Below are 60,948 nucleotides of genomic sequence, written 5' to 3'. Positions count from 1 at the left end.
CATTACCTATCTTTTATTCTGGTGCTTACAATAACTACTTAGACGCATTCTTCTCAGTTCTCTCTCACAAGTCATCTTAACACGTTGGCTGCCAAAGCCTTTTTAGCATTTTGATCGTTCAGTAGCAGTGTCATTTAACAATTTTGGTCACCTGAGGCCAACAACTTATTTATGTTCTTTTTTGTTTCTTAGTGCCTAAAAATAAGTTTTGACTACTCGCGACTTTATTTTGGTCGCTAATTTTGCAGTTATAATGGTTTTTTTGTGTCGCACATTTTCGTGCGACATTGCATAAAACATGTTGTGGGGCCACGTCGCACGAAAATGTGCGACAGTAATTTTTTGTAGTTTTTGAGTTGTATTTGATATTTTTGGTTTATTTTACTTAGTTTTCTACCAGGAAGCGAAGGCAACGATCTTTTGAAAAACCTCTTGCTGTTATTGATTACAACAAAGCCAAATGAGGTGTTGATATATCCGATCAAATGACCGCCTACGCCACCACTCTCAGAAGAGGTGTTAAGTGGTCCCGCAAAGTGGCTTTTGAACTGTTACTAGGAATATCTGTCGTAAATGCTTTTATAATATATAAAAAGGCTACAAACAAACATATTTCAATAACCAAGTTCCGGCAGGAGACTTCAAACGCTTTGTTGGACTTCATGCCTCCAGTACCCATAACAAAAGGAAAACATTTTATAGAAAAAAGAAAGGACGATAACGGAAAAACAATAAGGCGTGCTTGTGTATTGTGTTATGCCATGTCAAAAAAATCTGCTGATAGAGTAACAGCCAGAAAGAGCTTGAAAAGGACCACCACCTACTGCCCAATAAACTGCAACTATGTGTAGAATTTTTTCCTAAATATTCCCACCAGAAAAATTAATTTTTGCTCTGATCTCCATTAAAAAATTGAATTTTTAATTTTAAGTTTATTTTTTTTCTACTGATTTCCATTTGAATTTACATACATATATATTTTTATATTTGTTTTGTTCATAAATGAATTAATTTTTAAAAGAATTAATAAAAGACAAATTTTAAATTGTGACGTGGCCTCAGAGTAACATTTAGGTGTCGCACGAAAATATGCGACGTGACCTCAGGGTAACATTTAGGTGTCGCATGAAAACGTGCGACGTGGCAGCCAACGTGTTAAATTACGTCACGAATTACTTTCAAAATTTCCATTCCATTTGAATATATAAACCATTCTTATATATGAACCAATTACAACCACATAAAGTACAAAATTTATACGCTGTTGTATTTTAAAAACATTTATTTGTTTGTTTTTGTCTCAGTGTAGCAAGAAATACAAAAAAACTAGCAGGCGAACTGTCGGAACGAAGCGAAAAGATACTCGTACCCAGATTGCGTTGAGGTATTTGTATCTGTGAGTGGGTCGGTGTCTGTAAGCGTCATATATGTATGTAAGTATGCATATACATAGATGTTCCTTGTCTGCGTGCTAACTGCTAGCAGCTAGATGCCAACACCGAAGCAATCGCCTCAACGAATCAGTCTTGTGAATATTCGCGAACTATGCGGTCGCCATACGATGATTTCTCCGTCGTGTCGGACAGTGGTGAAGAGGCTAGAGCCACCAGGTACAACTACAGCAACACCAACAATAGTGCCATACCATATCACGCGCGTGAAAATTCGTTGCCATTTAGTTACGGCCAAATAAATAAGTCATCGACGCCATTGCGCAGTACAAGTGTTGGCACTGGAACTGGTGGACTCTATCGTAGTCAACATGGCGTTGGTGAGGGTTCTAGCGGTGCTCTTGATTTCGGTTTCGGTTCAAGTTCATCGCCGTCGAAAGCGGATGTGAATTTCAATTTAGGCACTGATCATTATTACGGTACTAATTACAAAAGTGCAAACAACAACGGATTAACAGCTACATTAAAATCAACAACAGCAAATACAAAAGCATCGGCATCGGGAAGTAGCGCGGACACGGCAAATCCTATTAAAGCGCAACCACGTCTCACCAGTCCAATATTGGTGCGCAAAACGCTCAATAGCCGATCACCTACGCGCAACGGAGCCACCAATACGAACACAATTTCCAACACATACCACTACAAATATGGAAGCGACAATGGCAGCGCTTTCAACGCTACCGCCGGCAGCAGCAGCGGCCACGACAACACTTTGAATGGCAACATCGGCGGCTACAACAACGGCTACGGTAGCACCAGGAGATATAACAACAACGACTACATGTATGGCAGCAACAGTAGCAACAATTTTGATGTTGGCGATGCTATCGACGGCAGCATCCACGTTCGCAAAACTCAGCCACGCGATGATTTTGAGGAGCTATTGCGCGAGCGTCGTGAAAAGGTGTTACGGGAGCATTACCGATCGGCCGGATCAACACCAATGTCTAATGGTGGCGGCGGTAGCTTGGGCACCTCACCAAATTCGCGTAAATTCAACTATGATTTCGAGATAAATTTAAATTTGGATGATGCGCCAGCGCCCCCACGTCGCGCTCACACCATAGATCGAACGTCATTGCAACAGCTGCAGCAATATCGCACTCGGGATATTCCAGTTATGCGCGAGGCCGCCACACCAACGGCCAATGCAACATATGTGGAACGTAATTATCACACAATTAGCTCCTCGAATGCCAGTCGAGAGGCAGGCGGCCCGTTCGCAGCTGCTCAGCAACAATCGCGAACACAGCAGCAGCGGCAACAACCGCAAGAACCGCAGCAACAGCAATTCGAATCGCTTTACAGTACGGTGGAGCGGCGTGTAGTGAAACCGTCGCAGAGGCAATATTCGCCATCATTGTCTCCAACGCAACTGCAGCAACAGCGGCGGCCAGAGTATGCCGCATATGGCAATGGAAATGCGCCTGGTTATGGCTTTGACAGCGGCAACGAGTATGCAACAAATAATCGTAGCTCATTGGGGGCCGCCGTTGTTGCACGCAGCCGTAACGACTTGTCATCGCCCATTTATGCCACGACGAGTAAGCAAGTCACCACAGCTACGAGCACATATCAAAGCCGCAATACAATCGAACCAGAATTGTCAATTACGGATCACCAGATGGCGTCGTCACTGTCGTTGCCAGTTAGCCCAGCGTTAACTGCGACTGCGGCCACGAATGCGGTTGGGGCTGGCAAGATTTCACCTTCGCCATTACATGTCGCACGCCCCGAAACGCCCGCGTTTCCCGTTACGCCACGCACGCCACATGGTGCATACAATGGCCAAAACAGCCCCATGGGCTATTCGCACAGCCCAGTACCGCAGCGTCCCGACTTGCCAAATGGAAAATCAATGCTCGACTTGCACAACTACTCCTCGGAGACCATTTACCGGACGAGTTGTCGTCCACGCCTTGACTCCAACATGTCATTGGTGAATAGTGAACCGCAGGAGGTTGCTGCACATCTGGTCAAATTTGCCAAAGACTCGTCCAAATACTGGTATAAACCGAATTTGTCACGCGAAGAAGCCGTACAATTGTTGCTGCACGCTGAACCAGGCACATTTATTGTACGCAACTCAACCACATATAAGGACAACTATGGTTTGGTAGTGCGTGTACATCAACCACCCCCAAACAGCGAACTTACCGGTCAACCCGACGATTTGGTACGCCACTTCCTCATAGAGCCCACGAAACACGGCGTCCGCTTGAAGAGCTGCGCCAATGAGCCAGTTTTCACATCTCTTTCGGCACTCATCTACGAGCATTCAATCAACAAATTGGCCTTGCCGTGTTTGCTACGTATACCTGATCACGATTTGGTACCATCGTTAATTGAGCCGACAAGTGCGCAAAAACAACTACTGATGCAAGGTGCCGCCTGCAATGTACTGTGGCTCTACTCATGTGACACCGAATCTCTGACTGGCGAGGAGGCCATCCGTAAAGCCATACGTCAGCTGTACGCCCAACAACCGTTACCCATACCAACAGAGGTGCACTTCAAGGTGACTCAGCAAGGAATTACGCTCACCGACAATACGCGAAAGAAGTTTTTCCGGAAACACTATCCCGGCGAAAGCATCTCGTTTTGTGCCATAGATCCAGATCATCGTCTCTGGGCCATTCAGTTGACGGAGGAGGACGGCAGTGTCAAGAATACCACCGCTGTTGGAGCGCTCAAGAAAACCATATTTGCTTTTGTGGCGCGCAATTCACCAAAATCGAAAGATAATCAATGCCATGTTTTTTGTGATTTGGATATTCATCAACCAGCTTCGGCTATCGTGTCGTTCGTCAATAAAACTCTACCAACGGAGAAGGAACGTAATTTTGTGCTCTGAGGGTGGGCGAATGCGAAAAAGGGGACACTCTTGGATAATGGACAACGTAAGAAAAGAGTTTCCTTTATGATTTAGGCTAGAGTGATTAGGCACGCTCGTGTGTGTTTGTAGGTATAGCGTGTTTATTTGTTGGTATAATTCATACATGCATACACAGGCACTGGTCAAGGATTGAGTTATTTGCATGTTTTTTACAATGGCTAATTTCATTTGTAAGAGCTCCACGTTTGAATGCATGTCAGAATGCAAAACTAATTTCATAGGAGTGCTGAGGCCAATCCCAATAAAAGCTTTATACATATGTATGTATAGAGTGCATATCTGTATTCCGCAATGAATGTAATTTCTCGTAATGGTTGACTAATGGCCATCTGGTCACCTGCTGCTGCTATTGCTGCTTATCAGTCGGGCTGTACGATGTAATATAATATTTCTAGAATGCCAAGAATTTTCTGTTAGCCATACTAAAATAACGGCAAATCAACTCGTTATCTTTTATTCATTAGCATACTTAGTTCCTAAATCTATTGTAACTACATATATAAATATATTATATATATATATGTATGTATTTATATATATGTATGTATGTATGTATGTATGCGCCCTTATTGAGTTTTGAATCGACAGGCCTCCAATCCTACGGCTAAAAAACAAAAACCATCGGCTATGCAAGAGTTTTAAAAACATATTATTGAAAATAGTAATACAAGCAATACAGTGCGCCAGGAGGAGGAGAAGCTCGGCCAAACACCTAACAGATGTGTACGCGCCAATTATTTATTTTTTGTTTTTTTAATAAAGCTAATATCTTCTTATCAAAAATTTACGCACAAAATTCTTGACCGAATATGCATATGAAGAAGATGCGTTACCGTCATCTGTCAGCTTGGGTGGCACAAATCTGGCATTGAGCTTACATAGGATCTCTCTGAGCCATTCCAAATGAACCAAAACGAGATTTTACAACCAGCGAGTCACTTTCGAGAGAGTTATGCAATTTAATGAGAACTGAGAAATCTTATATGAGGCCGTATCTAAAGATATCGTTTTTCATAGATGCAGAGTGCATGCCAGTTTTTAATTTTAAAACCATTTGATATGCAGTACAATGTGCTTAATTACGTCGACATTTTATTCCACATTGGAGAAAATTTATTTTTGCTTACAAAAAAAAAAATATTGGCATTCGACACATTTTTAACGCGCCACCTACAGACGTCATCTAATATGAGCTTTTTAATTATAAAAAAATATACATATGTATGTGTGTAAGAATTAATTACGTTTATAAAATGGAGACTTTTTACTTTTTTTATAATAACTTAAGTGCACAATACTTGCTTATTTATTCCCTCTATTTATTTCATTTATTTTATTTATTTCGATTATTTGTTTTATTTCTTTGATTCATTTTACCTACTTTATATTTTTATTTAAGAAATCAGGCTGTACATGTAAGACTTTAAAGTATTTTGTTTAATTTTTTTTTATTCATTTTATTTTTTTATCTATTTTATTTCTTTTATTTTATTTTTATTTTTATTTATTTAATAAATCAGGCTGTATTGGTAAGACTCTTAAGTCTTTTATTTTATTTCTTTTATTAATTTTATTTTTATTTTTTTTATTTATTTAAGAAATCAGGCTGTATTGGTAAGACTTTTAAGTATTTTGTTTTATTTTTTTTATGCTATTTTTTATTTTATTTATTTAAGAAATCAGGCTGTATTGGTAAGACTTTTAAGTCTTTTATTTTATTTCTTTTATTAATTTACTTTTTTATTTATTTATTTTTTATCTTATTTTTTATTTTATTCATTTAAGAAATCATACTGCATTTGTAAGTCTTTTAAGTATTTTGTTTCATTTTTTTTTATTAATTTTATTTTTTATCTATTTTATTGCTTTTATTTTATTTTTTATTTTATTTATTTAAGAAATTAGGCGGTATTTGTAGGTATTTTAAGTATTTTTTTTATTTTTTATTTATTTTACTTTTTACCTATTTTATCTATTTCATTTCATTTATTTTATTTTTTTAATTAATTTATTTAAGAAATCAGGCTGTATTGGTAAGACTTTTAAGTATTATTTTTTTTTTTTTATGCTATTTTTTATTTTATTTATTTAAGAAATCAGGCTGTATTGGTAAGACTTTTAAGTCTTTTATTTTATTTCTTTTATTAATTTATTTTTGTTTTATTTATTTATTTTTTATCTTATTTTTTATTTTATTTATTTAAGAAATCATACTGCATTTGTAAGTCTTTTAAGTATTTTGTTTCATTTTTTTTTTATTAATTTTATTTTTTATCTATTTTATTGCTTTTATTTTATTTTTTATTTTATTTATTTAAGAAATTAGGCGGTATTTGTAGGTATTTGTAGGTATTTGTAGGTATTTTAAGTATTTTTTTTATTTTTTATTTATTTTACTTTTTATCTAATATATTTTATCTATTTCATTTTATTTATTTTATTTTTTTAATTAATTTATTTAAGAAATCATTATTGTAAGCTTTTTAAGTCTTATAAAGGGTGGTTAAGTTTCAAGGGCCGGTGTTGATTTTGAATAAAATACAAAATTATTGTCATTTCTCTTTATTATGATAATACTGGTATAATTCAATTACGTATAAAACGAAATATCGGCCAAATGGCACACCTCCATCCGATGGTCCAAATTTTCGATGACGCTGAGGCATAATTGAGTTTCTATGCCGTTAATGTGCCTGATTATCTCATCCTTTAGCTCTTGAATTGATGCTGGCTTATCGACGTACAACTTTTCTTTCAAATAACTCCAAAGAAAGAAGTCCTACGGTGTCAAATCACATGATCTTGGCCTCCAATTGACATCGCCGCGACGTGAGATTATTCGGCCATCAAATTTTTCGCGCAAAAGAGCCATTGTTTCGTTAGCTGTGTGACAAGTGGCACCGTGCTGTTGAAACCACATATCGTCCACATCCACATCTTCCAATTCGGGCCATAAAAAGTTCGTTATCATCTCACGATAGCGAACACTATTCACAGTAACTGCCTGACCGGCCTCATTTTGGAAAAAATACGGCCCAATGATGCCGCCGGCCCATAAACCGCACCAAACAGTCACTCTTTCTGGGTACATTGGTTTTTCGGCAACCACTCTTGGATTATCATTCGCCCAAATGCGGCAATTCTGCTTATTGACGAATCCACTGAGGTGAAAATGTGCCTCATCACTGAAGATGATTTTCTTCGAAAATTGGTCATTCACTGTTGTCATTTCCTGCCATTATTCTGACCCTTGACGACGCTTGCAATGGTCAAGAGGCTTTAGTTCTTGAGTCAATTGTACCTTGTAAGCGTGTAAATGCAAGTCTTTATGCATAAGGTTCATCAACGACGAGCGTGAGAGGGGCAATTGTTGGGCACGACGACGAGCTGAGGTGGATGGCTCTTCAACCACACTACCGCGAACAGCAGCAATATTTTCTGCAATACGAGCTGTACGATCATGCACTGGTGTTTTCACAGCTCCTACAGACCCGGTTTGCTCACACTTTTGCACAATTTTTCCGATTGTACGCATATTTGGACAATTAAATTGACCGAAAAAATCACGAAGTGCGCGATATGCATTTTGATTTGAACGCCCGTTTGCATAATAAGCCTGAATAACTTTAACGCGTTGCTCAATTGTGTATCTTTCCACGTGAAATTGAAAAATGTCAAATAAAATGCAGAAAAAAACTTGACGTTTAGATGTGGTTCACAGTCAACATCGGCCGTTGAAATTTAACCACCCTTTATAATACAACGCTGGTGGAAGTAACCAAAGTCGAAATCAATTATTTTTATGTATTGCAAACTTAAAACTAACAATTTAGAAAATGTTTAAATTTAATATTTAAATTTAACCGTATAAGTAGCCGTACACAATAGAAATTAAAACTAAAATAAACTTGTAGATAAGCGCACAAAATGAGGGTTAATAGTACTCGTAGGAATTCGACAGAGAGATGGTAACAGTTTACTCACAACCACATTCATTTTACCGACTTAATGTTATCGTGTATTACCCCTTTGTAGTTACCCCTACCGAACACAGACTTGACAGATTGAGGTATTCAATTGCAGAGTCTCACAGCATTAATGAAGAAAAACCGTGATGAAGAAAATTTAAGTGCAATAAAGCACATTATGCTGTCTAAATTTGGACTACGACTGCTTAGCCTTAACAATAACAATAACAATTTTAAGCCCTTTTAAAATATCTGTTATCAAAATATTTTTGGGAAGCTGAATATAGTGTGAAATTTTGTTAGATTTTGGGTTGCATGTGCATACATACATACATATCTATGTACAAAGGTATGTTAAAGGACTGTTAAAGTGCTCAACATTTACAATTCTCTGATAAATTTGGTAGATTATGTACAACAGATTATGTGTATCATTTTGCGACAAAACTGCAGTGAAATGCAACCACTTAGATGGAATACATATACACATGTAACAGGTGGCGCAAAATTAATCAATTATGGAAAAATTTATAATATTTGCAAATATCGTCCTACGGCAATCATATTTGACACTTGTGAGCTAGACAGCTGCAGCATACAAACAGACAAGCAATGGAGCACGTAAGGGTCAAAATAAAGATTTCCGTCATTCAAAATAATTTTTTTTTTTAGTAAAAAGTTGGATGGTTAATTTTGCGCCACCCGATTAATTTTGCGCCACCATTTATGTACATATGTATGCGCGTATGTAATTGTATGTATGTGAATATTTTTCATAAGTAAATATGAGCATTGCAACGCCAAGTAAAATGGCCAATATTCAAGTGTTCTGTTTTATATTACATGAAAAAAAATGTCTGTATCTCACATATCCACATACTCGTATATGCATATGGATGTACGTACATACCTAGCTATGGCTTCGTTGTGCTTACAGCTGCTCCTACAAATTATTATAATTCAACCGCACGTATATTTACATACATACATATGTATGTACGTAGTTGTGCATAAGTACGTATATATGTATGCATGTATGAGCATTTATTAAATTATAAACATCTATAGATGTTTACTCGAGATTCGCATTTAAATGAAGTCAGACAAACGAATACATATCCATTTACGTTTTGTTGAAATTTTAATTTTAACACAGCGCCTCGATTGTGGATAGCGAGGGTAGAACATTTTGCGCAGTTTTGAATTTTTAGTTAAAATCTGGTGAATCTGCACACTTTTCGACGCCACCGCAGCCTTTTGCCCTGTGTGGTATTGAGCTCAAGTGGCGAGCAAACGATAACAAAATATTTTAATAGAATCCATTTCATAACGCTTTTGAATTTATACATTTTGCCTTATTTGCTTTCTTCAGATTTTTCAGAATGTTGCTTTCATGGCTAGTCTTCTAAACAATGATAGGCACTGAATATGTGGGCATGTACATATGTATGTGTATGATTTGTAGTTTTCTCTAATTTTTCCTATTTTTTACTTTCTGTAAGTTTCAGCAAAAGTCTTTCAAATGAATCTCAGTTTGTTTATGTTTTTGGTTGTGCTTAATTTATATGCCAAATAAGAATCCGTCTTAAAATAGTCTAACGACCAAGCAGAAGAAAAACACAACACTCATTGATGCTTTTGATGCTTCGGCGTACCGAGCTGGACGAATGTGTGCTTGTACATTTACATGAACATATACATACATACTTACTTATGTGCATATCTATATGAATACACCTATGTACATATGTATGTAATGGTGCTATTTCTCTTGTCCATACAAGCAACCAGCGAATTTCGCGCGGTGACAGCCTAGGGAGTTCGCTGCTGCCAAGTCGAAAATGTTTGATATGAAACGCGAATGATTGCCTAAATTCATTAAGCTCGTTCAATTTAGGCCATCCCACGCCTGCCATAGTGAAATGCAACGCAATAGTTCGCCATCTTAAGCCCTTCTCACTTGTTAGGAGGCTGCAACCGTTGTTGGGTTATTTGCTTAGGTAAACAATGACATTTATTGGGAGATGTGCATTAAATTAATTAGTGATTGGTAGCATTAAAAATATTTTTTGATGAATTTTATACAATATATATTTTTTTTTAATTTTATACACAAGTCGAGTCGAACTCATTCACTCGAATAAACGAGATCGAGATGTCCCATATGATGCTGATTTAATTCCATTATTATTTAATTAACTTATCGAAAGCCCAAAAAACGCAAATGTTGCGCGCGAATAATAGTAAAAAGGGGTTAAACATGTAAACATTTACAGTTGCGCTAAAATAATAGCAACTCACAGGTGTATGTATAAGTATAGGGTGGGCCATGTAAAATTTGCTTTTTGAATCGGCTATATAAAAAAAACGAATCAATATTTTTTCGAACTTTTTTTTTTATTTTGAAGATTAAACATTGTCATTTATGAATAAAAAAGAATATCGTTCAAATGACTGCCACGACTGGCTTCGATCAACCCAATTTTTAAGCACATTTTCGATTGTTTGGATTCCACTTTCGTGAATGGCAACTTCGATTTCGTATTTTAAAGCATCAATCGTCTCTGGATGGTTCGCATAGCATTTGTCCTTAACGGCTCCCCACAAAAAATAATCCAACGGGTTTAAATCGCAGCTCCGAGACGGCCAATTGATATCGGAAGCAAAAACGGTAGCCAAAAGTTCGAGTGTAACTTTGGCAGTGTGAGAAGTTGTACCGTCCTGTTGAAACCAAATGTCGTCCGTGGCATCCTCTTCAATTTTTGGAAACAACTCGTTGAGCATGTCACGGTAACGCTCGCCATTTACTGTAACCGCGGTTCCTCGCTCATTTTCGAAAAAAAATGCCCGATGATGCCGCCAGACCAAAAACCGCACCAAACAGTGACTCGTTGTTGATGCATTTGCTTCTCTACAGTAACGTATGGATTTTCTGAGCCCCAAATCCGACAAATTTGCTTATTGACGTAGCCACCGATGTGAAAATCAGAAAAGATATAGAATACTCACCACTTTGGAAATAGGTTTTCAATATTTCCCAATATTGTTGAAGCGTATAGCGTACCATTTCGTAAATGTCAAGCCTTTAAGTAAATTATGAACACATTTGACATGTCATTTGTGGTACCATTCCACCAAAATAGGTGGTTCAAAAAGCAAACGCTATATAGCCCACCCTGTATAATGACTTTAAAGCGCTCAAGCAACTGTAAATAATTTATCATACGCCCATTTAAGAGTAGATTTCTAACCTCACAGTGATTATACTAAAAATATGGGATTGTGAACTGTTAAAAACTTTGTATTAGTTTGGGGAAGAAGAAATCTATTTTTTTCCTTGTTCACTTTCGGAAGCATGACTCAGTGTTGCGTTGGTTTCGTTAATCTATTTTGATTTCTGACAGGGTAGGGGATTAGCCTGCCGCTACGAGTCCTAAATAGTGGGAAGGAGCAGTGCTTAGGAACAACGCCTTCTTTACTGCTTGGAGCGCCATCTGTGTTTCACATCTTTCTGCCAGAAGGATCGCACTGATGGTTGAGGACTTCGTTAAATTTGGTGTGTCTGCACTATTACCCGCTTCCTCTTGCTGGCGCCACTGATGCAATGTGTAACTGTCTATTTTTCTTTGTTTTTTGTTTCTTTTAGCAACCACAACGCAAATAATGCGCTGACTATTGACGGGAATGAAGATGGAAAGGATAAGGATTTGTTTTGTTTTAGAAACAGGGAAAGTAGCTAAATTTGGAAAAGTGCGAGGGCCGTGCTTTACGTGGGATTCGAATCCACAACCTCTGAGTTGGCAGGCTAGTGCACTTACGCTAGACTACCGAGGCCGCCAGATCTATTATTGTTGCGTGAATTTTTTACGCAAATGCTTTTAAACTGTTTTATGGTCGATATTCAGCACCTGGGCGATGCTTCAACTACTAATATCACAGAAATAATTTTATACACATTTTCTTTAACATCGAAATCGTCGCAGCCAATATTGCACGTAATCAGCTGTTACTGCATCGGCATCATAAACACCATTCATAATTTCAGCGACCTGACTTGCATTTTCATTTCTCGCCCTTATAAAAGAAAAACTGTAAAATGTAACGAATTTTCTCATTGTTGACACCCTGTAACTGACAACTGAATGGATAAGACAAAAAAACAGCAAAAGAATTTGTTTAGTGTGAAATGTCACCTTGACAACGAGCATAAACTTCAAATTGTTTGATCGTTACTTCTCGTAAAGTACCGATCACTACAGCCATCTAATAAATAAATATTCTTAATTTCCTTTTTTTAAATTTATGTTAAACTTGGAAAGCCTCCACTGGAGACTTCTGCTTGTTTTCTTATTTCCCAAAAGTATAAGCAAAAATTTTTATTTCCACTTTCATTGATTTATGTAGTTGTAGTCGTAGTAATTTTATTGTTCTAGCATTGAAATTGTTATTGTTTTCGTCGACGCACTTATGAGGGCCACCAAATATATGTAGGCGATTTTTATTTAATTTTTTCGTTTGGCCTGCGGTGTAGGTGCTAAGTTTATAAGTATTATCTAATAATATAGTTATGTATGCATGTACGTATGTGTGTGTGCAACGCGTGTGTGAATGTACAAAGATCACTAATTTCAATTGCAAAGCTGAACGAAATACGCCAGATGTTCGAAAAATGACAAAATGTATTTTATGTTCATTGATGATTGAATTTATATTATATAATTTATTTTTAGTAATATCAATGAAGATAATTAAGTATGCATGTACATATGCATGCCGATGAAAGGAATTTGAATTTGTTGCAGTTTTCAAGATACATATGTACATATATCATTTTAGTTCCAACTCAATCAAATTCGTTTAACAAATTCATGCACAACAAAGCACCGACACAAAAAACAAGCAAACAGTTTTTAGCTCTTATGAAGTAGCTACATACATACATATATATATCTACAAGTGTCCATACATACATACATGCATTAAAAGAATAAAAGTTATTTATTTGTAAACTGCGCAAATAAATCTAATTATTTTTAATATATTTTTTTTCTTTTTTGTTTTTCTGCAGCTGTCCAAGCACCTACACACCAATCAATCAATCAATCAATCCATCAATAAATAAGGAAAAATATATATTGCAATTGTCCGCACACGCACACACACACATTTTATGAAATAGTACCTAATTGTACCTGTAGAAGACTACTTAAGCACCAGATATATGCGACGATATTTGTATACAGACCGATACGAGAGCACTTGCCACCAATCAGTCACAGAAAGGCGCTGCACGCGGTCATCTACGCACAAGTCATCCCCAATCATCCTCGAATTTATCGGAGTTCATGCAAAACTATGTAATCGTAATCGTAACCTTTATTCCCACAGAGCCGCAGCTAAATATTTTGTTTACACTGATATTGCATAGCGTAATGCATATGTATGTATGTTTAATTGCCGTATTTGTTATTTGATTTTGTTGTATGTATATTAATTGTATATAGGCATTAAGTTTTCATTCTAATTTTTATAATCATTGTAGTGGCTTAACTAATTTAATAATAAACGAACTAAAGAAAAACGAAAACAAATTTTGACAATATTAACAACAACAACATGCATATGTGTACCAGGCATGTATGTACATACATATACAATAACAACATCCATTCACATCTGTAATATAGGAATGCAAGTACCTACAGTTATGTGAAAAATAATAGGGACAGTGCCTACCCAAACTTACATTATATTTAGAACCGAATAAAAAATCAAAAATTCTTTCTTGTTTAAACGATTTATTTTTTCTTAAACGGTAGAAAAAAGATTAATAACAAAATTGTTGCTATTCCTATAATATATTTATTTTGTTTTTTTTTTGTGATTTTATATGAATTTATATAGTTTAACGTGTGAAAAAAAATAAGGACACTTCATGAAATCTTAAAGCTATAAATAACTTAAGTAAAACTAAATAGATATTTTAACTGAATATTGATGCATAAAGTCTTAGTGCCATATTAGTACTTTGTTGCGGATCCTTTGTTATCCAGAACAGCAGCACATCTTCTAGGCATTGACTCGATCAAATTTTTACAAACATGTACCGGTATTGCGTTCCACGCATCCTGAATAAGATTCCAAAGCTGGTCGCAACTTGATGGACACTCTCTCCTGATTGCCCTCTTAACTTCGTTCCACAAATTTTCTATGGGGTTCAAATCAGGGGATTGTGCTGGCCATTCTAAAACATTGATTTTGTTGTCCTGGAACCACTTCTTTGTGGACTTTGCCGTATGTTTTGGGTCATTATCCTGCTGGAAGACCCATATGAGTGGCATATTTTCTTTGGCATACGGCAGCATTGTATTTTTCAAAATTTCAATGTAATCAGCCGATTTCATTATGTTCTGGATGCGATATAGAGGATCCACACCATAATAAGAGAATGACCCCCATACCATGATGCTACCACCACCGTGTTTGACCGTCTTTAAAGTATATTCTGGATTGAATTCTTGATGGATAGGCCTTCTTACATGGTGGACACCTCTATCAGAAGAAAACAAGTTTACTTTTGTTTCATCGGACCACAGAATGTTACGCCATTTTTCTTTAGGCCAATTGATATGATTTTTAGCAAATTGCAATCTTTGTTTTATGTTCTTTTTGGATAACAATGGCACTTTTCTCGCACTACGGGCTCTCAATTCCTCACCGATGAGTGTTTTTCGAATCGTTGATGTGTCAACGTCAATGTTTAAATCATTTTTTATTCGTTTAGATGTGATAAATGGACCTTTTTTTACGCATCGAATAATACTTCTCTTTATAGTAGGTGTAATTTTTGGTTTTCTACCACGGGTTTCATCCTTGGGAATCCATTTAATAGCATTTTCGACCATCTTTTTTGAAATACCGAGCATTTGTGCAATTTTTCTGTACGAATTTCCGCTTTTACTTAAATTTTTAATATTATTTCTAGTAGCGTGGTCGCAGGGCGTATTTCTACCCATATTTGCCTAAAAAGTTACAAAATTGCAATTTATTTAGCAATTAATGTGAAGCTGGGAATTTGTTTTACGCACTTACTTAAAAAAAAACAAGTCTCTCTAATTTTTAGTATTGTATTTTTACGAAAACGAAAAACTGTCCTTATTATTTTTCACAGCAGAAATCGCGCACTTCTTAAAGAAAATAATTTGTTATCTAAACGAAAGAAAAAGACACACAAATTGTAACGGGATTTCTCAATGTCGTTTACAAGCTTTGCTATACAACTTTCTTTTAGCACAAATTATTTCATTTTACATGAATTCGTAAACACAAAAAACGGTGAATACAACTGTCCTTATTATTTTTCACATAACTGTATGTAGTCGTGGTTTTCAGCCATACGCCATACGCCACACGCCACACGCCACACATTCATCCATAGAACGCTCAGTAAACTTGGCTACGATTTCGCACATTTAATTTTAAATCAGAGGCGTCATAACCTTAAGCGTGGTTTTAGCCATAACGCTATTTATAATACGTTCACATATGCATTAATCACCTATAAATCCACCAAATTAATCTACCCGTTCACTTATGGCAGATTACCTGAAAAATCTACAATCAGCTGTCAATACTACTGTGAGAGGTTTTTCTTCATAGAAATTATTTTGGTGGAATATTCGGTGTTTTTGGTTTCTTTAATTATTATTAACGATATGAAGAAAATACAAGGAGAAGGAATAGATAATTTAACTGCACAATTGGCTGCTAATAATAAACAATTGGAGGAAATCCGTATGCGACGTTTACTGAGGTTGCAAAAAATTATGGCTGTAACGGGCATTCGAAGTTCGAATTTACATTTTATAGTAAGTAATAAGAGGGACGTTTATGGACACACGCTTTTTTCTGTAAAATGAATCCCCAATTAATAATATTAAACAAATATTTTATTAGAATTGTGTTTAAAGACCTGTTTCTTTGCCGGCATCCATTTCATTTAGTTTTTATTTTGATGTTTCTCCTTACATTCGTAATAATAATTGTCGAGAACACAGAAAACACAGGGTGGTACTATGTCAATAAGTATCGTTATTATCTGGGATTATTTTATAATCTCAGATTTTGGGAGAGAAATGTTGTATGGGAAATCACGCTTTTTAATTAAGGATTTTGAGTTAAGCGCGAAAAAGTAGATCATCTACTTATAGACATGTGAACGTATTATTACTTTCATCCATTGTTGTTGCCATAGCAATAAGCAGCTGATATTTACGTACATGTATGTATGTATTGTCATTTATTTGTTCATTTCGAAAGCGCAGAAAGTAAAGAAAAGATAACAACACAAGAATGACGAGGAAATTAGTAATTTATTCATTCGTATTATACCTATAACGGCATTATATACCGCAATGCAACAAATCAACAATCAGCTGTTTATGATTACCGCGAAAAACCAAAATTCAATTGATCCGCACGATTACGGTTATGAGTACGACATTAAGCTAAATACACACTAGGCAACCGTTGAAGCAACGGTTGAAGCAACGGTTGCAGCAACGTGTTGCCTTTGTTTAAGAAACACGTTGCGACCGTTGCTTCAATCTCAGTATTGTGTATAACTGTGGTGCAGGAAAGGTACGAGCGAAAGATACGTAAAATTAAATTTTTTAAATGATCGACGAAATACGTAAAATTACTTCTCTTATTATAATTGACGAACTTTTGTACGAAAATGAGGAAGAAGAGATGCAACAAAAGAAGAGAAAAAAAATCTGTCGAAAAATTGGCTTTTAAAAAAAATCGAGTTTTCGAACGAGAGGCTGCTGAAAGAACTGAAGGAAAATGAGCCAGCGGACTATAAAAATTACATGAGGATGGACGAACCCCTGTTTAGAAAATTGTTGGACTTCGTAAAGGCCAAAATAACGAAACAAGATACCATAATGAGAGAGGCAATATCAGCAGAAATTAGACTGGCAATAACTTTGCGGTATCTTGCAACAGGAAACTCTTTTGCGGACTTGAAATTTTTATCAATTTTATTGTATTCATTTTTTAATTGTTCGTATGCTGTTTTTGTAAAATTTTTATTTTTATATTTTTCACTACTTAATATATATCCCACAGCTCTCTCAAATTTTTATATTCGTTAATAAAATTAACATAATTTTCATTATTTTCAATTGCCATTTTTTCCTTTTTCACTTTATTTTACTCCGCACGAACCTTCTTCTTCGCTTGTTTTCAACGAACTGAACGAGTAAAAGCAGTAAACAATGATACACACGAAGCAACGGTTGCAGCAACCTATCCCAAAAATCAAATTTATTTGATATTTCAGGCAACGGTTGCAGCAACACGAAAATCATTTGGCAACACAGCTACACACGAGGCAACGGTTGCTTCAACATGGCCGTGTTGCTGCAACGGTTGCCTGGTGTGTATTTAGCTTTAAATACAATGGGCTTTTCAGCCTGAGTGTTTTAGGAGCCACCAAATCTCCTGGTGCTCCTTGGCTCGACCTTTTCAAATTTCATTCACGACATTACGGCATGTCATCTCTAATCAATTACAATTATTTTTTTTACACGAATTTGATTTAACACGAGTTAAAAAGAAAAAAATTCTTTTTTACACGAATTGTTTTGCTTCAAAACGATTCTGAATATTTTATGAATTTTTCTAGAATCACATAGCGCAAATAGAGTGAAGTTTTTTTTCAAAGTATAATATACATATGTAATTTATTTCTTATAATAATTTATTGAATTAAAATGTATAAGCCCGCAATAAATTCTTAAGTGAACTCTAAAAAGAATTATTTAAAGGGCTAGGGGTGCGCAGAGGCCAGAAAAAATTATGATTTTCAATAATTTTTTTTTTTTTGCTAGCCAATTGCTTTATTTTATAAAAATAAAAACATGGCATTAATACATCATGTTTCCACTTGACTTTTGCAAATTTTCAAAAAAAAAAATAATAATTGTAAAAGTTATCGCTGTTTGAGTGAAGCCCGTTTCTCTAGAAGTCCCTTGCGGTGATCAGCACAAGATTCATCTAAAATCAATCGGACAATAGATATTAGCTTGATTAATAAATAGGTAATTTTGTGCCTCATCGAAGCATTTTTTTTTTCAACATGAACAATATGGCAGCCTCAGGAAATATTTTTCAGATTTTTTTTATGTTTTTTTATGTTTTCCAAAAGCAGTATAAATTTTATTGAAATCAACCAAGCGGTTTTTAAGTTACAGTGATCACCAGTTCAAAAAACACAGTTTTGAGAAAAACGCATTTAAAGTTTTGCTTACGATTACCGGAGCGCCCGAGCGCCCTTTGTTATTTGTTGAATAACTGGAAAAGTATTTTTCGGATTCACTGCAAATTTTCACACAATATTTTTAAGATAAGGCGGCCGCCGTAGCCAAATGGGTTGGTGCGCGATTACCATTCGGAATTCACAGAGAGAACGTTAGTTCGAATCTCGGTGAAACACCAAAATTAAGAAAAAACATTTTTCTAATAGCGGTCGCCCCTCGGCAGACAATGGCAAACCTCCGAGTGCATTTCTGCTATGAAAAAGCTCCTCATAAAAATATCTGCCGTTCGGAGTCGGCTTAAAACTGTAGGTCCCTCCATTTGTGGAACAACATCAAGACGCACACCACAAATAGGAGGAGGAGCTCGGCCAAACACCCAGAAAGGGTGTACGCGCCAATTATATATATATATATATTTTTTTTTTACTGTAAAAAACAAAATCCAATTTTTTGAAAAATCTGACACACCCCTTTTCACTTAATTCTCTTTTTACACAATAATTTTTGGAAACGTATCTATCGTGTAAAAAGAGTTAGATGTAGTTATGGATAGGGCACCTCTAACTGAACTTTTATTACGGTTAACAAAATAAAAAACAAGGACTAATTGTAAACTCACAACGCTATCTTAAATTGTTCTCAAGCTGGCTCAAAATGACTAGACTTAAGGCACACGGCAGCCGCGTTCATTTTTATTATCAATTTATATATTGTTTTGATAAAGCTCTCAAGTATTAAAAATACTGTTATATTTAAAATTCGTAAGAGTGGAAAGTGGAATCACAAGTTTATATTTTTTTAAGAAACCCGTAAAAGTTTATTTTTTTTTTTAAGAAAACCGCTATTTCCAAAATTCCATACAAAATAATTATTTTTAGTAATATTTTCGTTGCTGAATTTCCATACCGATATACATCTACATATATGAAACTACATATGTATGTTTAAGCATTTCCATGCTGCTAGAATTGAACGAATCCAGAAAGTATTTTTACAATTCGCCTTGCGTAATTTACGCTTTTCGGATCCCATCCCTACATATGAAGCGCGATGCTTATTGACCAACTTAAAATCATTACAAAGCAGGAGAATAATCCTATCTTTATCTTTCATTTTCGACTTAATCCGTGGGGCTGTTGACGGTCCGATGCTTCTTGGGAGGATTTTCTTTAATATTCCGGTCAGAGCTCTGCGTAGGTCGGAGTTCTTCTATGTTGGTCTTTCAAAATCCCTTTATGCTCAGAATGCTCCTATTTCTAGAACCTTAATTGAGTTTAATAAAATCTCTAAATTTGTTGAGATAGATTTTTCATTTTCACAATATCACCTATTAAAATCTTTGAATATTTATTACAAATAGTTTAATTGTACCTCCTTCTTTTTTTATTGCCAATTAACCTGAAAATATTATATAAGTGGACATAAAAATCTATTATATTGATCGGTTTAATAAATGAATAAATAAATAAATAAATATGCCTGTGGACTTTTAAGAAGTTGTATATTTCAATTTGGCACTTCTGACTGTAAAGCAGTGCAAAATATTAAGTTTATGTTCAAATCGCATTTATCCATTTAAGAATCCATCTCAACGCAAGTTAAATAATAATACTAATTTTTTCTGTTTTTTGCTTTGAAATAAAAAAGGCGCTAAAGTTCATTTGATTTTTCAAAGTCCACAGACGTATTTACGGGAATATCTTAAATTCACATGCTTGCGCAGTTAAATGTAATGCCACCAACCTGAACTTTAATATAGTCTCATAGACGTCATTCAACTACACACAAATTTACGCTTTCAAAGAGTATTTTTTCTAATTTTCTCTAATTGCTCAATAAACGTATGTATGTACTCGTATGTATATGAATGTGCACGCTCTATATTAAATATAGTAGAGTACATGTTTGTGCATGTTGACATGCATGCATGTGTATGTATTTCTGTGTATGGAAGTTACGAAAAACAGGGCAATTTTTTTAAATTATAATGACATTTTATAGCTGTATGTTTGTAAGCCCATTTCTACTGTTAATGTATAGAGTGTATATGTGTGTGCATGAATGCATTTGAGAGCGTAACATTATCTTTGCTCAGGGGTTTGACAAATGAAATTTAATCTTATCTAAAATAGAATACGCAAATAGTAAAAAAATAAAATGCCAAAGCAAAAAATAAAGAAGTGATGTAGCAAAAGCCACAATAGATTGACTGGCACACACGAGAGCGCTCGTACAGTATAGTGGAGAACCTAAGCACTTTTTGTCCTATGGAATATTAACTAGGCATTTTCTTTTTCAATTCCAGTATTAGGAATTTACTACAAGTTCATCACTCAAATTTTTGTTGTGGGAAAAATACAGTAACTAATTTAAAATCAAATATTGCCATAAAAGGGGCGAAGCAAAAAAACTGAAACGCAAGCAACTTTTGCCAATTTCGTAGAATACCTAACAGTTAATTTTGTCTTTGAAATTAGTTCTACTTGTTGTGCCTCAAATTTGTGTTATTAAATAAGTCTTCGACGCTTGTTTGTAGCTATTTAAGTAGGCTGGCTTAGTTCTGAGTATATTTTTTGCCATTCATATATTCATATAATATATGGAAAGGATTTGTATTGGGATTTCGCCTACAACAACTCGTTTTTCAAGTACTTACATATTCATACACGTATATGTATATGAATTTGTAAACAAATTACTTTTTGCTCTGTTTAACATTATTACAATATGTAGAAACATTTGTCAACATATTTTCTTTTCAAGATTTTTATTTGAAATTTAGTGTAAATTATTATTCAATTATTAAACGTTTGCTCATGTCTGACATTAGACTTTTGACCTTTTTGGTAAAAAGGGAGGGACACATTTTTTTTATTTATTTTGAAAGGCTTAAAGAATAAATTTAAATTAATATTTAAATGTAAATAAAAAAAGAGGTTGTCTGTGAAGTCGGTTTACTGACGATAGTTTAACGTGACAACGTCATAAGAAAATATTGATGGAATGGTTGCAATTTTCAAAACAAAATTTTAATTTTATTTGTTTGATATATATTTTGTATGGATATAGAGGACGAGGTAAATTTAATTGCAATGGAATAGGTCAAGTTACATTTACACAAACGCGAAAAATGACGAAACATTTATCAAATTCATGAAAGATATCTTCAATTTCGATTGTGCATCAGACGTTAATAAGTCAACAACACTAAGAGGCACCATTATCGATTTGCCTTTTTCAAGACACTTTACACTCGAAACACTCCCTTTCATTTCCTACTTTTTCTATCATCGTCCTATTCTCAACAGAGAAATGGTTCATTACTATGCACACAGGAAGAAGGCATATGCAAATACAAGTATGTGAATTTATATACAAATGCGCATATACATACATATACATACATATATATGCTCACTTAAGTAGGAGCGAGCAAGATGTCGAACGTTGCCGTTCGTTTGCTTTGTTCGTTCCGCGCTTTCGCTTGCAGTTCATTCAAGGTAACGGCAAGGTAACGACAAGGTAACGACAAATGAGCAAGGTAACGCTAATGAGCAAGGTAACGACACATTTTTTCGTGCGTGCAGCCGGCTAAATCGAATTATAAGACGTTATCACGTCAATATTTTATGGACATATTTATGTTTATAAATAAATATTAGTTTGAGGCAAAAAAATCCATTATCTTCTCGGTAAGATTTTTGCGCAAATGGTTTAAAACTGTCGATCTTTAGCTCCTGGGCGATGCGTCGACTACTAACATATTGATTATTTCTGTCATTTTATCGACATTTTCGACATTATCCACATTTTCTTTAACATCGGAATCGACGCAACGAAAATTACACGTAATCAGCTTTTACAATAACGGCACCTAAACACCATTCACAATTTCAGTGGCCTGACTTGCATTTTCATCTCTCACCTTTATCAAAGAAAAACTGTAAAATGTAACAAATTTTCTCATTGTTAACACCCTGTAACTTACAACTGAATGGATAAGACAAAAAACAGCAAAAGAATTAGTTTAGTGTGAAATGTCACCTTGAATAATATCTGCCGTTCGGAGTCGTCCCTCCATTCGTGGAACAACATCAAGACGCACACCACAAATAGGAGGAGGAGCTCGTCCAAACACTCAAAAAAAGGTGTACGCGCCAATTATATATATATAATATATATATACTTTTCCTCCACTTTCCACTTTTACTCAAAATTTTTAGTGTTAGCAATCCAGTGTCTTGCTAAGGGAGCCGATTTTTCAAGGGGGAACAAGAAAGCTGCTTAGCATTTATTATTGAATCATGGTGTAAACCGAGGCAAATTCATTAAAGTGAGAGTAAAGAGTAAAGGTGATGGCACTAGACCAACAACAACGTTTTGTACATTGCAATGCTACGAAAGCAAAAATAGCAAAGAAAAAGAAATGAACGAACTGCGATGAACAGCCGACATTCATTTGAAGCTAGAAGCATACGACGATAGTGCGAATTGAACGGCTTTTCGTTGTTTTAGTGTGTGCTGAAAAAAAAAACAAATCGGCCGGTCTAGTGCTATCACCTTTAATAGTTTTTTTTTTTGTGTTTGTCGGGACAGACTAGCAAGTACAGCACTCCGGATCGTTGGATCCAATTCCATGCCGACTCTGTTGTCCAATGCCGGACAGGGGCCGTACCAATTCCCATTGCGTTTCAGCTTCAGAAAGCCTTCAAGGCCTCTCCTTGGATGAAAACATCAAGTGGTGGTAGATTAATCAGAGCTCTAATGCCGAGCCTAAAGTAGTCGGAAAAGCTCCGACGCAACAGATGGCCACAGGGTCACCTTTAATAGATTCTCCTTGGTGTAAACTAAATATCCCAATTGAGTTTCGTAAATATCATTTGGTTATATTGTTCAAGGATGAAAAACATTTTGACACTAATTATAAAAAAATAAAGTTCGGTTTATCTAAAGAAAATGTATCAATCACAGAGTTGAAATTATTCCAATTAAACTGTACAATCTCTTATTTATCTAATGCAATATCGGTAGAACTTTATGGCATTCTGACCAATCGACTATAAATTCATTTCTTAAACATTTTCAAAATGCTTACTTAAGACAAATAAAAAAACCGTTACAGCATGGAAATTCTTATTTCCCGAAAAAACTGCTTAGGTTTACACAATACTGTACAAGTGCGGCGCATTTGCAACAATAATTTTCACGATGAAGCGAATATGGTGAGCATTTTAGGTTAATGCATTTGATCTTACGTTTATATTTGCATCAATGTACGAACGACTGTGTGATCATATTATATAAATAGTGACATAAATATAATACGAGTACATATAGCCAAACATACATACATATAGTGCAAATGAAGCTTCGTCGTAATATAAAATTTCAAGAAAAAAACGTAGGTATTTACGAATTTACTTAAACACTGATATTTTGTGACATTTGGAAGCCAAAAAAAAATGTCTTAACCATCAGGGAGCATGCTGGAGTAAGCTCTGGAACCAGAACAGGAATATACAACTAATCAAAGTAAACAAAAAGCAAACTAATTACATTTAATCAATTTGTGACGCGATTTTTCCTATTATCTCACAAATGAAAGGACCTACAGTTTCATACTAACAGATGGTTCTTATTAGTACCTTTTCAATAGCAGAAAAGCGCTGAGAGATTAGTCATTGGCTGCCAGAGATGGCCGCTATCAGAAAACAACTTTTTCGTACATTTGTGTTTCATATCCACATTGGACGTCGAACCATGCAATAAAATTTTTTACTCACACAAACGCCTTAAATGGCTCTCAGGCTCTATGTTGTATTCGTTTGAATGCAGTTGTATCAATACGAATTCGGAAATCATATGGCAATGCACAGTAAACGAAACAAAGTGCAGATAAAATAAAAATAAATGATTGGCGCGTACACGTATGTAAGTCAGGTGTTTGGCTGTGTTTGTCCATACCACACCGAAAACATCGGTTCTCGTCCGATCACCGAAATTAAGCAACGTCGAGCGCGGTTACTACTTGGATGGGGGACCGCTTGAGAACACCGCTTGTTGTTGGCCTATAACAAACAACAAAGTGTTGGTACCAACAGTAAAATTTGACTCACATAACGACTGTTTGGAGCACATAAAATCAGGTGTGCATATATGTAATGTTCAAATTATAAATGCATTGTAAAGGCCACGATTGATTTGTAGCGCAGTTGAAGAGCTATTTGAGACCTAAAATCTGAAATGTTGGTATTCTTGAGTTGTAGTAAAGCCCCATTTCAGCGCGATTGGTTTTTACAGTTTAAATATATGTATTCAATAATTTTAAAGTTTAAATTAATGGTAATATTTTCAGCGCCCTAGAGAAAAATTTAGCGAGTGATTTTTTGTGGAACATTTCAATCCACACACGAGCCCAACTTGTATCGAACTTCTTCACCATTATTGAAAAGAAATTCTAGAGAGGTTATTAAAATGTCAGATATATTTTATTTATTTTGACTTAAAGAGTAAATATGACAAACTACATATATTGCAAAAATAAAGCAATAGTATCGTGACTTAAAATGTTTTGCAAAAAAAAAACAAATATCTAGAAAAAAATGTTATTTGGGATCATCGATGTAGACATAAAAAGTTTTGCTCTAACAATGCAGTAAAGTGTAGGTCAGTACCGCACAAATATGTTTTGAAATTTAACAAACATTATAAATATCATATGGACATTCATATGTGGAGGTGTAGAATAGATTTTTGCATTCACTGAAAGTTTCATTGCGCTTGCGCGTCCGTTAATATAGATATAATATTTCCGGATATAACAAACCCAGCATGCGAGATATTCATAGAATAACGAAAAAATCTTAAAAATGTTAAACTTTTTATGTATGCTCGGTAGTTAAAACCAAAGTAGACCCTGTACAAAATCTAACTTAGAATTGTGCATTTAGTACTTTTTTAGCACCGCGCCTTTTTAATTGCCACATTCACATACACACAGCTATGTACATATACATACAAACACATATATGTACTTAATTTTTTCACGTAAATACAATAATTTCTTGGTCATTTATTTTTCATTATATTGCTCATTTTTGCTTCTGTCTTTTTTCTCGCAACTCACTTTATCAACCTGTTTGTAATTCATTAATTTTATGCAAATGTTTTTAATTTGGCAGACAACCAATCCATACCTACATGCTTGAAAGTATAAAGAAATACATGGAAGCAGCAAACAAAATCGGCAAGCTTTGACAACAACTAAACTACGACGGCGAAATAAATATAGACCGCAATGAAATGAGCTAATCAACCAGATATAAAATATAGATATGTATGGTATACAAGCACATGCACACATACGTATGTATGTATGTATATCAAATGCAAAATACGTACAAATAGAATTATCAAAAATTATGAAAGTATAATATGCTTACACACATAGCACATACATACATACACTATATTTATGACGTATGCAGTGTAAGATGATGAAAGCACGAAATAATAATAAAAAAAAAATCGAAATCACTCATACGACATGTTGGGACCGCACAAATGAGCGATCGATGTTTAAATGTTTCTTAATTTACAGCTGCTAACCTTACTTCGTTCGAGACAATAAATGACAAATAGCATCAGGAAGGGATCAATATTGAAAGAAATATATTTTATTTTCACTCCGATACATGCAATAATTGAAATTATTGCTTTTTAATGCAAATTTATTAAAATAAAAGTGTGCTTTTGCAAAAAAAGTTGATAATATTTTATTATAACTAATTTGAGATGAGCACATAAAAGATGGTGGGCCTCTCTTTCCTAACTATTTAAAATTAAAAAAAAATTCTTAAAGATGGTTGTAAGTAATTTCCTATATCCAGATGAAAGTCTCCGTTGCTAGCGCTATTGATATTTAGACTTCTAAAAAATAAAAAATAAAAATAAAATAAAATAAAATAAAATAAAATAAAATAAAATAAAATAAAATAAAAAAAAAAAAAAATAAAATAAAATAAAATAAAATAAAATAAAATAAAATAAAATAAAATAAAATAAAATAAAATAAAATAAAATAAAATAAAATGAAATGAAATAAAATAAAATAAAATAAAATAAAATATATTAAAATAAAATAAAATAAAATGAAATAAAATGAAATAAAATAAAATAAAATAAAACAAAATAAAATAAAATAAAATAAAATAAAATAAAATAAAATAAAATAAAATAAAATAAAATAAAATGAAATGAAATGAAATGAAATGAAATGAAATGAAATAAAATTAAATTAAATTAAATTAAATTAAATAAAACAAAAAGAAAATAAAATAAAATAAAAATAAAATAAAAATAAATAAATTTCCTATATAAATCCCGAAAAATTAAATAATATGACAAAACCCCGATAATGCATTTTTTTAATGTTATACTCTATATTCCATGCGATTCGGATGAAATTACTCATTTAACAAAATTATGTTCTTCGTTTTTCATAGTGGGAAAAAAATAAGTAAACGGTATATTTTGGGCTCTTTTTTGTGGTTTTACGAGTAACAATTTTTTTTTTTTATACGCGCGCACTTTCTCCACACTTTGCTTTTTACATATACCTTCACCTCAAATATGAACGAGACGTTATCAATAAAACGGTCCGCGGATGACATATGGCAAAAATAAATTTTTTGTTTTTTGGTAGGATTGTTATAAGCTTACATGGCAAATTTCAGCGTGATATGTCACATAGTTTGTTTTCTGTGCTACTGTAAACAAGTCAAGCTCAAGTGTGTTCTTCGAATTTAAATTTATTTTTGCCATATGTCATCCGCGGACCGTTTTATTGATAACGACTCGTGCATATTTGAGTAGAAGGTATAATGAACCATATTTTAAACAGCAACATACATACATATATAAATTATAAAAAAAAGAGAGAGAGGGGAACACACATGTCTTGTTGACACCTTTCCTTTGCCATATTTTTTTCCTTATTCCGGACGTCGCAGAAATCACTTTAGATCATCCCTAATAGCAACGAATTTATATTCAAAGGTGCAATGCCGCGTATAGTTTAAAGGTTTGCATGTTAGAAGCTGTTCATATACAGAAAATACTTTGATTGACAGCTGACTTAATAATCTTGGACTTGCTCAAATTAGAATGCGCCTTTTCAAATCTTAAAAAGTAAGCAATTTTTTCCTGAGCAGAATATCAATAATGTTGCTGCGAACTACCATTTTTTCTAGTGAGAAATGTATATATGTATATGTTTTTTTTCGGGATGACGCCCATGAAGAGGCAACTCTCATGAGTACTGCTATACCGGCATAGCAGTATGCACGACTTGTATCCTCACAGCTACACCTACGTACTAAACACCTCTCCACTATCTACCACTCTCCCCGCGGAACAGTCCAAAAAAGGAATTACCTCACGGGGTTGGTTAGTTCATAGGCTGCTAGTTATTTCTTCTACGAATCTTCGCGCGTCTGAAATCATATAATCGTATGTTTTACATACGCGCAGATTCGCTTTCAAGTTATCACCCGATTTTAGCATAAAATCTATAATATTCTCAGCGTTTAATATGCTACAAATTTCGGGAGCATAGCGTGGGCACTGAAACAAAACGTGACCAGCGTCTTCTTCCCTCTCCTTGCAGATTGGCCAGTTTGGTGAACTATCATGGCCGAATCTATGGAGGTGCCCTGAAAGGAATTGGGTCAGATGGAAGTTTGTTTCCCAATGGTTCCTTTCTAACCACGTCGTAAGAATGGGTATTAGCCCATGCGTCCATCTGCCTTTCGGTGATCTGTTCCAACGGTCTTGCCACTGGGCGATCGAACGACGCCTTTCTTATTCTGCAATATTCTGACGACTTGCTCTACCGTCGGGCTCGGATAGCCTTAAATGGACTCTCTTTCGCCAAAATGTCCGGAATGTGCGGAAGCCGCAGATAGTCCGCAAAGCGCTTAGCCGATAGACGGCTATCAGTTTTTTTGTGTAGCTATTTATGTTCAGTGCGTCAGCCCAGATCAAAAAAAAAAAAATAAATAATTGGCGCGTACACTTCTGTTAGGTGTTTGGCCGAGCTCCTCCTCCTATTTGTGGTGTGCGTCTTGGTGTTGTTCCACAAATGGAGGGACCTACAGTTTCAAGCCGACTCCGAACGGCAGATATTTTTATGAGGAGCTTTTTCATGGCAGAAATACACTCGGAGATTTGCCATTGCCTACCGAGGGGCGACCGCTATTAGAAAAATGTTTTTATTAATTTTGCTTTCACCGAGATTCGAACCAACGACCTCTCAGTGAATTCCGAATGGTGGCATATAAGAAAACCGAGCTGACTGCCCTGCTATATAGGATTCTTTTGCTATGGCTAGGTCCGCCGTTGTTTGGCATTATTCGCTACAGACAGGACGGCACACTCGATGCCTTCTTCGCAGCACATCCCAGATGCGTTTTGAAGTTCAAACGGCTGTCAATCATCAGACCTACATAGGTATTTAATAGCGGGTTTTGAACTAATAGTTACAGTCCCAACATCTACATTTATAGTTTATACTATCTTTCTGCTACTTATTAGGACTACATCGGTCTTATGCTCATCTAATTCCAACTTCATAGACCTTAGCTAAGCATTGATCATGCTTACTGATTCGCTGGCGATCCTCTCAATTTCGTGGATTTGCTTTGCCACCATGACCACCGCCGATGTCATCCGCGAATCCAATGACTTTAGTTCTAGGGGGCATATCCAGTCTTAGAACCCCGTCATACATTAAGTTCCATAGCAGTGGACCCAGAACTGATCCCTGAGGAGCACCTGCTGTCACAATGTACTCCTCAGGGTTTCCAGTATACGTTGCCAGCTAGCTGTGTTAAAGGCGTTTCTAACGTCCAGTGTTACCACAGCGCAGTATTCTTTTTTCCCGCCGCGCCATGTATGTATGTACATATGAAAAAATTGCATTTTCAAAATATTGTGGACTACGTTTCATCTACATATTAAATTCGAAAGTAAATAGTGCTAATTTAACAACAAAAAAATCTATTTCAATCGTTCGCATTAAAAAATTGTCAAAATTGTACTTTATTCTGGAGCCAATATATGGTATGTATGTATGTATGTGGCAGTTATTCAAAATAATGCTTGAGAGTGTGAAACGACAGGCATCAGACGAAAATTCTTAAAATGGCGGATTTCCCCTCTAAATTCCCCAAAACATAAAACATGTACAGAAGTGCAAGTAATAACAAGCACATACGGTTTAATATATGTATGTAAGTATGTATGTATGAACTTATGAATGAGACATACATGAGCGCATACCTACCAACATATGCACATATGTATAATAGATTTTATACTTGTATATGAATCAAACGTAGTCTCAATTAATATAATATAGATATGTATGTACACATATGTATGTATAAGTATATGAATGTATGTATATACATTGTTTATACGACCACGATAACCGCAATAAGCAACTAAGAAAATAAACCGCAATAAAAATACAACGTTACACAATATAATAATAACAGAAAACAAAGTATACATACAAATAACAAAATTAGTGAAACTATAAACAGCATAAAAATTGCAAGACGCCAGTTGTCTCTAAAACATAGTATGTACTAAGTTCGAGTTTCACGTGAAATGGCTGTCAATATCCATACAAGTTGCATTGCCGTGGAATTTGCGTGAAATTTCGTATACATACATATATCTCACGGCAGAGTAGTGCACAGTTCACGCCGTGAAAACACCGCGCAACATGCTAGCAACATTCTTTCACACCTATTCAAAATGCACATGTTTGCGTATGTAGCGCCTGAGTTCGCATATTCCGAAGGTGAACCGTCTTCGCAAAGAGTGTAAGTAAATCTGCTTTATATTTTTTTGTGTCAATATGTATGTATGTGTGTGCATTAATTTGTTTAGAAACCTTTTTCTTAACGAAATTTGCCAAATGCTTCTGGAGCGATGCTCATAAATTTCACGTTTCTTCTCATTTGAGAATCAATGTTGCTAGCAACATTTCACGGTAAACCAAATAAGTTGCTGGCGAAATTTCATGGCTTTGATGAGCGAAAGTAAATTCATACTCGTGATTTGGTTTTGCATTTTCACTTACAAGCCTGAATAGTAAATAAGATGAAGCCTCATATGCGGCACACCTTTGGGTCTTAGTTGCTTCCATACATGGGAAGCAGAACTTAAAGATCCAAATAAATAGAGAACGGCCGAACAGCGTCTTTTAAGGATCGATTTATTTTAGCCGAATCCGAATCGAACATTTTGAAGCGTTCAGGTAATAAACCATAAATGATTTTTTGAAATACCAGTATTTTTATTATTAACAAAGCAAAAGCAGGTAGTTAAGTTTCAATCACATTACTTTCAACTCATGCTTGCATATTCTTGCGAGACAAACAAAAAATTAATTATTTTTATGTGTGCACTTTAATAATTATTTAATACGTATAGTTGAATAATTTTATTTTTTTATTTTATTTTTGTAATGTAAAAACATTACCTTACCGGCATTTTCATCTTCCTAGCGACACAGTCCTGCGGTACAGAGCTTACTTGCAACACTGAATAGTTGCGCATTAGCCATACTCGATTGAGAAGCAGATAAATATTTCAAAGCAATTAAAAAAAAATTGGACTTTGACGGCAGTATTCGAAAAATGTGCCAAATTTAAAAGTTGTTATTATACAATTTTTATCCAAAAAATTTTAAGAAAATGTTCCACCAAAGTTCGGCTCTTTTTTAGCCGAAATTTTGTAGCCGAACATGACCGAAAACGTAGCTTGGTTGTTCTCTACAAATATTCCTTCCCTATTTGGTATGCTATTTCTGAGATGCCAAAAATGGGTTGGTGTCGAAATTCTGTATGTACAAAATTCTAAAAAAAAAATTCTGCTTTTTAAAATTCTGCTTTTTTAAAATTCTGCTTTCTAAAATTCTGCTTTCAAAATTCTGTATTACAAAATTCTGTATTAAAATATTATGTTAACAATGTTAAAGAGGTAATGTAATTATTTAATTTATTATTATTATTATTTTTTATTATTATTCGAGATATTAAATAAAAAATAATAATAATAATATTTTTTTCTTCAGTTTCGATAGAATCCACAGTATTTTTGCGTAGAACCTCTTTTCGCGTGGGCGGCCTTCGGCCGCGCTTCAAAAAAATAACCCTCATCAGTCCAACTCCGGCTACGCAATCCACAGTATTTTTGCGTAGAACTCTTCTAAAAAAACGAACAGCTACGAATTTTATTAAGAAAAGAAATGAATTAAGTCACACTACATATTTAAAAAGAATTGCAAAAAATATTGTAATTGACTAAACTAAAATATTGTTATCGCTTAAACATATACATATGTATATTTATGGAATAAATGTTTATTTTGTTACTTCTTGTATGATGAAAATCACAAAACTTGAATAAAGCAGAATTTTTCGCATTAAACATGCAGAATTTTGAAAAAGCAGAATTTTGGAAAGCAGAATTTTAAAAAGCAGAATTTTAAAAAAGCAGAATTTTTTGCAATTTACAGAATTTTGTCACCCAGAATTTTGTAATACAGAATAATGACACGCTCCCGCCAAAAATGTATTGAAGCCGCACGTGAAAATCATGAACTCAACGCATGTGATGTTGTATGCCAGTTCGTGTTTACTCAACGATCCTGCCATTTATAAACCGAACGATATGCACTAATTAAAGCCCAAAAAAACCGGTTTGGAACAATTGCAAACTAGTTCTCTTCTTAAGCCGCGTATCCTTTTCGATAGTACGACACTGGTGCCCGATTTGATAAGCAAGGAAAGGAACAGTTTTAGCCTAAAAAAGTATACCATTTTTGTTTTTTTGCTTCCTTAAAAGTGCAGCTAATCTGAAGACACTGAGTTTGATCGCCGCATCTTTACGACGAACTAACAGGTCATTCAAAGCTAAAAAGTTAAGAAGTTTGAATGAAATGATATTGTGTATTATTATAAGAATCCAACCAATTGATATGAATGAAACACGTTTTAAACGAATTATAATAAAAAAAATTAAAAAAAAAAACTTCCAAAGCAATACACATTTACACTGAACATATTTGATAAAAACTAAAAATTTCTAAAACAAATTTTTAAATAAAGTCCTTGTTATACCCTTGTTGATCGAAAACTATGATTTTAAAAAAGGAAAAATATAAAAAACTAACATTAAATCAGATGCATTTAACCGGCAGCTTGTTGGCCCTCACAAGACGCAAAGTGACTTCAAAGCAACGTATTTCCAAATTATAATAAAAAATTTATTTTATTTATTACATATTTATTTATTTTTTCCCCTCTCTTGCTCCTAAAATTATGTGAAATTTCTTTTATTTAATATTTATTTATTTAATCTTTTTTTTATAAAACAATTATTATATATAAATTATAAATGACTAAAATAGCTGCAAAAAATTGTTGACGAATGATTGTCTCTGGATGATCGAAGAACACGTTTTAAAAAAATCATAGAGGAGTCTAACCGGAAAATTTCGTGGCTGAACATGGCCGAAAACGAAGTTCGGTCGTTCTCTACAAATATTTGGTATGATATTTCTGAGATGCTCCTATATACATATTGAAAATGTTCTTTTCCCCGACGGTTATGCTCCTTTAAGGGGTTAGGGGTGGTCAGAGGCCCGAGTCAATTGCTTTATTTGGCAAAAATAAAAGCATAGCATTAATACATTATTTTTCGATTTGATTTTAGCAAAATTTCAAAAAAAAATTAATAATTGTAAAAGTTATGGCTGTTTGTGTGGAGCCCGTTTCTCCAGAAGTCCCTTGCGGTGATCATCACAAGTCCTTAGAGACTCATCTAAAATCAATCCGACAAGGGAAATTAGTTTTATTAATAGATAATCTTCTGCCTGATCGAAGCTTTTTTTCTAAATTAAAGGTATGGCGGCCTCAGGAAATATTTTTCAGATTTTTGAAAAAAAACCGACAATTAATTGTTTAAAAAATCGAAATAAAAAAAAAATCCTTCGATAAGGCACAAGTTTTTTATGTTTTTCAAAAGCAGTATAAATTTTATTGAAATCTTCCAAGCGGTTTTTAAATAACAGTGATCACCAGTTCAAAAAACATAGTTTTGAGAAAAACGCATTTAAAGTTTTGCTATTAATTTATGTAGAGTTATACGAATTATTTAATTACTTACACTGTGTCATCTATTCCTGGGCCATATAATATTTAGTTCTTCAGTCGTCATAGTAGCTTCCAAAATATCGATTTGCTGTTGCCTACGTAGCATTTTACCTTCTCGAGTGTTGTCGTTAGAGCGCTTTCTGCCACTTTCATACGTGCAGCACCAGCTACTTGCTCTCGAACGCTCCGGAGCGCCCGAGCGCCCTTTGTTAATTGTTGAATAACTCGGAAAGTATTTGTCGGATTCACTTCACATTTTCACACAATATGTTTAAGATATTATACCTTAAGTAAATGCAAAAAAATCGATTTTTTTGAAAATTCTGACTACCCCTAACCCCTTAAAACCTATTTGTCCTAAAGACCCTTTTATCTTTAGCACACTAGGAGCGTCCTAATTGTAAACTTTACGGACTCAGCTGGTTGGATGGGTCTATCTAGTTACGTATTAATGTATGTATGTATGTATATAAATATGTTTCTAAGGTGGAGCGAAATATATGGAATTTTTTTATATATATATATATTTTTTTTTTTGTAATGATACAGCAACAAAAAGTTGTCTTTATAAGAGTTATTAAAATCACAAAATATTATCTTTTTAGTAAATAAAAGATTTTGAGATGTCTCCAGCTTAAGCAAATTTGGGAAAATGAACGAAATTTTACTAAGCTATTAATAAACTTCAAACAGTCTGTGTCAGACAAAAAGAACCGTTTTTTTTTTTGTAACTGCAAGATATATTTCGTTCTGCTTTTTACTGCATAATAGTCCCACTCAAGGGCTACGACGCCAGTGCTAACTCATGTTAATGTCGTTCGAAACTTTCCCATAAACGTAAGCAAACAAAAATGAGTGAGAAGTACGCAAAGCGTTTTGAGGCGGTATTTTCATGTACGCATTCGAAAGGACCGAAATTATCTTACGCCGCGGTGGCAAAAGCGCGATGAAGACAACGATGAAGTCTACATGGCTTATTGAGTAATTGCGACTCGTAGTTTTGTACATACTTTCATGTAAAAAAAACGTTAAATATTGTAAATCGAGGGTATTTCCAGATATTTTAAAGCCGGATGGCTCACGATTAAATTCTGATAGAAATAAAACGACTGGCTATTTTTACGATCCAAGCGGAAGTGACTTCCATTTTATTCTTTCTTCCATTTGTCATTTAGGGTTGCCTTATTTTACTTAATACTACATCTCTTCTTAGCATTACTCTACGTTTACATTATTGGGTGTATCTTATACTATGCCTACACTTACATTAACATACATTCCATCAATAGGCGACCTTAAGGGTTTTACAACTCGGCCAAACCTGATAAGTGATCGCCCTCGATCATTCGCGGTTCATCAAACTCAGAATAATCTCCTAGGGGATCACTTTCCAACTCTATGCATTCATCGGGTTGCTGAACCCACCTTTTTATTCGGTGAGCCTCGATAACCCCATCATACGGAAGCTGGGTGAGCTGACAACCGCCAATGTCGCGGACAACATACCTGTCGTTTCCTAAACTTTTGTGAATGACATAAGGACCTCGATATCGGGGTATAAATTTCTTGTTACTACCAGCCGTGGTGTCTACATTCCTTATGACCACATAATCACCTGGGATGTATTGGGTACTAGGGCTACCCTTTGAAGCCCGCTTAACGTCATACTCCTGCCTAGCTGTAATAGCCTTAGATGCTCTGTCTCGTATCTGGGTAAGATCTCGTTCGTAATCAGGACACAACATATCCTGAAAGTATTCGGTAAACTCATCCACTATTACTCCCCTTTGTTCCACGCCAAACAAGAGTCGACTGGGAGTATCCCTACAGGTACTGTGAATTGAGTTATTCATGGCATATTTCACCTCAAGTAATTTACTAACCCAGTCGTCATGCTTAATTTCATCCGTCAGTTTACCCAGCATCGTCTTTAGAACTCTATTTACTCTTTCTACCTGACCATTTGCCTGTGGAGAAGCTACAGCAACTTTTATATGACTTACATTTCGTTTCGTTAAAAATGAACTAAATTCTAAAGAGGTGAAACAGGTTCCTCGGTCAGTCACAATTCTCCTTGGTCTACTATAATAACTAAAGTACTTGTCAAGAGCATTAATAACTTCCTTAGTGCTTGTTGTATTACACGGATAAAGTTTTACGAATTTTGTGAAACCATCAACAACAACTAAAATGTGTTTACGTTTAGATCTAATCGATGGTAATGGTCCAAAATGATCCAAGTGGATCGTATCAAATGGCAAAGCAGTTTTGGGGATGGGATACAAAGTTCTTTCCTTATTCTGTGGGGGTGTGGCATACATTATGCACTTCAGACAATTTCTTACAAACCTTTCCACTTTTAATCTCATATTGGGAAACCAGTAGTACAATTTTAACTTCTCATGTGTCTTTTCAGTTGCTAAATGACCCATTTTTTCATGTATCACGCGTATGACATTAGACTCCATCTCATGAGGTACGTATAGGGCCATCTTCCCGTCTTGATTTCTTTTGTAAACAACCCCGTCCATTAGATCATAGTCAGTGACATTTTCGCGTTCCAAACGGTCTCGTATAGTCTTAACATGGTTATCTCGCTCTTGTGCGACTTGTATTTGGAATTGGATATCATCCACATCTATGATTAAACCTATCTGTCTCCTGCTTAATGCATCGACGTGGCCCATCGCAGCACCTCGCTTATGTCTTATTTTATAATTAAAGTTCTCTAATTCAAGGGCCCACCTAGCTATTCTGGGATTAAGCTGCCTCCTATCAAGAGTTAAGGTTAGTGAGTTGCAATCAGTTACTATTGTGAAGGGAATACCCTCTAAGTAAGTCCTAAACCGTCTCAATGCATATATGATTGCTAGCGTCTCCAGCTCAAAACTGTGGTATTTTGATTCTGCACTTGTTGCTGTTTTGGAGAAATATGATATTGGGTGAAACCTTTCATCGTCCTGCCGCTGCAATAGCACTGCTCCAAAACCTATGCTGCTTGCATCACAATGCAATTCGGTTTCCCTTTTGGGACTATATATGGCCAAAACTGGGCTCCGCGTCAGCCTAAATTTTAACTCGTTAAATGCGTCAATACACTCCTGATCAAACTCGAATCGCGCGTCTCTCTTAAGCAAGTTCTGCAAAGGTTTGGCTATCTGGGAAAAGGAAGGTACAAATCGGCGGAAATAAGAAAACAGACCTATGCATGACTGCAGTTGTTTTGAGTTAGTAGGTATAGGGAAATTTTGTATACTCTTAATATGGGAGTTGTTCGGCAGTATTCCTGTCCTGGTTACTGAGTACCCCAGATATTCGATTTCGTCATATCCAAATTTACACTTTTCCAGATTGAGTTTTAGTGCGCGCAAGGTAAGTCTGGTTAATACGGTCTTCAGCAGGTCTACATGTTCGTCAAATGTTTCGGTAGCGATAATAATATCGTCCATATAAATAATAATTTTCCTATTATCAACCATATCTCGAAAGACATGATTGATAAATCGTTGGAATACCGCAGGTGCATTCTTCAGTCCGAATGGCATTTTCAGAAATTCAAACTGTCCATTTGGAGTCACAAAAGAAGTTAATGGTATGGATTCAGGGGCCATATGCACCTGATGGAAACCGCTTTTCAAGTCTAATACTGAAAAATGCCTTTTATTTTGTAAATATTCGATACAGTCATCAATCAGAGGTAACGGGTAATTATCCCTGATGGTAAGTTTGTTAAGGGCCCTATAGTCTATGCACATACGGATTTTACCGCTCTTCTTTTTCACTAATACTACGGCTGAGGCATACGGCGAGTCACTCGGTCTTATGATCCCCTCTTCACGAAGTTCATCAATGATGGATTGCACTTGGCTGCGCTCCAAATATGACAATCGGCGGGGGGCGGAATGAAAAGGAACGTCAGTTGTCAAATGAATCTTCATCTCATATTTGTATGGTTCGGGCTTTATTTTTGACTTTAAATAATTATCATTAATAAGCTGCTTTAATTTATCACGACAGATTTTAGTCATGTTAGGACACACGTCAACATTACATTCGTCAGATGAAAAATCAATATGGAAAATGTCAGGTACGTCAACGGCAGTGAACTCACCCAAAGACAAGGAATCATTTAGAATGATTTTACTAGCATGGTTTCTTCCTAACTCATGCTGTTCCGCAACTGCGATAAATGCATTCGAGTCGGTTAAAGAATTTAAGCTTTTTGGCTCCATAAGGGACCGTATTTGAAACAACTTATGCTTACTATATTTCTTCAGTGCCTTTGATAATTTAATGTTAAACAACCCCAGGAAGTCACGGCCCAAAATAATTGGCATAGTCATATTTCTATTGGAAATTACATTTAATTCAATTTCTTCAATTTTTCCACAGTATTTAACAAAAGTTTTTAAAACATAAAGTATTTCAATATATTTCCCACCCATGCCTTTGTATTTTTGAACTGGTCTCTTTACACATTCCTTTTGGACCCCTTTAGGAACCAGTGACTCCTGGATAAAGCTAGTCGGAATAATTAAATGCGCCAACCACGTCATGGTCTGTATCCACTTGTACGGCAGCAACTTCTCGGGGCTTCAAAACTTTTGGTGGGTTCGGGCAGGATCGGTGATCGTGCCCCATCTTCCAACATCGGAAACAGGCGTCATTTGGTCGCATAGGGTAAGGGCAGTTGGGTTTGATGTGGCCATCCTTCGAACAATTGTAGCACTTTATTTTTTGTTCGGCTGCTGGTTTTGTTGTTTTGGGAGCTGCTGTCTGTGCCGTGCCAACTGCAAAATATTTGTTTTGGAAACGGATCACCAGCGTCTTGAATTCGTCTAAGGTTCGGGCCGTCATAAGGATATGCGAGTTTGGGACATTCCCGATTCCATCAATAATAAAATCAATAACCTCAAGATCGCTGACATTGGCTCGTTTTCCTAAGGCTTGCATTGTCAGCACATAACAGTGCAGCGACTCATCTTTCCGCTTCCAGCGACGTTGTGCCAACATCTTATATATCTCATGCCGTGTGACGGATATGTCGAATTCGTCTTTTAGCGCTTTTCTTAGCGCACCATAGTTCAACGCTACTGTTGTCGTCAGGAAAACTTTCGCCGTGCCCGTCAGCGAACGACGAAGTGCAAGCAGTTTAAATCGGTCGTCAGCTCCAGTCGATTCCATTAGATCCTCAAAATCTTTTAGGAATTGGTTCACCGTTAAAGTGACATCATCTCCACTGAATTTGGGGATGGCATGTTCAAGGTCCCCAAATTCCAGACGCCGTATACTCTGATTTTTCGGACGGCCTTCGAGTTCTTCGATTTGTTTGGCCAGCTTGAGAATTTCTATCCGCTTTTGCAAAGCTGCGATCTCTTCATCTAGACCAATAAACATACTAGTCCGTCCACAGTTTCTAATATTGGTAGCGTCAGCAGCGGCACGTACGTCAGCAGCGGCACGTACATCAGTAGCGGCAGAGTCAAAAACATCAGAAGCGGCAATAATATCAATAGCGGCAGTAGTATCAATAGCGGCAGTAGCATTAGTAGCGGCAGTAGCACTAGTAGCAGCATTAGTGTCAGTACCGGCAGTGTCGTCAGCAGAGGTGAAAACGTCGGCAGTAGCAGTGGCATCAACAGCGGCAGTACCAGCAGTAGCGGCAGAATTTAAATTATCGTCATTTCTTGAAATTTCCGTGCTCCGAGTGGCTCCTACCACATCCCGCAGCAATCGGCGCAATTGGGTTGTCGTTGCTGTAGTTGGAAATTCCACACCAGCCTCAGTCAGCACGTTAGTTAGTTCTTGGCGAATATTTGCCATTATCTCGCAAAATATTAAAGTTATCTTTAAAATGTGTAGTTTATTGGGTTGCGTTTGCACAACCCCACACCTGAGTTGTAAATCGAGGGTATTTCCAGATATTTTAAAGCCGGATGGCTCACGATTAAATTCTGATAGAAATAAAACGACTGGCTATTTTTACGATCCAAGCGGAAGTGACTTCCATTTTATTCTTTCTTCCATTTGTCATTTAGGGTTGCCTTATTTTACTTAATACTACATCTCTTCTTAGCATTACTCTACGTTTACATTATTGGGTGTATCTTATACTATGCCTACACTTACATTAACATACATTCCATCAATAGGCGACCTTAAGGGTTTTACAATATATATCTTTTATACTTCATGAATAATCGCGGTTCCTGTTTTTCTGATACAGACTGTATTCGTATATTAACGATTTTTAGTTTTTTGTTTGTAATAATAAAGATTTTAATAAAATAATAACTTAAATAAGAAATAATAAAAACCAGCACAACTTGCAGTCTCGTCACTGAAAATCATTTGATGACACCAAATACAACAAAGCACTAAATAGCGTTACAAGTTGCTTTACTTATGGAACGCTTTGAAATCAAGCAACATCCAGCAGTGCATCAAACATCATACAAAGTTACAATTGTATGCATAAATGTTCGTACATAATTTTGTAAAATGAAAATGAAAATTTTTTTTCAAAACTGAATGGTGCCCCTTAGCATACGTTGAGGCAAATAATATCACATTTTGCATCCTTGTTTCTGGGATAGAAAGTCAATCTTCTACAGGTCTGCCAAAAGCGACTAAGAAGCGAAATCACTCCACCTAATGTATGTATGTATGTATTGCTTAATGCAAAACTTTTTTGTCAAATATTGAGAATGAGAATTAAACTTTTTATGTAAAAAATTCAGGGCCGCACCTATGTCTTTGTTTAAAAATCATCCAGTTTTACCATAAATATTATATTAAATGGTTGGTTTTATCTACTATGGATACTTGTACACGTAATATAAGATATTAAGATATTAAAATTGTATACATATTCAGTCAACTAATAAAACGAGAATTTAATGTAACAAAATAAAAACTTATAATCCAAGTAAAATGACTTTGATAAAATGTTACCCGGAGGATAAACACCTGTAGTAAATTGGGTAAGTAAGTGCATATTTGGTATTTATATTAGAATAAGAATTTTTGTAGTTGCGATTTCCTAACTCCGCTCCTCGAAATATTCAAATGGTATGCTGTATTCAGATTCGAAATGACTAGTTTCGAAATCAAAGCGAATCTATTAAAGGTGGTGTTGGGAAATCAGATGATTTTGTTTTTTTTTTTTTTGCTGTGTCCATGTGGCTGTCAGCAGAGCATAAAACAAGGCGAATTAATTTTTTGTTTTCTACTTTGCCGTGGCAATCAAGCGTAGAAAACATTGTTGTTGGTCTAGCGCCACCAACTTTAATAAATGCGCGTTGTTCGAAACTCTTTTTCTTGTACGTTGTAAAAACGCCAGGATGATAGATTTCAAGGTTTGCGTGTTAGCTATTACCGCCGATCCAGTGGCACGAATTTAACAAGATCCAATCTATACATAACCGCTTAGTTCCGTTTAAATCTAAAATTTAAACAAGTGCATACATGTTATAAATAATTAACGGCAAAACTTTCCTTTACTACCACGATATATTTGAATGGGGGGCAGAGAGGGAGGGGGCGTGGCACCACCCACCACGCCCATTAGAAAGAGCAAGGTCATACCATTATAACTGTGAAAGCTCCAACCTCCTAGTGTCCCTATGGAACTCCCAGGAGAAGTTTAAAAATTAGGTTTTATCCGACCGCATTTGCAGTTTGTACTGAAATACAGTTGAAGAGAAGAGTATACAGCAGTCGTCAACCCAGCAAGCATTTAAATTAGGTTTTACATTTCATAGCACTTATTAAAACGTGGTTTTATCGTAAAAGTTATGAATGCCGATGGCGAAAATTCAGGTCAAAAATTGTCCGATTTTGCATTATTTCACTATTTATAAAATTTTTTTTTTGTAAAAATATTTCTTTTTGTAATATACCTATATGTATATTTGGAATCAAAAAAGCGCCGCAGGCGAAAATTTGGACTAAAAATCGCGCGATTTTTATTCCAAATTTTCAGTATTTGTAAAAATAATTGTTTTTGTAATATATATGTATATTTGAAACCAAAAATCGCCGCAGGCGAAAATTTTGACTAAAAATCGCGCAATTTTATTCCAAATGTTCAGTATTTGTAAAAATATTTGTTTTTGTAATATATATGTATATTTGAAATCAAAAAAGCGCCGCAGGCGAAAATTTTGACTAAAAATCGCGCGATTTTTATTCCAAATTTTCAGTATTTGTAAAAATAATTGTTTTTGTAATATATATGTATATTTGAAACCAAAAATCGCCGCAGGCGAAAATTTGGACTAAAAATCGCGCGATTTTTATTCCAAATGTTCAGTATTTGTAAAAATATTTGTTTTTGTAATATATATGTATATTTGAAATCAAAAAAGCCCCGCAGGCGAAAATTTTGACTAAAAATCGCGCGATTTTTATTCCAAATGTTCAGTATTTGTAAAAATATTTGTTTTTGTAATATATATGTATATTTGAAATCAAAAAAGCGCCCCTATAAATAATAGAAATAACAATAAAAGAAGTGTTCCCTTTTGGTTGACTGGGTTTTTCTTATTTCGCTTTGTTCTTCTCTCTCTCATCGTTCGTTTGACAGTTCGCTCCTCAAATTTATTCTGCACGGTATTACAAACGGTTAGAAGAACATTTGTAATAATAGAATTTTAATAGAATTTGGACTATTATGTAGTAAAAATAGCTTTAAATCGAATCTTAATGTAATAAAGAATGTTTATAAGTGATTTTGTTACTTTTCTGTGTTTGTATTTAAGTGAAATAAGCGTCTGTAATAGGGCATTTTTTCAAGCTTATGCAAAAAATACGTATTTTTAACGTTAAATATTGCTATTAATTCTTAATTTTAATTTATAAAAAGTAATACAAATCAAAAGGCTGATATAGTGACTACATTTGCGTGTTATAATTTTTAAATTCGGTCCACGCACTTAGACATTATAAGCAAATATATCGTGGTAGAAAAGGAAAGCACAGCCTAATTAACAAATACTCACCGCGATGAGTTCTTTTACTTTCTTAGCTGACCGCGACTGCTTAAGATATGTTCTCGTCCTGTTTATATACAATTTTAGGTGAACGGTTTCACCAATTGCATTTACCGTACATTAATAAAGGGTGGTTAAGTTTCAAGGGCCGGTGTTGATTTTGAATAAAATACAATTTTTTCAGGAAATTATTGTCATTTCTCTTTATTATGATAATATTGGTATGGCTCAATTACGTATGGAACAAAATATCACCCAAGTGGCCGCCGCTGCCTCGGCGGCACACCTCACTCCGATGGTCCAAATTTTCGATGACGCTGAGGCATAATTGAGGTTCTATGCCGTTAATGTGCCGAATTATCTCATACTTTAGCTCTTGAATTGATGCTGGCTTATCGACGTACACCTTTTCTTTCAAATAATCCCAAAGAAAGAAGTCCAACGGTGTCGTTGGCGTTTAGGTGGAGTTCACATTCAACATCGGCCCTTGAAATTTAACCACCCTTTATAAGCAGCCACAAAAGTGGAGAAACGCATCCCGGTTTGCAAAACGGTGGTTATATACATAAACTGGAGAAATAATAAACGGCAAATTTACAAGAATAAAACATAATGACAAATAACTTAAATAGGTAAACTGCGTAATTAAATAAGCGGGGCTCCGCAACAGCTATGGTGAAAAAACAAATTTTGATGGAAACTTTGTCTGACACGTCACTTGGGATATGTTTAACAAAACTTAGCTTGTGTAAGCGGCCGCCGTAGCCGAATGGGCTGGTGCATGACTACCATTCGGAATTCAGAGGGAACGTAGGTTTGCATCTCAGTGAAAGATCAAAATGAAGAAATAGTTGTTTCTAATACCGGTCGACTCACGGCAGTAGAGCTGAAGCAAACTGTATGTATTCGGTACTGAGTAACGGGTGCGCTCTCTAGTACCGAGTAACGAAACGTTACCCACGAATATATTTCGTTACTCGCATTTTTTGTAGTATGAGTTCAGTTCACGTAGGTAAGGGGGCGTCCATAAATTACGTGAGGTGTTTTTTTTTTAATTTTCTATACCTCCCTCCCCTCCTGGTGAGATGTCGTGAGATTTTATTCAACCCCCAATCTCACGTGAGATTTTTCAAAATGTGGGTTTCTTATGTAAACGCGTTGGATTGTTATTGTAAAAAGAGAAAAAAAAAATTTGCTTCGTGCTTTTATTTACAATTAGTTAAGACTAGTAATCAATATTGCTCAGAGCTATAAGTGTAATAAAAATTTAACAATAGAAGACTTAAATCGTAACTACTGCGATTAAAAACAGAATATTTTCTCTAATTCAGTCCATGGAGAATCATGCGCGGTTTCAAGAGAGACTATTGGGACCAACATGTCCACATGATTTTCAGTAAAATCATCTGCTCCTTCAACTTCGTTCTGATCTAGCCACGCTAAGCCGTTGACGCTTGCGCACAGTAACTCATTAGCTCGTCTTGTGACAATCCGTGAGGGTCGCACTTTGCGGAACATACGCGCTTGCTTAGCTGGTGCAATGTGAGCTGCTCGCCTGTGCTCTGCAGCTCTTGTGATAGATGCGAAGTAAATACCGCATGTACTGCAGCATCTTTTCTCTAAACTATCACGTATACTTGGGCAATAGAGATCATAAGGTGTGCTGATGAATGCATTCAGCGGTTGAATCGGTAGGCGTATTCGAAATGGAGCAAATGACTTTCCGTCATGTTCTTTAAAGTCCGAAATTGTCAAACGTCCATCAACCTGAGTGATAGGGTATGGAGGTGGCAGAAAACGGTCGTGAAGAATCATTTGCAGATCACTCCGGCGTGCGCTGAGCACTTAGGTCAAGCTCCATATGCAGCTTAGCAATCTGTTTCTTCATAGTATCTTATGCTGGAGTGGGACGTACGTTAGATGGTGTAGTGTTCGACATAGCTTCATCCTCATCATCGCTGATCACAAGAAACTGATTTTGAATTATGTGAAAACAGTGAAGACCGCGCTAATAGTTTGTAGTTATGATTTTAGCATATTTTATCAAGAAATTCACTGTTTGAGTTTTTTTTATGCTATTAATTGTAACATTAAACTTTATATAAAAAAAAATATTTTCTTAAAAAAATATATATTTAACCTACCTTTTGAAGGTATGCTAAAGCAGACCGAACTTTTCTCTCAGTGGATTCCCTGAGAAGCCGTTCAATCTCATGTTTAATGTGATGTATTAACTCTTCTTCATAATTTTACCACATCGTCGTGGCAGGACTTCTTCGCCTTATAGACGTATGCGTTATAAAAATCTTGATAGCTCATTTTAAATTAGTAAGAGCATGAACTAAGTCGAGTAAAACATTTACAAGAATAAACAAAGAAGGTTGGAACCTGTCCGTGTGTCGCTGCCACTCAGCTCGTACGCTCTTGTTCATCGAGTCGCGCGTTCGGCTGATAGTGGCGCGAAAACAAACGACGGGCTGCACTGTACCGTAAATTCAGATTAAATTGAGCTATTTGGTATAAAACAAATATGGTGGTTTGACAGTAGTAATGTACATATAACGTCGAAGTATGAATGAAATTATTTTCTTTCGAACGAATTAGTGAATGATCTTAATCATACTACGATTACGCTTAAGACTAAATCTTAAGCATGTACAATCTGGATAATGGACCAAAATAGTATAATTTTTTTTGTTTCAATCAGAAAAAAAATTGCGTGATATTTGCCGAGACCCCCCCCCCCCCCCTCTCTCCAACGTAAGATTAGATGAGATTTGACTCGACCCCCTCCCCGCTTAAACATCTCACGTAATTTATGGACGCCCCCTAATAGGTTTATACGTGTATAAAAACGTTTGCTGATGTACGTTTGTTTGCGCATGCGCGTATAGCGCACGCTCATTTCTTTCAGCAGGCGAATGGCAGACACTGTCAGAAATAATAAAAATTCTGAAGCCATTCAAAGAACTCACTGAAGATATGTCTTCAGAAAAAAAGGTGACTGTTTCAATGGTCATGGCTTCGACGGAAAGTATGGCCAGAATTTTGGTCAGTTTAACTATGAATATATTAACAGATACAGGAAAGAAACTGGCAAATAAAATACTAACGGAATATAAAAGTTACAGAATTGTTACAGGCACCCTGTGTTATCTAAAGCAGCACTATTAGACCCGCGTTTTAAGAAGCTGGCATTTAGGTTTGATTTATCTGCGAAAGATGCATTGAAAACTGAGCTGAAAAACTAGCAACACTGACGCTGATAACGATTCAATTTGGAAAGATTTTGACGCTGTGACGACGTCAGTGTCAGCTTCAAACTCTGTAGTTAGCAGCAGTATTATTACTATGAGGCAATATTTAGAGGAAAGAATTATATCTCGAAATGAGTGTCCTTTGAAATGGTGGCAAGCACGGGCAATTCTATAAGCGGAGCTCTCGAGCTTGGCTGATAAATATTTATCAGTTATGGCTTCTTCTGTACGATCTGAAAGGACTTTTTCCAAATCGAGCCAAATATTAAGCGAGAAGCACAGCTCTATTCAGCCAAAGGGAATGGAAAAGATTTTAGATCAGGAACGAAAGATTTTTGTTGTTTAAATGTTATTGTCAAAAAATACTTTTTGACACCTATTTGTTGCTTTTTCATTATAATTTGGGAGATTCAGCCAATACTTCATTTGCAGTTCTCCACTTTCTTGTGACGTCCCAACGTCATAGTGCCCATTTACACGAGGAGACATCTGGAAGGGAGACACTGGAAATTCTCTTTTCATGTCTCATTCGCGGCCACACGGGCAAAATTGTTTTCGGCAACATTTGGACATTTAATGCTTTAGCATCGTCTGGTTCGGATGTATTCTCGCACGCGCTTACATGTAATTTCTTAATATATGAATGAAAAATGCAAACTGGTTAAATAATAAATAATTTGTTGTTTTTTTATTTAAATATATTTATAAATTGTTGTACTTGAATAAAAAAAATTAAATTAAAAATACTTCATACATAAATAATTAACTTAAATTAACTTAAGTATCTAGAAATGCGGGGAAAATTAGAATTCAACGTAAACATGCCCCATAATATATTTTAAATTATACCTACTTTACTAGCAAAAATAATCGTGCATTTCCCAAGCAGTGCTCGGATGTTTGTCATCTTCCGTTTGCTTGAAAACCAACACATAACTCAGAACCTTCTCCCACAAAAGAAGAAAACAAATGAAGCAACTGTCAAAAATTGCTTTAAGATTGGAAATACGAATAAGAAGAGCAAAGCGTGTCGCCAGTACAGGAGACAAATTCCCTTCTCTCTTCCGCGGCCGTCCTTCACCCCCGAACAAAATGTTTCCCTTCCAGATTTCTCCTCGTGTAAATGGGCACATACTGTACGCGTACCATACGATACAACATATTCGATTCGTTGCGTTATGGATAAGGTATCAAAAGTAACGAGTAACGTAACGATACGATAGTAACGAGTACTCATCGTTATAGTAACGAACATATACGTGTTTGCTTTTTTGACGTGATAACGTCTTATAATTCGATTTAACAGGCTGCACGCACGAAAAAATGTGTCGTTACCTTGCTCATTGCCGTTACCTTGCGCATTTGTCGTTACCTTGCTTATTGTCGTTACCTTGAATGAACTGCAAGCGAAAGCGCATAACGAACGACAAAGCAAACAAAGCAAACGAACGGCAACGTTCGACATCTTGCTCTCTCGTACTTAAGTGAGCGTATATGTGTATGTATATGCGCATATGTACATATATAAATTCACGTATTTGTATTTGCATATGCCTTCTTATTGATTATTATTAATTTGATTTACTTGAAGAATTTATATTAAAATAAAACCAAGTTTGTTAATAATATCTGTTGTTTTAATGTTATTATTATTAATTTTTTTATTATATATGAAGGAAAAAATGTATGGTAATATTTACCACATACCTTATAAGATATGTTGTATACTAATATATAATATGTATATAAACATGCATATAAATATACAATTTCGCGCAATTGTCAAAAAAACAAATCTATATGTAAAGATGCATATAAATCATATGGACATATCAAATATACGAATCTATTTCGTACGCAAGCAAATGTAAGCTAATGTGCTTGAACTGCAAGCGAGAGCGCGGAACGAACGACAAAGAGCACAATCGGCCGCCGCGTTCGGCAACGTTCGACATCTGGCTCTGTCCTACTGGAGTGAGCATATATATGTATATATACGCGCATATGTAGGTATATAAATTCACATACTTGTATTTGCATATGCCTTCTTCCTGTGTGCATGGTAATGAACCCTTTCTCTGTTGAGAATAGGATGATGATAGAAAACGTAGAAAATGCAAGGGAGTGTTTCGAGTGTAAAGTGTCTTGAAAAAGGCAAATCGATGATGATGCCTCTTAGTGTTGTTGACTTATTAACGTCTGATGCACATTTGAAATTGAAGATATCTTTCATGAATTTGATAAATGTTTCGTCATTTTTCACGTTTGTGTAAATGTAACTTGACCTATTCCATTGCAATTCCATTTACCTCCTCCTCTATATCCATAAAAAATATTTATCAAACAAATAAAATTAAAATTTTGTTTTGAAAATTGCAACCATTCCATCAATATTTTCTTATGACGTTGTCACGTTAAACTATCGTCAGTAAACCGACTTTACAGACAACCTCTTTTTTCGTTACTTTTACACCTCTACACGGCAGGCAATGGCAAACCTCCGCGTATATTTCTGCCATCAAAAAGCTCCTCATTAAAAAAATATCTGCCGTTCGGAGTCGGCTTGAAAGTGTAGGTCCCTCCATTTGTGGAACAACGTCAAGACGCGCACCACAAATAGGAGGAGGAGCTCGACCAAACACCCAAAAACCGTAAACGCGTCAATTATATATATATATACGTATAAGTGACATACGAAAAAATCAACACAGCCAATGATCATACCATTGCATTCCTATATCACTAAAAAAACTAATTTTTGTTAAACACATCCCAAGTGACGTCAGTCCATCAGCCGATGCTATCGAATTCGCTCAAAAAATCTTTTCATCATGGTAAAAATGTGCATTTTTTATAATAGGCGCCGGTAATGACACACCAGAATGCACTGATTTTGCAAATTTTAAACAAAAATTAGAGATTTTCAGTTTCCACACCACCATTGAGGTTAGTATTTAGTGCGCGGTTGCCCAGTAGACTTATATCACCCATATACGCCTGCATATAATAAAAATAAGCACAATTAGTATAAAATACATAAATAAACAAAAACTTTAAAGATTTATATTTAAAATAAATTATTCAAAATTGAATTATAAAACTAATAAAGTAATGAACACGAATCCAATAAGTATAAATTAATACATAAAACATTGCAATTTTTTAATATAACTTAAAAACAGAGTTCAGATTAATGCCAACCAGGCTAACCTAACCTAAAAACAGAATATGTTAAAGCAGATAACCTTATATCGTAAAAATAGTTAAGTATATTTGTAAAATATCTTAAACTAAAATTCAATTCCCTTACCTACGCTCTTCAACCATAAAATATTTACATATTATATATTGTATAAAAATTTACATACATAAACCAACAGACAGTTTTCAATAAAAGTAGACGTCCAAAATGATATAAGAGGCTTTGGAAAATTCTAAAAACACACTTTAATTTAAATTATTAGAATATAAATCAGCCCAGAGATTGGCAATGCTTCCAAGTACCAAAACGAGCTTCTGGGCGCGCTCTCACATAAAATAAAAGATTTGCATCTTATTAGGCGTACATTGTTGTACATTTGATTGTCATGAATTCGCCTTGCTTCATTCTATGCTGACAGCCAACTAGACACGGCGAAAGAAAAAAATAAATCAGTTGATTTACCGATACCAACTTTAACAATGCGAACTGAGTGCTATAGATGGCGTCTTCCCAAAACCGTTACTTTATTTTCGGCGATTTTTAAAAGTGTGGCGTCAGCTCCTTTCTCAAACTACAAAAACCAAAACGAACAAAACAAACAAAAGGAAAAGAAATGACATGTTTGTGAAAATTCAGTGAATGGCTTGGTAATATGGTGATTTGTGACATTTAAACTAAACAAACTAATGAAAACGAAATGACGCGCGTTAAGGGAGTATAAAGCCTCTGAATGCAGTTTGTTTCGTTTTGTGCGGATGACGCCGTGACAAAAAAGTGTGTGAGCATGTTTATAACTTCTTGCATTTCTTCCTCTTCCTCCTTTTGTTTGTATATTTTCGGAGCCTGACGTCACAGCGAATTCGAAAAGCGCAATAAGGAAAGGCAATATATGCCTCCAGTAGAGAATTGCGGATATGTTTATATGTGGCAGCTCTTTCATGTTCTTCATTTTGTCTATTTATTCGCAGCGCTGATGCCAAGGTGCTGATGCATTCGGTTGTCAAAATCGCGAAAGATAAAGTACCGATTTTGGGAACGCTCTAATCTTAGTCTGTGCACTACGAACGATATAATTACCTGTTTTTGGCTGCCGTTACTATTTAACCACTTATCTCACTCGAAAGAGCAATTTTGGCTCCTAACAGTTCTAAAAGTGCTACAATGAGAATGACGGAACCGACCAATTATGACCTAGCTCAATAAGAATGGTAGAATACGAGACTGCGCTATGCCAGGCCGTGTTGTCAACACAAAAATAAACAATAAGAAGAGGAAGATAAGTGAAAGCAAAGAAATAACTGCATTTAGAGCAAAGCACATTAAACAGGTAACAGCAGTAGTAAATTTTCAGTTTTTGTTTAAGTTACTTTGAACTTTAAATTTTTGTTTATAGGCTTCATTTACACTCGTGCTTTTACAATTCAACAGGCAGCAGTTCATTTTTATCATTTTGTTTAATTAAACAATCACAATATTCATTGATTGATTCGCAAATAAGCGAACAAAGTAACGGTTTGCGAAGGGCGGCACCTTTATATTCTCTGCATCATTTTTTTAATTTAGTGAGTCTGGCAACTACATAAATGAAGCAGTGTATGGCTTTGACGTTTGACATTTAACATTTTTTATTTGTTTGCCAAGCAATTTGCTTCAGTTGAATAGTTTTCTTCCATAGCGTATATATAAATAAGTAAGTAATGGCTTCGTCGAGTAACGAGAATGGCAATCTTATGGACGAGTTCGAGGAAGCATTTCAGGCATGCCTTTTATCGTTGACCAAACCAGAACCCAACACTGGCACAAATAAGGATGAAATAGAACTGGAAGTGCAAAAAACCACAAATCGGTTTATCGACGTTGCCCGGCAGATGGAAGCCTTCTTTCTTCAAAAACGCTTCCTCGTCTCAACGCTAAAGCCAGATATGTTAATAAAAGATGAAAATCAGGACTTGCGCAATGAAATCGCCCGCAAAGAGCAATTACTCAATAAACACTACAGTCGCTTAGAAGAGTGGAAAGCGTGCTTGTCCGATATACAAGCAAATCAAGGTGTACACAACAGACCCATTGGTGGAGTAGGAAGCACAATAGCCGCTATGAGTGAATCGGTTGGAATGGGCGCGACGGGAATGGCCGGACCGGCTGGTCTAAATATACCACAAGGCCCTAATAGACCAGGTGTTGGCGGCATGTTAAGCAATATGCCAGCCTACGGAGTAGCTAGACGATTTTAAAAATATCAGCTATTAACTATAGACACGTTTTAATCCACATATTCAATGTCGAAACTTTCTACGGGTTCAATAAATTTAGAGAACTACTAAGTACTTTTATGTAAAAGTTGGCGTTAGTTAGCACTTATCAAAAATTGAAAAATTCATCGAAAACTCAACAGTCTCACTTTAAATTTTTGATCTTTTTTAATTAAGTTTTAGTAATATTCACTAGTACTATTGTATTTGAATACAAGTTAAACTTCTTATCAAAAAGGAGTAATTGCTCATACATTATCCATGTTTTAGCTATTACGTCAATTACTATTTAATAGTTACTTAAGTTTATAATCATGTGTTGCACATACAAATGGTTGTGTATAATTTCTCACATTCATTCATATAATAATATTCTAAAAAGAACTCTCTTTAAGAGGTGCTGCTACCGCTGTTTTGTTGTGACACAGTTGATTGCTTGTCTGGGGTATGTTGCGTGCTGGTAGTAGCGCCAGTGCGCGGCGTTAACGAGACCACTTTCATATTTTGCAATGACTTCAGATTTAATGTGTTGCCCTGAAAATTAGGCGAAAGGAATATCTGTCCACCACCTTGTACAGCCAAGACCACACGACCAACATTCGATGTTTTTGCGCCCTGCGAATGAATAAACATTTTATTTCATAATGTGCAACTGCTTATTGAAAATATTACTTGTTGAGCCGTATTCTTGACAGAGACCACCTGTGTCTGAGGCTGTGATTGATGGTGGGCTGCTGGAACTGCCTGCTGTGACTGCTGCAAACGTATTGTCTGCCCGCTGCTGCCGAGCACCACAGTCTTTGGTAAATTCATCGTTGTCGCATTATTTGTTGCTTCAGCACTGCTATTCACCACCATACTACCAGCTGCAGTATTACCAGCAACAAAACTTCCAACGGGAAGTGTAGCCACGCGTTGCTGCATTGTAGCTCCAGTCGACGCCACTGTTTTCACAGACGTGGGCATTTGTTGAACACGCAATATTTGATTACCCATAATAACGGTTTGCATTTGACCGCCGGAGTGTGTTGCAATTACGCCAACGTTACTGTTTGGTGTAGCTCCCTTGTTTTGTTGCTGCACAAATAGAGTATAGAAAAATGCATATTAAATTCGGCACATATTTATACCATACAATAAATAATAAATAGGTAACTCACATTTCTCTGCAACTTTACCGTCTGCCCTCCAATTACCATTCCAGTAGTTTGTATTTGTTGGGGCTGGCCGGAGTTTCCAACGTTTTTAGTAACTGTTGTTGCTGGCTTGGTGGCAAATACCACCTGCTTTCCTTGTAAATTACTAATATTAAAGCTACCTCCTACACTCCCAACGTTAGTTGCATTTTTGATCAAGCGTATGTTGCCACCTGCGGTTGTTGCACCAGCCACAGAATTGGTTGTCGTTCCTGTTTTGGCGAGCACCTTTGCAATTTGTGGTGCTGTCAACTGTCCACCAGCTGACACCAATATCCGACCGGAGCCCCCACTTACCAGTGTAGTTTTCGTTGATGTATTCGTGCTATCAGCGGCTTGCGTTGTATTAGACCGCTGGGCATTTACGCTTCTTGCTTGTGAGACAACTGTATATGTGGTTGTATTCCCGGTTGATGGCATAAGCTGAGGTTGTTGTTGTTGTTGCTGTATGACATTGCTTGTTTGTACGCTTTTAACAATGGTGCCAACATTACTGCTTGGGCTGATTTTCAACGAACCACCACTACTTTGTTTCTGAAGTAAACTTTCTAATGAAATTATTTGTCCACCAGAAGTTGTCAGGATACGAGTACCGCCCGCTGTTGCAGCTGTGACAGCAGAGTCATTGGTGGATATTGTGATGGCTTGCTGCTGAGACTGTGCATTTGTAGTTCCTGTCTTTAATACCCGTGAAATACCTTGCCCCTGAGAAACCATTACAGCCACAGCTTTACTGTTTGCCGACTGCGCGCCTGCAATTCCACCAGATGCAAGGGATGGTATCACTGTCAGTGTTTGAGCGCGCGGTACTACTTGATGCATTTGTTCCACTTGTTGAGTTTGTGTTTGCGGTGTGGCATTGCCACTAGAAACAACTTGCACCGATTTGAAATGAATGTTTTGTTGCTGCTGATTCTGTTGCTTTATATTCTGCAGAAGAGCTCGCTGTTGCTGAGAAGTAAGGTTGGTTGCATTAATAGTATGCACCTTGCCAGTAGATGTTGCTGGGAGGGTTGATGCGGAGGTTTGTGAGCCAACAGACGCCGCTGCACTGCCCGCAGACTTCTGGATGACCGCAGTGGTTGGTGTTTGTTGCATAAAGATGGTTTTGCCTATTGTTTGTGTACCTGGACCGACTGACTGAGTAACAATAGAAGTGTTTTCTGAAAATACGAAATAAATTAAATAGTCTGAATTTCTCAATTTGATATGCTAATTGTAATTACTTAAAAATGTGGTCTTATCGATGACACGTTGTTGTTGATTTGATGCAGGGGATGAAGGAGAGGATTGCTTAACGACAATATGTTGGCCTTGCTTTTGCTGCAACGTTGCAAACGTTTGTGGTGACATTTTTATCAGCGTAGATCCACTGGCAGCTGTCACCACCGAGGCGACACCACACGTTTGGGTGCCGCTACTACTGCTCATAAGCGATATGTTTCCTATGGATTTACCCTGCTGCGTCTGAGACCGTACAGCTCCTGCGCCACTGCCGCCTGTCACAACGCGATGGCCAATAACATGTACTGGCTGTTTTCTACCACCAGCAGGGCCGGTCGACGTGGATTGCAAAATTGATTTCACTCCGCCGCCCCCGATACTCGGCACAAGACGTATGATGTTCTTCGCTTGTGTCTGCTTTTGTTGTTGCTCCGGTGTCGTACTTTCAACATTGCTAATGAACTGTGCATTATCCATATAAATCGTCGCCGTACCTTCACCTGATACTGAAGAAACCGGCAATGTCCGCAAATTTGGTTCCTTAGCTACAAAATTTTGGCCTTCAACGCCTGCAGTATTTGTGATGGCATTTGACATACTTATTGGGATTATGAAACCATGCGTATGTTTTTGTTGCTGCTGCTGGCCTATAGAGTTTTGTTGCTTGAAAATTTGTTGATGTGAAGCTTTGGTTTTTGACGTGGAAGCTATTGTTGACTGGCCCCTAATTTGATTGATGATGATCGGTTTGTTCAGCGCTACTTTCTTTCCACAAAGTGTGGCACTCAAAGGCGAGGACTGTTGCGTGGCTAATGGAACGGGGGCCCCCGTTGAAGTTGTCACGACTGTTGCATTCGAAACGTGCACAGTTTGAAGACCAGTTGGCGTAGCAATAATTATCGGCGTAGAGTTGCCGCTTGCAGAACTCAATGACGATATGTTAGATTTGGTTGGTGACATAGTTAAACCTAACTGCTTATTGGCTTTGTTTTCCTCTGCAGTGATTTCAGCAGACGGTGTGCTCTTTGCGAGAATTGCTACGCGCTGCTGGATTCTCTGATTGTGTTGCACCTGGGCATCCATGCCAAGGGTGTTGCTGACTTGTCGATGCTCTTGTTGCCGTTGCGAATGGGACTGCACAGTTGATTTAAGCAACGACTTTTGTTGTTGGTGTGGTATATTGTACTTTAGTGGCGGCACTGGAAGTGAGCGGTTCACCGATGGTTTAGATGTAACGGATATAAGCTTTTGCTGCGTTATAGCACTTTGACTACTAACTATAATTGGGTTTGCTGGTACCAATGCAGGCATGGAAAAGGTAGCGCTGGCTTTTGGCGTGTTGTTCGCAACACTTACGATTCCAACATTGTTCTCATCGTCGCCAGTAGTAACAGCATTATTATTATCGCTTATTTCAGATATTGCTTTGGCGCCGGAGGCGCCCTTTGCTTTAGGTTTCCGATTAACTACTTTTTTAGACTTTCCAATACCTTGATGTTGCTGGTGTATGCGCTCGAAGTCCTCTTCGCTCCGATTACGGTGGAGATAGATCCATATCTTTCGCTTAGGATCGTAGCGTACACACGGATCATGTTCCGTGTGCATACGGTCCAACGCCCCACTCACAGTTGTTTGTAGCACATTTTCGCCTTCCTTCAAATTTATGTATTGCGAGCTCTTCAGCAGTTCAGCGATATCGGCTCGTGTACCTTCACCATTTGGCAGGCGGGCGGTGGCATCCCGGACTAGTGTTAGTATAGTGACGAAGTTTGGACGATTACCGATCATCATGCTATGGCCACGGGCCTTTGTTAACGCATACATTTGTGTGTATATTCCTTTCACCGGGCCAACCACGCTTTCATAGTTATGCATCCGGTACGTGTAAGCACGGTGTGGCTGGTCGAATCGTTCACGCTCCTGCCGTTGGAACTCAATGACTTCCTCGGGAGTCGCCGCACATACCGTCCATGTTGTGGGACAGCGTGGTGGCGGTGGTGGTGGAGGCGAAACCCCACCATCATATGATACCGGAGCCTCCTCTGCATCTATGGAGTGGCGGCGAGTAGTAGATACTCCTGTAGCGTCACTTGATGCTTCTGTAAGATTTTGACAAGATGCGGCCGGCGCTTGATCTGATACATCGTAGCGACGTTGCAACCAATAGTTACACAATATTGATAGGCGGGCATCAGAGTCACGACCGGCTCCAATCCACTGAAAAATATCTTGCTGTGGTTTGAACTCAATGTACGGTACATATTCTTCAGGTTGGTCGGTAAATTCACCAGCCAGAAAATTTATGGCGGACATTAGCAGTGCTGACCAATTGTCTGCTTGAGCATACCAGTCATTCAATGCCGTAATAGGATTACGAAGCCAAACGTCGATTCGTGAACGCAATTCGTTGTATTGCATTCTATGAAGGGATGTAGCGCAAAAGAAATCGCGTATAAGCGAAAAGAAACACGCATGGGTCTCTTGTATTAATTCCGACGAGACACCGATGTTTGCAGGACTGATTGGTTTCGTAGATGAATTTAGTGGTAATGTTTGTCTTTTAATTGGGCTTACTATCGCCGCAGCGGCAGGTGAAGGACTGCATGTCATGGAATTTGACTGTGAATGCGAACGATTTTTTTCAAAAGGTGTTCTGTTCATAGCTAATAAGGGCTCTAGCTTGGGTATGTTCTGTTCTGCCATTGAATCACGCTTTTTATTATCAGCCAGTTGAAATTTACCTTTAACACCCAAACTACCGTTCTCTTCCTTATGAGGTGTTTGCAACAGTTTCTGTGGCGGTAAGTCGCTGTGTTCAATAGTGGGTAAAACAATCTCATTGGAAATGACGAAACGCGGCAAAGCCTCCTCGCAAGTACCATAAGTTTCAACCTCTTCCTGTTGTAATTCCACTTCTCCATCGAGTATGTTAAAAGGCGCCCCATCTTCAGGCAGGAATGGATGTTGTATTGCGGAATTTGAATGGTCGGCCAAATGTGATTGAAAATGCTCGGTCTGTTGTTGCTCTTTTACTATTTTCGCACTGCCTTCGATTGGAATAGTAATGGATTTAGGAGCCTCATTTTTGGCACTCCGTGAAGTGTCAGTATTTCGTTCAATAGACTGAATGGGCACTAACGCTGGGGGTTCCATATTTGGGAGAAATTTTGTTTTTGGTTTTCGTCCCACTGTTTTGCCCATGCCAAAGAGGTGCTTAAAGTTGCTACCCATCTGAGCTCTTGCACATACATCTCGCAACCGTATGTCAGAAGTTTCAAAGTCAGGTAAAGTCTGAAATGATTCAAATTTGCATATTTACATAACATTTATACAATTTCAAAAATTACTATATAAAAGTTTACCGGTTCTGTAAGCTTACGACGTTTGTGATCGCGGATATAAGTTCGAAAATTTCGATTCGATAAACGCTGCTGTTGCATTTGCTGGTCAGCGCGTACTGCATCCTCATCAGTAAGCTCATGACGCCGCTTGAATAATGTACTGAAGATGTATCGGTCCGTAGCAGGTGCAGAGGGTTTTAGTGCTGTGGAGACATCAGCTTTTATACTGTGGTAAAAATCGTCCATCTTATTATCGCCGGCACCGAATTCCTCTTCATCAGCACTTAACTCGCCTGCTTTAAAGCCCAGTTGTTCTGAAATATGTTCTATTTCCTTCCGAAATCGTTTCCGAGAGCGCACGGTACACAACTTTGTATCAGCATGTAAACTATTCTGTTCCCGCCTTATGGTACGCTCTGAACGAATTGCTGATCCTGGAGCTGATTTATATACTGCACGTAATAAACGTTCTCTAGATAGAAACAACTCTTTTGCAAGCTGACTATAGCGTTCACATCTCTGAAACCTTTGTTCACGTCGACGTGATTTGGCAATGCTTTGACGCAAACGGAGAACGTCCGGTCTGTAGTTTCCATCTTCCAATTCATGTTGAAGGTCAGTAAGCGGGGAATGACCAAACCGTTTTAAATCGCAATTGAACAACATTACCAAGGTGCGCTGTCTCTCGACAGCTGCTTCTTGAGGTGTAACCAAATTTGTAAATTTCGGTAAATATTGCTCCAGCCTTGCGCGGGTTGACTCGGGAAGAATATTCCATGTATCTGCAGAAAAAAATTCGTGGAATACTTTTACATTTTCGCATAGACCGCGCGGTAAACGCAACACTTCGCTGTTAATTTTAGCTAATTCAAGTGCATCTAATTGCAGCTCGTCACTGTCCGATGTACATGATGTGGATGAACTCACACTAGTACTGCTACTCGAATTGGATTCACTAAATTCGAATGCACCACCGGAGGCACTCATCTCGGAATCGGACAGAGTATTTCTCGTATCCCGTTTGATCCGTTGCAACATAATCGCACTACTTTTTGCAATCTATATCGTTGTTTTTTCTCAGTTTTAGCCTTTTTACTGCAATGTAGAAATTTAACAAACCACAATAGTCAAAATTATTTCTCTATACCGAAAAACGAAAAGTAAAATTTTCCATTGAATGCAAACCTTCTTGCATCATCGTTTGTACTTTCATTGCAAGTACAGGCACATTATCTGTACCAAAATTATTACCAACTTTACAGGACTTTTATATATAAATTATTTATTTTCACGGCGCTTCAACAGTCCACGGCTCGCCTATTGTAAAAAATTTGGCTTTTATCCACGTTTTTTACACCTAAATATCACTCAGTAATATCTTTTACTCAGTTATGTCTACGTCGAAGGTGCGCTGTGAGCAATGCGGTTCCCTCATTAAAAATTTTTTCCTCATCTGAACATTTTTTCAGCTTTTCAATTTATTATTTTTCGGACGCAGCCTCTCATTTTTTAACTTTTCCAATTTCATCGTGCATTGAACATACCATCAATTGTCACTTACTTGTCATTTGTAGTATATTCAACCATATTTGGCGCATTCACGGTTACTATATTATCAAAATAAATATTTTATACCCTTGAACACAGTGAACGAAAACTGTACTCAAGTTCAGATTATTAACGATTTATAGGGTACATATTTAAATTGAACTTCATAGGTAGCTTTAAAAAACGGCAATCGACTGGGTACTGTGTTTGAGATATTTTGTAGGTATGAGTTTGATGGCCGTTAAGAAATAGAAAATTACTTAATTTAAGCTGTAATACAAGAATACAAAAAATTTCCGAGTTCATGGGATAGGTAAAACCCTTTTAATAGCTACATGTAATATAAATGTGAAAGCTTCTTGTACCGTCGTTTTTGTGTTTTTATTTGAAGAATTGAGTTATCCATTTTCAAAAAATTTCTCAAGTACTGAAATTTCCTATTACCAAATATTTCATTCGATTTTCGTGAGTACATTGAACTCGTTATTTATACCAATCGTTCATCCATATTCTTTTGTGTTGCACTTTATTGAGACGAAATCAACGGATGAAAATTGTAATATAGTTCCTATTCGATTTATGACTCATTCTTTTCGCTTTGTTATTCATCGTTAGTGTGGCACAACAGCCAGTTGTAATTGGTGGAACTGGTAAGTGCTTTTACGATATTTTGTGTGTATATGTAGTTAAATTTTTATGCATTATATGTATGTATATACTTACTAAATAAATAGAAAAAAAATTAAATCAGGTGCTCTGCTGATACTACCTGTTCAATATGTCGTGCTTCATATTGAATATTTATACACATTTATCTGAATTGAAAATTCACTATCTTAAGTGAATTGTAAATTAAAAACAAATACTATACACGGAGTTAAATTAAGTACATTAAAAAGGTTTTTATTTCAGAGATTAATTTTATGTTGAATGAAGTCACCTAGAGAAGTCTTGGCTTTTTCATTATTCCTTAGGTAAACTCTACACGAACAATAAGTATGGCGATATTTGGATTGCAATACTGGATCGTGAAACTTATTAGTCGTGTAGGGTGAAATATTGAGCGGATCATGCAATAATCATTGAACCCGTCTGCTCTATGCATATTTATTTCGCCAGTACGCGTCGTTTTACCATCATATCGGAAGTGGAAAGGGAATTTCTGCAGCCGTCGGTGTAGACGATAACAGATCACTAAATCTATTCGAAATAATTTATTTGAAGACTTTTTGAATTTCCTTTTTTCATTTTTCAAATTTTGAACCACGCAGCCCAAGGATTATGTAATTAGTGACGCGCCATCAAATGTATCTTTTTAACATTTAACATCAACTTATTTTTACGTAACCACATATACAATGACTCTAGATCCACCGCCGCCGTAGCCGAATGGGTTGGTGCGTGACTACCACTCGGAATTCATAGGGAGTATAATGAAAATCTCATAAGTGAGTACTAGTCAGGAAAATTATATTTAAAGCCTTACAAATTCCAAAAGAGAATGAACTATTATTAAAAATTTGTTTATATTAAAACAGCAGGCGCAGCAAAGTAGTTATTTACGTTTTCTTTTTTTTCATTATTTTGTATATTAAATAAATCTTCTTTGTGGAAATAAAATGTAAATTTGAATACGCTCCCTTTTAATTTGAGGATTTTATTAAATATGCAAGTTGCAAAATAATTTTTGCTAATACTATTGTGAATAATTGATTTTCTACGACACGCGAATGCTCTCTAACATTATGATCACGAAACACATCTTTGAGTTGATCTATGTATACCTGAAAAAGTTACAAATTCCGATTTTTAGCGGCGTTTGGCAATTTGTGTGTTTAAGAAGGGAGCGTATGAAAAAACATTGCAAAAATCAAATAATTATAAAATTTATGCAGACTGTTTCATTGTTATCTAGTTTTGAATTGATAGAGATCATAAACTGAAAGAAAAATGTGAGAAGCATTTCGTCTTTTTGTGTTCGGGAAAGATAGGGGTTTGATTCTTGCAAAAAAAAAAAAACACTTGAATTTGGTAAGAAAATCCGTAGAAAATACACAGACTT

At 36.2% G+C, this 60,948-nt stretch overlaps 4 protein-coding genes across 7 annotated transcripts in view; 3 read left to right on the top strand and 1 right to left on the bottom strand.

Annotated features, from left to right (window-relative positions):
* The first annotated feature begins 1,534 nt into the window (after positions 1-1,534).
* LOC129244712 (tensin-1) lies at positions 1,535-26,527 on the top strand. Of its 2 annotated transcripts, XR_008582381.1 has the most exons (3): positions 1,535-4,354; positions 13,387-13,758; positions 25,825-26,525. XR_008582381.1 is itself a non-coding variant. In XM_054882515.1 (2 exons), exon 1 carries the CDS (start codon positions 1,546-1,548, stop codon positions 4,306-4,308), a length of 2,763 nt encoding a protein of 920 aa, XP_054738490.1. In that variant the 5' UTR covers positions 1,535-1,545; the 3' UTR covers positions 4,309-4,354; positions 25,825-26,527. The 2 variants fall into 2 exon arrangements, 1 of the variants encoding a protein (XP_054738490.1); XM_054882515.1 differs by lacking the exon at positions 13,387-13,758 and having other exon boundaries at positions 25,825-26,527.
* Positions 26,528-50,949: 24,422 nt separating this feature from the next.
* Positions 50,950-51,665, top strand: LOC129244463 (mediator of RNA polymerase II transcription subunit 28). Its single transcript, XM_054882105.1, has one exon. The coding sequence runs from the start codon at positions 51,023-51,025 to the stop codon at positions 51,557-51,559; it is 537 nt and encodes a 178-aa protein (XP_054738080.1). The 5' UTR covers positions 50,950-51,022; the 3' UTR covers positions 51,560-51,665.
* Positions 51,666-51,722: 57 nt separating this feature from the next.
* Positions 51,723-58,843, bottom strand: LOC129244444 (uncharacterized). Of its 3 annotated transcripts, none has more exons than XM_054882085.1 (6): positions 58,524-58,843; positions 57,360-58,433; positions 54,000-57,288; positions 52,738-53,936; positions 52,250-52,654; positions 51,723-52,192 (listed from the first exon to the last, which is right to left on the bottom strand). In XM_054882085.1, exons 2-6 carry the CDS (start codon positions 58,374-58,376, stop codon positions 51,968-51,970), a joined length of 6,135 nt encoding a protein of 2,044 aa, XP_054738060.1. In that variant the 5' UTR covers positions 58,377-58,433; positions 58,524-58,843; the 3' UTR covers positions 51,723-51,967. The 3 variants fall into 3 exon arrangements, with proteins under 3 accessions (XP_054738060.1, XP_054738068.1, XP_054738052.1); XM_054882093.1 differs by having other exon boundaries at positions 58,590-58,843; XM_054882077.1 differs by having other exon boundaries at positions 57,360-58,843.
* A 1,694-nt stretch (positions 58,844-60,537) lies between these two features.
* The window catches only part of LOC129245682 (transcriptional regulator ATRX homolog), a 13,846-nt gene continuing 13,435 nt past the window's right edge, over positions 60,538-60,948 (top strand). The window contains exon 1 of the mRNA XM_054884012.1: positions 60,538-60,917. The gene's annotated coding sequence lies outside the window, so the exon portion shown is untranslated. The remainder of the gene's footprint in view (positions 60,918-60,948) is intronic.

Source organism: Anastrepha obliqua, chromosome 1, assembly GCF_027943255.1.
Source record: "Anastrepha obliqua isolate idAnaObli1 chromosome 1, idAnaObli1_1.0, whole genome shotgun sequence".
Classification (NCBI taxonomy): Eukaryota; Metazoa; Arthropoda; class Insecta; order Diptera; family Tephritidae; genus Anastrepha; species Anastrepha obliqua.
This window is presented reverse-complemented; position numbering and strand designations above follow the sequence as displayed.

What these genes read in the sequence shown, in the direction of transcription:
- LOC129244712 (XM_054882515.1), top strand. Translation starts at nt 1,546, where the DNA reads ATGCGGTCGCCATACGATGATTTCTCCGTCGTGTCGGACAGTGGTGAA.
- LOC129244463 (XM_054882105.1), top strand. Translation starts at nt 51,023, where the DNA reads ATGGCTTCGTCGAGTAACGAGAATGGCAATCTTATGGACGAGTTCGAG.
- LOC129244444 (XM_054882077.1), bottom strand. Translation starts at nt 58,376, where the DNA reads ATGTTGCAACGGATCAAACGGGATACGAGAAATACTCTGTCCGATTCC. An exon ending in GTCGTAAGCTTACAGAACCG is followed by an intron (nt 57,289 to 57,359) that starts GTAAACTTTTAT and finishes GAATCATTTCAG; the next exon opens with ACTTTACCTGACTTTGAAAC. An exon ending in CGGTAAAGTTGCAGAGAAAT is followed by an intron (nt 52,655 to 52,737) that starts GTGAGTTACCTA and finishes CTATTTGTGCAG; the next exon opens with CAACAAAACAAGGGAGCTAC.